The 60,948-nt window shown below is 38.7% G+C and overlaps 7 protein-coding genes across 11 annotated transcripts; 6 read left to right on the top strand and 1 right to left on the bottom strand.

The window, feature by feature from the left end:
• Positions 1–811: 811 nt before the first annotated feature.
• LOC120572548 (butyrophilin-like protein 10) lies at positions 812–4,637 on the bottom strand. The gene is made up of 6 exons (XM_039821877.1): positions 4,590–4,637; positions 3,992–4,088; positions 2,969–3,310; positions 1,514–1,792; positions 1,320–1,436; positions 812–897 (listed from the first exon to the last, which is right to left on the bottom strand). Exons 2-6 carry the CDS (start codon positions 4,077–4,079, stop codon positions 812–814), a joined length of 912 nt encoding a protein of 303 aa, XP_039677811.1. The 5' UTR covers positions 4,080–4,088; positions 4,590–4,637.
• A 1,718-nt stretch (positions 4,638–6,355) lies between these two features.
• LOC120572547 (high affinity immunoglobulin gamma Fc receptor I-like) lies at positions 6,356–9,501 on the top strand. The gene is made up of 6 exons (XM_039821876.1): positions 6,356–6,390; positions 6,645–6,704; positions 7,067–7,330; positions 7,524–7,769; positions 8,987–9,232; positions 9,320–9,501. Exons 1-6 carry the CDS (start codon positions 6,360–6,362, stop codon positions 9,499–9,501), a joined length of 1,029 nt encoding a protein of 342 aa, XP_039677810.1. The 5' UTR covers positions 6,356–6,359.
• Positions 9,502–14,928: 5,427 nt separating this feature from the next.
• On the top strand, positions 14,929–20,539 carry LOC120572546. Its single transcript, XM_039821875.1, has 9 exons — positions 14,929–14,959; positions 15,215–15,274; positions 15,637–15,900; positions 16,098–16,336; positions 16,617–16,716; positions 17,049–17,099; positions 18,479–18,553; positions 19,466–19,540; positions 20,457–20,539. Exons 1-9 carry the CDS (start codon positions 14,929–14,931, stop codon positions 20,537–20,539), a joined length of 978 nt encoding a protein of 325 aa, XP_039677809.1.
• Positions 20,540–25,106: 4,567 nt separating this feature from the next.
• Positions 25,107–27,825, top strand: LOC120573617 (high affinity immunoglobulin gamma Fc receptor I-like). 2 transcript variants are annotated; one of them, XM_039823447.1, is made up of 6 exons: positions 25,107–25,141; positions 25,587–25,631; positions 25,740–26,006; positions 26,082–26,327; positions 26,722–26,844; positions 27,618–27,825. In XM_039823447.1, the coding sequence occupies exons 1-6, from the start codon at positions 25,111–25,113 to the stop codon at positions 27,707–27,709; spliced, it is 804 nt and encodes a 267-aa protein (XP_039679381.1). In that variant the 5' UTR covers positions 25,107–25,110; the 3' UTR covers positions 27,710–27,825. The 2 variants fall into 2 exon arrangements, with proteins under 2 accessions (XP_039679381.1, XP_039679379.1); XM_039823445.1 differs by having other exon boundaries at positions 26,719–26,844.
• An 858-nt stretch (positions 27,826–28,683) lies between these two features.
• LOC120573618 (Fc receptor-like B) lies at positions 28,684–31,685 on the top strand. Its single transcript, XM_039823448.1, has 6 exons — positions 28,684–28,774; positions 29,038–29,082; positions 29,178–29,411; positions 29,495–29,740; positions 30,114–30,239; positions 31,304–31,685. Exons 1-6 carry the CDS (start codon positions 28,744–28,746, stop codon positions 31,393–31,395), a joined length of 774 nt encoding a protein of 257 aa, XP_039679382.1. The 5' UTR covers positions 28,684–28,743; the 3' UTR covers positions 31,396–31,685.
• A 4,309-nt stretch (positions 31,686–35,994) lies between these two features.
• LOC120573615 (low affinity immunoglobulin gamma Fc region receptor III-like) lies at positions 35,995–43,642 on the top strand. 4 transcript variants are annotated; one of them, XM_039823442.1, is made up of 10 exons: positions 35,995–36,073; positions 36,388–36,432; positions 36,524–36,757; positions 36,841–37,086; positions 37,203–37,325; positions 38,685–38,741; positions 40,100–40,174; positions 41,267–41,332; positions 41,497–41,554; positions 42,304–43,642. In XM_039823442.1, the coding sequence occupies exons 1-10, from the start codon at positions 36,043–36,045 to the stop codon at positions 42,371–42,373; spliced, it is 1,005 nt and encodes a 334-aa protein (XP_039679376.1). In that variant the 5' UTR covers positions 35,995–36,042; the 3' UTR covers positions 42,374–43,642. The 4 variants fall into 4 exon arrangements, with proteins under 4 accessions (XP_039679376.1, XP_039679378.1, XP_039679375.1 ...); XM_039823444.1 differs by having other exon boundaries at positions 41,497–41,558; XM_039823441.1 differs by having other exon boundaries at positions 41,494–41,554.
• A 5,894-nt stretch (positions 43,643–49,536) lies between these two features.
• LOC120573331 (L-amino-acid oxidase-like) lies at positions 49,537–57,099 on the top strand. Its single transcript, XM_039823019.1, has 8 exons — positions 49,537–49,574; positions 50,140–50,187; positions 51,896–52,119; positions 54,001–54,113; positions 54,699–54,900; positions 55,351–55,419; positions 55,731–55,867; positions 56,304–57,099. Exons 2-8 carry the CDS (start codon positions 50,157–50,159, stop codon positions 57,073–57,075), a joined length of 1,548 nt encoding a protein of 515 aa, XP_039678953.1. The 5' UTR covers positions 49,537–49,574; positions 50,140–50,156; the 3' UTR covers positions 57,076–57,099.
• Positions 57,100–60,948: the final 3,849 nt, after the last annotated feature.

The following is a 60,948-nucleotide window of genomic DNA, read 5'->3' as shown; positions in this document are numbered from 1 at the left end:
ATTGCTGGTGCTGATATAATCTATTATACATTTTCAGGATTATTTAATAACCGCAAATACAGCAGAAGAATATTATAGTACAATCTATTAAAAGACAAACGCAACATTATGCAAGACAATGATAATCAAAAAATAATTTCTATGAAACAAAGACACTTGAACTGAAATTCAAGTTAATGCAGCAACCTCCTTTGTTCGTTTTCATGATGTCAAATATGACTGGTTCTTTGTTGTCTTGAACTGGAGGAAGTGAGCAAAGAATAGACTGACCAAAGTTCACTGTGGTCACATCTGGTTTTGGAATGATCCAGTAGATGACAACACTGTGGATCTAATATGAATACATCATTTTTCATGTATCATCATTGGAGGATGGATTATTTTTTCCTCTTCTCTCTCTTGCTGCTCTAACTGAAGTTTGGTCTCTTCTCTCTGTCTCTCCATCTCTTTCAGGTGTTCATTTATTTTCTCCTTATCTCTCTCTAGTTTCTCTTTCCTTTCTGTCATTATAGTAATCATCTGCTCTGCTGTCTCCTGTAACTTTCCTGTGTTCCATAACAGTTCATCATGTTCTGTCTTTCTCCTGTCCAGATCCTTTCTGGTCTTTACACGCTTTTCCATTTTTTTACCTGTGTCTGTTTTGGGGATCTTCTTCAGCTTCTTGTTGTTCTCCTCTATCTGTTTATTGTCCTCATCCAGTAGTGAGTTGAGTTTCTCTCTCTGGTTCTCCAACTCTTTCTTCTGATTTGTCAATATTGTAATCACCTGTTGTACATGTTTCAAATCGCCCTCATTCTTCTGTAATTCCTCATCAAGTTTTTCCCTCTTTCATGTCCAACTGAATCATTTTATCTCCCTCCATCAGATACTGACGTTCTGTGCTGCTGTTTGTGGTTTCTATGTGAACAGAAGAGATGGGTGTTTAGTTTGATGTTTAAACCTCGCTTGCAGAATTATCTAGCATTTAATTCCCAAATGTGATACAAACATTTGGTGGAACATCTAGTCAAATTACATGTTTTTCTTAATTAATGTATACATTTTCTATTGATCATTACACCATGACCAGTTATATTTCTAGACTCTGATTGGCGGAAAAGTATGGAAAAACTTTAGAGTATGGTATGAGTGGGATAACAGCCAACAAGTTGGATGTTCCATGATTGCAATGGATGACGCTATGGCTAAGATCCCCCGGGCGGGTGGTTCTCAGCCCTTCTTATCTGTTCACTCTAAATTTAATTAATGTAAAATAGCCATCAACGAAATGTGAGAGTAACTTCAGATTTGTAAAAAAGAAGAATGAAGTTTTAACTTACTGATTTGGTGTTGTCCACATTTCCACAAAACAAAGACTGCCATGACAGACATGAAGCAGGCTGCCAAGCAGATGGTGATGCGAACAGCAGAATTACACTGGTCCATGAAGAAATCATCTAAAATTGACACAATAGATGTGTAAATACAACAATACTGTCTCTGACAAAGTAATAGCATCAATGTGTTTTTCTACCTGGAAGATGGATAGTTGTCTCTCTGGTCTGGTTGGTGTCCTTCTGCTGGACTCTGCAGGTGAAGCTGTTGCTGGGTCTCTTCTCCACAGTCACTCTGCTGCTGACAGTATAGAGATCATCAGGACCTCTGACTGTCTCTGGAGGTCCAGCAGAGAGGAGGTTTCCCTCACCGTCCAGCCACAACACCTCAGGCTCTGGATACCAGCCTTCAGACGAACACTGTAGAACCGCTCCATTGGTGACTTTGGATATCTTCATGTCAGGTGAGGAGACAGAACCTAAAAAAGTAGAAATAGTTTGTATATAAAGTTGTCACAGCTGATTAGTAATGCCTAATGTTTCCCTGACTGTTATGACTGTCACTTATGACTAATGCATTTAGGCTTTACATTCCAGAATGATATTAGATTTGTAAAGTTGCTATATGTAACTTTTAAATGTTGCTGAAACTGTCATCTTTCATCTGATGATCATAAGTGACCTGTAACAGCCAACAAGACTAACAGTAAAAAGGACGCTTTTTGATTTTATCAATGCATTTTCCCTGTCCGATTTTTCCCAAGAAATCACACAAAAAAATGTTGGCAGGTAGACGGCGCTACAGAGCACACATTCTGACGGGTCACAGATTTCAGGGTAACACCACAAAAGCCTGTGTTATTGTATCCAGCCAGGTATAAGGTAGCAGGAGATGTCTTTATTTAGGCCTAATTGTATTTAAATTGTATGTTAGAAGTTATCTCGCTTAGTTATAGCTGAAACTGGGACAGGACCATCACAGAAAAGAAGGAAATTAATCTAAGAACAACTAATAGCTAAAAGGGAAAGTGACAGACAACGGGCGATAACATGAATCACAGTTGGTCGGGATTTTAACAAATGGAGACACTTATGGGGATTGTCAATGATCCAAAAACATTCACAAATTGACCTTCAGGTACGTACTATGTTTCTTTCATTCATAAAATAACTTTACAATACGCAATGTGGTTGTACGCTAGCAGCCTGGATTAAATTACGTCCCTCTTCCATTTAGCGCCCGGTTTTTATTTATTTTCAGTTAGTGTTTGTGTTGGCCTGCAATTTTCTTTTCACTCTTCCCCCTGTACTTGTGTAAAGCGTCCATGGGTTTCATGAAATGCGCTATATTAATCTAAGTTATTATATACATTGTTTGCTACAGCAAATTCTTAATGCTTTGGCTCGTAACACATTGACAGTGATACCCAGTTTAGCTAAGGATACATCCAGGCTGAGTTACTGTATGCGACACGTGAAAGGCAACGATGCATCTGTAACATATTCTCTTATTGTTAATGAATGATTTTCTGTATCTGTATTCATATTCTCTATGACCCCCCAGTAACGCTAACTCAGGAATACGGCGGCAATAACACTACCGCTTTTGTGCAAAGCGACCACATTAAGTGCACAATGGATTCATGCCAACTTACCTACAGTAAGCGCGACAACAGACTCTGTACCAGTTTTTGGAACAAGGCATTTGTAGGTTCCTATATCAGAGAGTTTTACTTTGGAGAGTTTAAGTGAAGTGTCTCCACACTTTAGTTTGTTGGTGGACAGGGATGTTCTCCCCATGTACAATGGATGTTCCTCAAGCTGAAGCTCCACGCCGTCTCGTCTCAAAAAGACAAATCTGGGCTCTAGATCATGTCTTGCCCACTCCACAGTCAGGTCAGTAGCATCCACAGCAGTTTCCAGGTGGCATGGCAAAGTTATGTCATCACCAACCTTTGCCACTATTGGCTGAGATGTACCCATCACCTGAGACTGACCTAAGGAAAAACAACATCTGTTCATTATCCAACTCCTACATATCATTCAATGCATACCCATGACAGGTTTGTATGATATTGTACAAAAATGTATGGACATCCATTCGTAAGATATCCTACAAAATTAGTAGACCGCCAGCTGGTCAGGTGACGACGAGCTTAGCTGTCTCTACAGTTAAATTTAGCCGACAAAATGTGACTGTTAGCCGGGTACAGGGCACTGTGAGCTGCCGGTCGTTTCAGCGGACATTACTGTTAAATTAAGCTGACAACAAGTGAGCGTCTTGCGGCAGAGATTTAATTTTAGGCTCCAAAACAACTATTTAAGGTTAGAAAAAAAGATGGTGGTTTGGATTAAAAAACTTTCATGGGTAAAAAATCTTATACTTGCCCCAGGACATGAACTTCTCTCCCCAGGTTGAAAGCTCTGTGTTTTATGACTCAGCCATGCAATGGCTATTTCCTGTAGGTATTACGACCATTAGTTTCTGGTCATTTCAAACCAACTAAGGCTATGGCAGTAAAACTACTAAGTGCATTGGTGTTTTACTGGGTTGTAAAATGTATTATATAGTGTGTTTTTTGTAGTTGTCTAGCCTTGAATGATCATTATGTTACGGTATGTTTTTTGATATATCTTAAGACTAATCATGATTTACCATATGTTTGTGTTTAATTTACCTCCACCAGAGTGTATTAGGAGAAGGACCAATGCACTGAAGACACTGAGCCGAGGTTTCAAGAGGAGTCTGTCCTTCATGGGAATCATTCTGCAGTTCTGAAAATTAAAATAAGTCAACTGGAAAGTATGTCAGACCAATTATATCTAAAATATCTCTCAAAACACTCTGAATCACTCTGAGAAGTCTGATATAACTGTAGGCAGTTTAATCGCTCAAATGTTTCAGACTTTAAGTGAACACAATGGTGGTTTTTAAACTGAAGATTGTGATTAAACATGTTAACATTGACTCAAATAAAACAAAGTTGATCATTGTACTTAATAATAATAGGAAAATTAGGACCAAATTGATTTTCAGGAGATTAACTATGTGGAAGCACAAGGTACATTGCTGTGATTGGACCCAGATTAAACCTTAGCCACTTGCTAACAGATGATCCATGTTCTGTTTTTGATACATTTTATTTCATTCTCATGTAGTCATGCATTATTTTTCAATAGTAGACTTTCAATCTAGAAACTGGCAATACTGTAATTACATTAATGTCATGATGAAAAATTAAGCCAAGAATAAGTCTTTAATCTAAAACTTCCTACCTGTGGCAAGTGTGTCGGAATCACTGCATGGTCAAAGTCTGGAATAAAATAGCCTGATAAAACCATGTGTACTTTCACCCCACCCCGTCTGTAAATGGATAACGTGTGTTATGGCTTTATAGTTCCTTTCCAATAAACTGAATGTGTGGCTTTTAGAGGTTTGGACTGCATGCACAATGTTTACATCTGTGTGTCTATTTGCTTTAAGCCTAAAACACTGTTCAATGAATTTATTGAGATCTTGTATTGATTGTAAATGATAAAGAGAATATTACAAATGAATACAAGATCATATTTCTAGATAAAATTGAGAAAAAAAACAAAGCTTACTTTACCGGTCACATTTAATGTCAGTGTTTGCATACTATCAACTAAGTATTAAGTAAAATCAAGCCATTCTTCAAATCACATAAGAGATACTAACTGATATGAAATGTCAGGTGTGGTCCAATATATTGATAACATATATATATGTGTGTGTGTGTGTGTCTGTCCATGTGTTATACTTTAGTTTTCTGATTCTGCTTGACCTGTTTTTACAGTTGAAACTGAACTTTGAACCTGCTATCTGCTGTAGTTGGTAGTTGTATAAAATACTACAGTAACAAGTCAACCAGTGGGTGGAACAAGGAAGTTGTGTCAGTAGACACAATGTCTTTGTCAAAGCGGCTATCTGGTTCAAATAAACATGTATATGGTGCTGATTTGCTGCAAAGGGCAGAGTGAGACTTGATTAACTCTACTGTATTAACATTAGAAAAAATAGCCGCCTACCTGGGCGAGTTGTGTCTCTTTCTAAAGTGTAACATGTAAAAACATGAGATGATAAGAGATGAACGTTTAACCACAGTAAACAAACAGTGGTCGCTAGAGAGTCAAATTCTTGAATAAAAAATTGGTTGAAAAATAAAATAAATGGAAATATTATCTATTACGTTTGTCAGCTGACCATCTGACCACATATTAATCAATTAAGTCAAATGTATTTCTCACGTCTACTGCAATTCATGCAGTTAACAAAACCTTCCACTAGATGGAGGTCTTGGCTGGAGTCTGAGCTGAGGCATACATATTATATCTACAGTATATCACAGAGATACTATTCAGGACAATATGTCCTCATTAAACTTTATGCTCCAAGAGAGCGTATTTTTTTTTTAAATCTCCATTTAAATAATAAGTGTGAAAATTAAAATTCACAGGAGGTAGAGCATATCGCCCTTTAGTCAAAAAGTTGACTAGATCATGATCAATGTGTGTGCGAGAGAGACACAGAGACAGAGAGAGAGAGAATAAAAGAAAGAGAAAAAGAGTGTAAAAGTGGGTACAGAGAGTAAAGGTGCTGGGGGAAAAGATAAATGAGAGGAGAGAAAATATGTTAGCTTTATACAATATGTTTTTTTTTTCTTTTTTAAATTAAAGTATCCTCAAACATGAAAGTGTCCAAATAGACCAAACCAATTCAAATGAGAATATCTAATAATGATGGTAATTATTATTATTATGGCTTATTGGTAGTATCTATTAGTATGATTTTTTTTGTGTGTGTTTGTAGGTGGTGAAGCTTAAAAAAGTAAGCTCGTCACAAAAATAATTTCAAATTACTATTTTTCTGTTGAGATTTTTATTGTTTTAAACGGTCTGTCAGAAACCTCAAACCTGCTTTTTCCTCACCAGAAGAGATCCAGGCAGGAAGAGGAGGGTCTGACTTACATGATATTTATAATTCAGTGTGACTGACTGAACATCAGACTACAACAGCAAGACAACATGGAGGTTACATCTCTCTGCATCAGACTGTGTGAGTACTGAGACTGTGTAATGTCCACAGAAATATATTGAGACAATCATTGTCAAATAACATGTTTGTTTCTTTAGGGGGGAATTGATGTGAATGATCGAAAATACAGTGATATATTTAGAATTTAAGATGGCAGATTTAAACACAGGTAATTTAGAGATTTGGAATTAACTCACTGATGATTTACAAGTAATACTTGTGTTATATATGTTAAACGTACAACTAATACAGTAACGTCTCTCTGGTCTCTGCAGTGATGACTATGTTGTTGCTGCTGGTCGCACAAGTTAACTTCAATTATTCTCAAAAAGCTGGTAAGTAGCAGTTTATCAATTAAACTTTAATATGTGTATTTGCTGTAGTTTTAACAACATCCCAAATAGGCTTTAAATATCTCATATTCTGTATCCCAAGTGATAATACCTTAAAACCATTATGCATCAAAATAACCATACCATAATAAACTAGTACAAACATACATTTATTCTGTCATGTTGTACTTCATGAGCCAAGATTTGCATGTGAGGATGACTTCCAAAACATATGAAGAGTCATAGGGCTCTTTGTGGCGATGTTGACGCTGTTGACTGGAATTTCAAATTATTTAGTTGAATGAGGACACATTTCATTGAAAAATGTTGCTTTAATAATCTCATTCTTTGTGTTTCTCTCTTAGATGCATCTTTTCCTCGGGTTGTTCCAAACAGACAGCAGCACTTTGAATATGAGTCCATAGTTGTCAGCTGTGAGGGACTGGAGGGACTGAGTGGATGGAGAGTGATGAGGAAGATTAAAGGAGTTATTAAAACATGTTCTTCTACCTGGTCGACATCGACAGGACCCTGCACAATTAATAATGCCTTTCCAGCGATTGACAGTGGAGAATACTGGTGTGAAATGGGAGTAAAGAAAAGCAACACTGTCAACATCACATTCACTGGTATTCAAATACTAAGCAGTAGTAAATACTAAGTACGCAAAGTCATCACATTTTAGTCTGTGCACACCTTAGTTCTCTGCTCAAAATTAATTTAAAGTAGTAATAACTAGGAAACATCTGCCATATTGGCCAGCGTTGCATAGGCTTTCAAACTGAGTAATTAGCATATTTCTTTCAAACATATGTTGTTTAGCTGGCTCTGTGATCCTGGAGAGTCCTGTCCTTCCTGGGATGGAGGGGGAAGCTGTGACTCTGAGCTGCAGACAGAAGCAGACGTCCACCAATCTCACCACTCAATTCTTTAAAGATGGTCACCTCATGGAGAAGAGTTCTACAGGAATCATGACCATCCATAATGTTTCCAAGTCTGATGAAGGACTCTACAAGTGCAGAATCTCTGCAGTTCGAGAATCACCAGAGAGCTGGCTGGCTGTCAGAGGTGATATATTCATGCTTAAAGTTAGAGTACATAACTTTAGATTAGATCAATTAGCTGCAGGGCTACCAATTCTTCATTTTGTTAAGCCCCCGCTACGGTTTCCTGGTTAAACGGCTTTGAGATACAGTATCTCACAAAAGTGAGTACACCCCTCACATTTTAGTTATTTCATTATATGTTTTAATGTGACAACACTGAAGAAATGACACTTTTCTACAATGTAAAGTATTAAGTGTAACAGCTTATATGAACAATGTAAATTTCATTATACGTCTAAACCGCTGGCAACAAAAGTGAGTTAGAGGCAGGCATTTCCCATAGAGGCAGGCAGATTTTTATTTTTAAAGGCCTATTATTTCATGGATCCAGGATACTATGCATCCTGGTAAAGTTCCCTTGGCCTTTGGAATTAAAATAGCCCCACATCATCACATGCCCTTCACCATACCTAGAGATTGGCATGGGGTACTTTCCATAAAATGATGTCTCAATGCAAATCAAACTAGCTATTAGGCTAATTGACATAAAACCATGCCAATCTCTAGGTATGGTAAAGGGTATGTGATGATGTGGGGCTACTTTAATTCCAAAGGCCAACGGACCTTTATCAGGATGCATAGTATCCTGGATCCATGAAATAACTGGCCTTTAAAAATAGACATCTGTCTGCCTCTATGGGAATTTAACATAGGGGTGTACTCACTTTTGTTGCCAGCGGTTTAGACATTAATGGCTGTATGTTGAGTTATTTTGAGGGGACAGCACATTTACACTGTTATACAAGCTGTAAACTTAATACTTTACATTGTAGCAAAGTGTAATTTCTTCAGTGTTGTCCCATTAAAAGATATTATGAAATATTTACTAAAATGTGAGGGGTGTACTCACTTTTGTGAGATACTGTATGTTTTCTCTTGTGGAGAAATTAGTAACATTTATAATTGAAATATAAGATAGCCAGATATCAATATAAGGAATCAGCATTGGCTGTAAGACTTTCTCACACTGAAACTGTTAAAAAAAATACAGAGGTAATGATGCATGGAGTATTTCTAAAAGGCCAGATGTGGGTTTTCACAGTATGTGGTCCATGGTAATTTTAGACTGTACAGATGCTGCTGATAATTTCAGCTCCTCAGACACAAACCACATGAGATAATATATTCAGTGTATTTCATTACATTTTCAGAAAAAGCTATCAAACCTTTGATTCCCAGCTGTTTCAGTGATCCTGGAGAGTCCTGTCCTTCCTGTGAAAGAAGGAAACAATGTGACTCTGAGCTGCAGAAAGGAGACAGCTTTTTCCCACCTCCCAGCTGATTTCTATAAAGATGGCCGCCTCATCAGGAGCAGCTCTACAGGAGAGATGACCATCCACAGTGTTTCCAAGTCTGATGAAGGACTATACATGTGCAGAATCTCTGGAGCTGGAGAATCACCAGAGAGCTGGCTGGCTGTCAGAGGTAAAAGTTTGTATTGTTTTTAAAACTAAAATAGCTAAATAACCATGCCTGCAGTGTGATGATTATCATGTTCTCTTGTGTTTGCAGCCCCTTATAGAGAGACTTGTCCCTCCTCAGATCACTTCAGGACTGTGTTCACCATAGTGACGGTGGCTCTGCTGCTGCTGGTGGGACTGCTGCTCTCTGGGAAACTCAGAGTCAAACACAAATACCTGATACTCATGTGTAAAGGTAAAGGTAGTTTTGATGTCGAGAACATCCCATCCTGAGTCTAGAAAATCCACCAACTCAGGAAAGATGCACTTTAAAAAGCATCACTAAGATTTCTTTTACATTTCATTTTCATCTGTTTTTATTTTGACCGTTGTTTAAGTTGGATTTAAGGTGTCAAACTCTATTGTTTACATGTTCATATTTGCAGAGACTTTCTCACACAGAAAAGGTTAGAAACCACAGAGGTTCTGATGCACAGAGTATTTTCAAAAGGCGAGCTGTCAGTATATCTCAGTATATGTTGGTCTGTGTTTTGTTTTAGACTCTACAGATGCTGCTGATAATTTGAGCTCCTCAGACACAAACCACATGAGAACATGTATGTCTGTAGAAGAGGCGTTCAGGAGCCTCTGTAGAAACAACAAACAATGTAAAGGGTAAACTGTGTCTTGTATAATGGGAAGTATAAGGACAGAATTGAGTCTGTCTAAATATTCACATTTGCTCCTGTTGAACCATCTGCTGTGTTACTGCATCACCTGCCTTTTTGTTTAGTCTTTTGTTTAGTTCTTCCAGTTGTTGGTTCTGCAGGATGAGAAAAGAGAGTTACAAAATAATGTTACATTAAAATCGATTATGTTTATACATTTTTGTATGTGATTTCTTCATCTGAAAACAAGAGAAATGAATTCTGGGGTAAAGAGCAGGGGTGTAATTCATAAAACTGTGTGTAGGATCCTTACTAAAAGTGTACGTACGCCCAAAAGCCAAAAATGGCGTACGCCAAAAGCCAAAAATCTGATTTATAAAACCATGCGTACGCACATCTGTAAGCAATGTTCCCTTTATAAATCACAGATTACCTACAAGTGTGTGTAGGTGAATCAGCCATTTATCCCGCCCTGTACACACCCATTTTAACCATAAATAGTTAATGCAAAGCACCTCATGAATGAGGTTAATGACCCGGGCAGTTGTTGCCGAATCATTACTACTGGCGGGGAAAAAGCAAAAAACTTCTCAGACATTCAGGAATTGCTGCAAATTGAATTATAATTTCGGCCTGTGCTCGCACAGTGTAGGGAAACCTGATGTATAGACTACCTATATTATTAATACTGTCCAAAACTGCAGGCATTATGGCACTCAGGGACTTCCTCCGATATACCAGACATATATGAAAAGCTTTAACATAACTATATATTATACGGAGTGTCTATTTCCACCCCCGGTATGAATAGCCTCGGCCACACAGCTGAGCTATTCACACCCTGTGACGTAACAACAAAAACACGTTGCTCGAGTGCACCGAAATCATGGCGGACGTCCATCTTCCATGACAGCAGAAACTGGCATATTAGGAAAGTTTTGTCTCTAAAGTTTATAACAATTGAATTTCTAGCGGAAAATGGATACTACAGTTGCGCTTTCTGTCTTCAGTGAAATCATAGAACCGTTGGTTTGTTAGTTAGTATCTATTTTTTGTATACAGTACGGTTACCTAGCAACTGAGGCTTGAAGAAAGCAAGTGGTAAACAGTTGCTGAACATCCTGTAAGAACTGCTAGGTTAGTGGTTAGAATGCTTACCTTTGGTATCTGATTTAGGAGTTCAATTCCCCTGTGAGGTAATCTTTAATTTTGTAATTTTGGATTGGATAATTTGCATGCAATTGCGCAAGTCAGGCCTGCGAACGCAATTTTTTATTTTTTTTTGCAGGGTGGGAGGGGAAGACTCTTGAATATGCCTGCTCTGGTTGTGTTGGTTAGGTTTAGGCAAGAGGAGTGGGATTGGTTAGGGTAAAAATGTCAGAGCGATAATATTCCAAAAAGGTGTAATACATGAGTAGTATGGATAACTGTGTGTAAATATATGCCAAGGTACTGTAAATGCACAGGGGTGCAAATAGCATACATTGATATTTGTACCACACGGGGTATTAATAGAACACATTGCTGTGTGCACCGGCGGGGTACAAATAGCATTCATTTCTAATTGCACCAGGGTACAAATAGCATACACTGCTAATTGTACCAGGGGTGCAAATAGCGTCACCCTATATTATATCCAAACCATAATGTCCAGAAAGGTACCAAACTTCTACAGTAGTACAAATAGATTCTCTACTCATAAAACGAGGCAGTGGAAAGTTGGTAAGTACACCAGGAGTATATCTAAATAACGCTTGCCTGATTGCTTTGCTCTCTACGAGCAGCATCATTAGTGGGGTAAATTACAAGATACACCTTTGGATCCATTAGCGCCTGCACTAAGCCATTTGGCTGATAGCACTAACTCGACCAATGTTAGACCAAGGGAAAAAAGCTTCTGGGGGGTGTTTGGCTCGAAGCCATGGTGCAAAGGACCCTAGGTTGAAATTACTCCGAACCATCCCTTTAAGAAAAAGTCATTGCTGCGGTATTATTTTAATCACCTCCTGCAATCTCATGCATCTAATTTTTATGTTTTTTAACTGTGCACATCAGATGGATACGTCCCCTTCTAACGCAGAAGGCGGCTCAGGTTCTTGTTCAGGCTCTAGGCATCTCATGTCTAGACTACTGCAACTCCCTCCTGATTGGCCTGCCGGCGTGTGCCATCCCCCTCCTCAAGTTCTCTCACACTACACCGCTCCTCCGCTCTCTTCACTGGTTACCAATAGCTGCCCGCATCCACTTCAAGACGCTAGTACTTGCATACAGGGCCACGAACAGATCAGCCCCAGCTTACATCCAGGACATGGTCAAACCCTATACCCCAACCCGCCCACTCCGCTCTGCATCAGCCAAACTGCTTGCTGCCCCCTCACATTGAGAGAGAACTAATCACTCGACAAAATCCCAACTGTTTGCTGTCCTGGCTCCTAAATGGTGGAACGAGCTCCCTATTGACATCAGGATGGCCGAAAGCCTACACATCATCCGCCAAAGGCTAAAAACCCATCTCTTCTGACTACACTTCGGATAAACATGAAGAAAGAGGAGGAGAGAAAAAAAGAATATATATATATATATATATATATATATATATATATATATATATATATATATATATATATATATATATATATATTTCTTGAAGCTGCACTTTCACTTGTCTCTTTGTAGTTTTGCTTATTTAAAGCTAATGTACTTGCACTTACTACTTGTTGTCTGGAGTTTGCACCTTCGGGGTTGAAAGCACTTAATTAGAAGTCGCTTTGGATAAAAGCGTCAGCTAAATGACATGTAATGTAATGTGTATTACTTCAGATAAAAGACCACATCTCTGTCAACGTGTCTTCTGGTTGTTGCAGAGTTTTATCTGCAATAACATTTCAGTACAACTTAGAACAATAGAAAATGTTCCTTTATTTCTTTTAAGAAAGGAGTCATGTACAGTTGTTATCAAAAACACGTCTGTGTTTCCCAGCTATAAAACATCAATGACTGCAAGAAAAAAAATGTTTTGGTTTTAAGAGTGTTAGGAGAAACTGCTGTTGGGCTGATTGTGGGATTACAGTAACTGTCTAACCTGAAGTAAACACAACAGAACAATCAGTAAATTGGGACAAAAGATCAACTCTGGGTGAAATTAAATTAAAATATGCCTACTATAAATGTGTATTTTAACTTTAACCATTAATAAAATAATTGCTGGTACTGATATAATGTATTATACATTTTCATTTATTTAATCACACATTCTGTACAAAGTATTATTTATGTCATTGACGTACAGCCTAACATGACTTTTACAGCAAATACAGCAAAAGAATATTATAGTACAATCTTTTAAAAAATGCAACATTATGCAAGACAATGATGAGAAAAAAATAATTTCTATGAAACAAAGAGACTTGAACTGAAATTCATGTTAATGCAGCAACCTGCTTTGTTCTTTAGTGACTTGACCTGGAAGAAATGAGCAAAGAATAGACTGACAAAAGTTCACTGTGGTCACATCTGGTTTGGAATGATCCAGTATGATGGCATGATGAAATATTAAGCCAAGAATAAGCATTTCATCTAAAACGTCTTACCTTCGGCAAGTGTGTCGCTGCATAGTCAAAGTCTGGAATAAAATAGCCTGAGAAAAAAACGTGTACTTTCACCCCACCCCGTCTGTAAATAGGTGACGTGTGTTATGGCTTCATAGTTCCTGTCTATGGAGTCTAGAGGTGACATGGAGGGGGAAAAAAAAAAAGAAAAAAGGAAGGAAAAAAATAATTCAATGGGGGCTAACACTAAACTCGAGATCTCAAGTTTCAAAGTCGAGATCTTCTCGTGTAAAAACAATTGCAATTTAAAGAGCAGCGTTTAAACACCAAATGTAGCAGATGGGAGTACGTTTAACCTCATGTATATGGTGCTGATTTGCTGCAAAGAACAGAGTGAGACTTGATTAACTCTACTGTATTAACATTAGAAAAAATAGCCGCCTACCTGAGCGAGTTGTGTCACTTTCTAAAGTGTAAACCAACAGTGGTTGCTAGAGAGTCAAATTCTTGAATAAAAAATTGGTTGAAAAATAAAATACATGGAAATATTATCTATAATGTTTGTCTTTACAGTAGCTGACCTATAGAAATAAAATGGATTTCCATGAGTTGACCACATATCAATCAATGAAGTCAAATGTATTTTTCAGGTCTACTGCAAATCATGCAGTTGACAAAACCTTCCACTAGATGGAGATCTTGGCTGCAGTCTAAGCTGAGGCATACATATTATATCTACAGTATATCACAGAGATACCATTCAGGACAATACGTCCTCCTTAAACTTTATGCTCCAAGAGAGCGTATTTTTTTTTTAAATCTCCATCTAAATAAGTGTGAAAATTAAAAAAAAAGAAGGAGAAGAAAACACCCCTTTTTTGAAAAAATGGGGAAAAAAAAAAAAATGTTTTTTAATAAAATTAGAGAGAGAGAGAGAGAGAGACAGAGCCAAAAAGAGTGTAAAAGTGGGTACAGAGAGTAAGGTGCTGGGGGAAAAGGTAAATGAGAGGAGAGAAAATATTTTAGCTTTATACAATGTTTTTTTTTCTTTTTTAAAGTACCCTCAAACATGAAACTGTCCTAATAGACCAAACCAATTCAAATGAGAATATCTAATAACGATGGTAATTATTATTATGCCTTATAGGTAGTATCTATTAGTATGATTTTTTGACTACAGGCCTAAAAATAACAAGATGTCCAATAAAATGTCCTGATAGTGTTTGTAAGTGGTGACGCTTAAAAAAGTAATCTCATCACAAAAGTCATTTATAATGAATATTTTTCTGCTCACCAGGTATAAGCTCTACAATCAGGTTCTCTTGGGTCACCTGTTGAGGTTGTACTTTTTTTTCTTAAACTGAGAGCAGCTCTGTCTGTCAGAAACCTCAAACCTGCTGTTTCCTCACCAGAAGAGAACCAGGCTGGAAGAGGAGGGTCTGACTTACATGATATTTATAATTCAGTGTGACTAACTGAACATCAGACTGCAACAGCAAGACAACATGGAGGTTACATCTCTCTGCATCAGACTGTGTGAGTACTGAGACTGTGTCCACAAAAATATATTGAGACAATCATTGTCAAATAACGTGTTTGTTTCTTTAGGGGAAAATTGATGTGAATGATCCAAAATAGAGTGATTTATTTTGTATTTAAGATGGCAGATTTAAGCACAGATAATTTAGAGATTTGTAATCAGCTCACTGATAATTTACAAGTAATACTTATTATATTGTTATATATGTTAAACGTACAACTAATACAGTAACGTCTCTCTGGTCTCCGCAGTGATGACTATGTTGTTGCTGCTGGTCGCACAAGTTAACTTCAATTACTCTCAAAAAGCTGGTAAGTAGCAGTTTATCAATCAAACTTTAATATATGTATTTGCTGTATTTTTAACAACATCCAAAATAGGCTTTAAATATCTCATATCCTGTATCCCAAGTGATAATACCTTAAAATGGTTATGCATTCAAATAACATACCGTAATAAACTAGTACAACATACATTTATTCTGTCATGTTGTACTTCATGAGCCAAGATTTGCATTTGAGGATGACTTCCAAAACATTTGGAAGAGTCATAGGGCTCTTTGTGGCGATGTTGACGCTGTTGACTTGAATTTCAAATTATTTTGTTGAATGAGGACACATTTCATTGAAAAATGTTTTCTTTAATAATTTCTTATTGTTTGTCTCTCTCTTAGATTCATCTTTTCCTCAGGTTGTTCCAAACAGACAGCAGCACTTTGAATATGAGTCCATAGATGTCAGCTGTGAGGGACTGGAGGGACTGACAGGATGGAGAGTGATGAGGAAGATTAAAAGAGTTATTAAAACATGTTCTTCTACCTGGTCGACATCGACAGGACCCTGCACAATTAATAATGCCTTTCCAGCATCTGACAGTGGAGAATACTGGTGTGAAATGTCAGTAAAGAAAAGCAACACTGTCAACATCACAGTCACTGGTATGCAAATACTAAGCAGTAGTAAATACTAAGTACACAAAGTCATCACATTTTAATCCGTGCACATCTCAGTTCTCTGCTCAATATATTTTGAAGTTGTAATAACCAGGAAACATCTGCTATATTGGCCATCTTTGTTCCATGCATAGACTTTCAAAATGTGTAATAAGCATCTTTTTCAAACATATGTTGTTTAGCTGGCTCTGTGATTATGGGGAGTCCTGTCCTTCCTGTGATGGAGGGGGAAGCTGTGACTCTGAGCTGCAGACAGAAGCAGACGTCCACCAATCTCACCACTCAATTCTTTAAAGATGGTCACCTCATGGAGAAGAGTTCTACAGGAATCATGACCATCCATAATGTTTCCAAGTCTGATGAAGGACTCTACAAGTGCAGAATCTCTGGAGCTAGAGAATCACCAGAGAGCTGGCTGGCTGTCAGAGGTGAGCCATAACAAAGTTTCAAAATCATTCAAAAGATGATGTGTACCTCGTGTCAATATTCACGTTTTGAAACTTGATAGAAGTATTAAAAATGACAACTTGCTACTGATCAATCAACCTGCTCTTTGACAACTGTTGAATGTTAATTAAGGAATGGACATAGACATTGTATAGAATATTTTTAAATATCACATTGATATCAACAAGCATGTTTTTCCACAGCATTAGGATCATGTCCCCCCCCCCCAACCTTCCCCTCATCATGGCCCTCAGCTCTCGCTGCTGTTCTACGTCGGTATCGCTGTTTTCTTGGTGGCTTTGCTGCTGTTGGTGGGATTACTGCACTATAGGAAACATCAAACCATCACCAGAGGTACAGAGAATAGAAATCAGTCTGCCTTCTCTCCTAAAATTACATTCCTATTCACAACTTTTCAAAGTGTGTATAGACGCCAAGGTCATGGATTGGTCACATAAACACAGGACTTGTACCTAGGATAGAGCTGTTCCTGTCCCGTGTAAAACCAAAAGCCAACCCATTACTTTGTTCTCTATACCTAACCAAGTAATTTGTTTCAATTCACAGCAATAACCACATGTCTGAAACTGCAACCGTTTCAGAAAATGGGAACACATTTTTTAAGAGACAGGGTTGAAATAAAGATAACACAAAGTGTGCTAAAAGTGCTTTTTCCATTCAAACAGATACCCTAATGTCTCCTTCATCCTTCCAGCCTTTACCTTCTCTACAAACAGGTGAGGCACAAATCTCCTTTTATCATAACTATATAAATGTGTATTTTGTCTTTATGGAAATTATCCAAGAAATGAAGGTGGGCTGGGACATTAACCCTACCTTTATACATCTTACTATTTATTCCTTAAAACCACAGGTTGTAGTCATCTCTATTTTCCATTTTGAAGAAGGCATGAAGGCTGAAACGTCAACTGAATAAAAGGGAAATGCATAAGGAGCCAACACTTTTTTCTACTTTCGAATCTTTTTTGTCCTAACTACTAATACTATTTAAAGGGATAGATTTATAGAATATGTAGATACAGTAAACTATCTGTGTACCCGTTTTCAGTAAAATGTAATATGTAATAATTGTCTGCCTATATACCTACCTGCTACGTTATTATGTTTCAGTGCCTGAAGAGGCCAATGTAGCTGTTCAGTCCCAGACAACATATGCTGTCGTCACAAAACCCAGAACGGAGAGAGGTAATTAATTGACACTGAGAAACGCAGAATGCAACATGTTAACCCTTTAAAAGAAAACTTAGAAAATGTAATTATTTTATTATATTAGTATTCAAGTTAACCTTCCTTTAGACTAAAGTTTGCATCAGTGCTTGTGAACAGACATTACTTTTGTGTCACAACCAGAAATCTTGAGAACCACTGCATTACTAATCTGTCATTTATGGTATATTTTTAAAGTTTATTCATGTTTAAACTGTATAAGACTGTCTGTTTCTGGAGCTTTCGGCCCTAGTGATGGTGAGAGCTTCTTATTTTAGCATCTCAGACGTGAAACTACACTAGAAACCCACAGCCAGAAACAGGTAGATTGGCCCCTCAGCTCACTGTGTAGCAGCTCTGGTGATGGCTTTACAGTCATATGTATATATGGTCGCACTCAAGAAACCATCATGAAAAACACACACGACAATGCAGGTGTTAGATTTATTTTTATCAAGACGCCAGGTACTTGAAGCCACCTTGCAGCCCCATGAGTTGTGTGGGTAGTGACTAGGTGGCCAGTATATTTAGATACACAATGGGGCCAGTAATGATATGACGCATGTAAATGTGTAAATGTGGACCCATTTTTTATTCCTTAAAATTATAGAAATGTAATGCACACCACAGGTTGTAGTCATCTTGATTGTCCATTTTGAAGAAGGCATGAAGGCTGAAACGTCATCTGAATTAAAAGGAAATGCATATGGAGCCAGAGTATGCAACACTTTTTTTTTGTCCTAACTATTAATAATATTTAAAGGGATAGATTTATAGAATGATATGTAGATACAGTAAGTTATCTGTGTACCCGTTTTCAGTAAAATGTAATATGTAATAATTGTCTGCCTATATACCTACCTGCTACATTATTATGTTTCTCTTTCAGTGCCTGAAGAGGCCAATGTAGCTGTTCCGTCCCAGACGACATATGCTGTCGTCACAAAACCCAGAAGGGAGAGAGGTAATTAACTTGACACTGAGAAACACAGAATGCAACATGTTAGCCCTTTAAAAGAAAACTCAGAAAATTAAATTATTTTATTATATTAGTATTAAACTTAACCTTCCTTTAGACTAAAAGTTTACATCAGTGCTTGTGAACAGACATTACTTTTGTGTCACAACCAGAAATCTTGAGAACCACTCTATTACTAATCTGTCATTTATGGTATATTTTTTAAAGTTTATTCATGTTTAAACTGTATAAGACTGTGTCTGTTTCTGGAGCTTCGGCCCTAGTGATGGTGAGAGCTTCTTATTTTAGCATCTCAGAGTGAAACTACACGAGAAACCCACAGCCAGAAACAGGTAGATTGGCCCCTCAGCTCACTGTGTAGCAGCTCTGGTGATGGCTTTACAGTCATATGTATATATGGTCGCGACTCAAGAAACCATCATGAAAAACACACGACAATGCAGGTGTTAGATTTTATTTTTATCAAGACGCCAGGTACTTAAAGCCACCTTGCAGCCCCATGAGTTGTGTGGGTAGTGACTAGGTGGCCAGTATATTTAGATACACAATGGGGCCAGTAATGATATGACGCATGTAAATGTGTAAATGTGGACCCATTTTTTATTCCTTAAAATTATAGAAATGTAATGCACACCACAGGTTGTAGTCATCTTGATTGTCCATTTTGAAGAAGGCATGAAGGCTGAAACGTCATCTGAATTAAAAGGAAATGCATATGGAGCCAGAGTATGCAACACTTTTTTTTTGTCCTAACTATTAATAATATTTAAAGGGATAGATTTATAGAATGATATGTAGATACAGTAAGTTATCTGTGTACCCGTTTTCAGTAAAATGTAATATGTAATAATTGTCTGCCTATATACCTACCTGCTACATTATTATGTTTCTTTTCAGTGCCTGAAGAGGCCAATGTAGCTGTTCCGTCCCAGACGACATATGCTGTCGTCACAAAACCCAGAAGGGAGAGAGGTAATTAACTTGACACTGAGAAACACAGAATGCAACATGTTAGCCCTTTTAAAAGAAAACTCAGAAAATTAAATTATTTTATTATATTAGTATTAAACTTAACCTTCCTTTAGACTAAAGTTTACATCAGTGCTTGTGAACAGACATTACTTTTGTGTCACAACCAGAAATCTTGAGAACCACTCTATTACTAATCTGTCATTTATGGTGGTATTTTTTAAAGTTTATTCATGTTTAAACTGTATAAGACTGTGTCTGTTTCTGGAGCTTTCGGCCCTAGTGATGGTGAGAGCTTCTTATTTTAGCATCTCAGAGTGAAACTACACGAAACCCACAGCCAGAAACAGGTAGATTGGCCCCTCAGCTCACTGTGTAGCAGCTCTGGTGATGGCTTTACAGTCATATATATATATGGTCGCGACTCAAGAAACCATCATGAAAACACACACGACAATGCAGGTGTTAGATTTATTTTTATCAAGAGCGCAGGTACTTAAAGCCACCTTGCAGCCCCATGAGTTGTGTGGGTAGTGACTAGGTGGCCAGTATATTTAGATACACAATGGGGCCAGTAATGATATGACGTATGTAAATGTGTAAATGTGGACCCATTTTTTATTCCTTAAAATTATAGAAATGTAATGCACACCACAGGTTGTAGTCATCTTGATTGTCCATTTTGAAGAAGGCATGAAGGCTGAAACGTCAACTGAATAAAAGGGAAATGCATAAGGAGCCAACACTTTTTTCTACTTTCGAATCTTTTTTGTCCTAACTACTAATACTATTTAAAGGGATAGATTTATAGAATATGTAGATACAGTAAACTATCTGTGTACCCGTTTTCAGTAAAATGTAATATGTAATAATTGTCTGCCTATATACCTACCTGCTACATTATTATGTTTCTTTTCAGTGCCTGAAGAGGCCAATGTAGCTGTCCTCGTCCCAGACGACATATGCTGGTGTGTCACCAAAACCCAGAACGGAGAGAGGTAATTAATTGACACTGAGAAACGCAGAATGCAACATGTTAACCCTTTAAAAGAAAACTTAGAAAATGTAATTATTTTATTATATTAGTATTCAAGTTAACCTTCCTTTAGACTAAAGTTTGCATCAGTGCTTGTGAACAGACATTACTTTTGTGTCACAACCAGAAATCTTGAGAACCACTGCATTACTAATCTGTCATTTATGGTATATTTTTTAAAGTTCATTCATGTTTAAACTGTATAAGACTTCTGGAGCTTTCGGCCCTAGTGATGGTGAGAGCTTCTTATTTTAGCATCTCAGACTGAAACTACACGAGAAACCCACAGCCAGAAACAGGTAGATTGGCCCCTCAGCTCACTGTGTAGCAGCTCTGGTGATGGCTTTACAGTCATATGTATATATGGTCGCGAGTCAAGAAACCACCATGAAAACACACACGACAATGCAGGTGTTAGATTTATTTTTATCGGGACGCCAGGTACTTAAAGCCACCTTGCAGCCCCATGAGTTGTGTGGGTAGTGACTAGGTGGCCAGTATATATAGATACACAATGGGGCCAGTAATGATATGACGCATGTACATGTGTAAATGTGGACCCACGTTTTCTCCCTTATACTTTTTTTTTTAATCTAAGATGTCACTTAAATATGCAAGTCTAATGACAGGATATTGCAGATATTGACTTGTTTTGTCAAGATCAAATGACCAAAGAACTATTTAATTCTAAACATGTTAAGTAAAGGGTCAAACAGTATCAGTTTTATTATCTTCTTTACCCAGTGTGCTACAGCTGTAACGTTAGTATAGGCATGGAAGCAGCACACAAACAAAAGGGGAGATAGACTACCGACCTAAAAAAATCTGGCATGTTTCTAACATGACACAGCCAGTAAAGTGATCCCAACTGGTCCTGGCTAACACTGCTTAACTGCTAACGTTACCGGAGGACCAGGCAAGTGGGCCACGGCTGTTCACAACGTGTAGCCTGTTCAGCAGCCCTAACCCTAACCCGTTATTTTAAGCCAAAAAAGGGGGGCTGTAAACACTAGCTGTCAGTATTACATATTGCACCTTTAACTAACATTTTCTATTACTTTTACTTTTAACAGAGTATTTTTACAGGGTGGTATTAGTAATTTTACTTAAGTAAAGGATCTGGATACTTCTTCCACCACTGATTGGGTATCATAATGCATAATAATGATTTTAAAACACAAGCAAAGCCATGTATGTTTTGTCAAAGTAGTTTATAGAAAGTGCAATGGGCCAATAAGTGAGCCTTGTCGTACTACACATTTAGGAGGCAGGCCCAGCCATGGTAACGGATGGTTCTTCCGGCCTATGGATGTGTGTATTAATAAAAAAACATTGTTCAATTAGGCACTTACCTATGTCTCAGGATGTCTGAAATGTTCTTTCTGTCAGAGAATGGCTTTACCCCTCTTTACTACACCATAAGGTGAGGACAGCTTGACAACCAGGCCACCATGAAAAGGTAATACAACTGAACTGGAACGTGATTTGTGTTTTGACTCTTGCTTTGCTGGAAACATTTGACTAAAATGTGTTTTTATTGGAAAGTAGGAGGCTAAACATCCTGATAGCTATATTCTCTGTCTCATGTGTGTCTTGCAGGATACTGAGAGCAGAGACTGAAGAATGAAGGCGAGTCTTTTCAAAGCTCTGTGTGTGTGCAGGTCTTACAACCACACAGAGCTGTTACATTAATGCAGGAGTCTTTAATGAGTACAGATGTTTTTGTAATATTACAAGCAGAATATGTTACATTTTTAATCACCTCTGTTTTAATTTTGAATGCATTCAAGATCATCATTTTAGGAGTTATGTACTGTATGCCCATGACAAAAGATAATGACATATTTTTATTCTTAAAAGAAATACATGGAGAAACAATTAAATATGTTGCAGGTTATATATATTTGTAAAGAGAGTTAATCGGTTGATTCTGATTAAATGACCATGTGTGGCTTGTTATAAAGTAGAAATGACCTACAAAGACTTTTTTTCAACATCATCGGAGAGCTTAAGCTAACTCACAGCATCAATGTCTATTTTAAAGGCATCAGTGTGTAACAGTTAAACCACATTGTTCTACCTGTTCTGTTTGTTCATACATGTAAACTCTGTTTATGAGAACAGAGCAGCTGCAGATTATAATACACTGTGGTCAACTGCTAACATAATAAGATCTGTTTGCGGTGCCTGGGTAGCTCACCTGTTAGAGCGTGCACTCATGTACAGAGGCTCAGTCCTTGACACAGCGGCCGTGGGTTCAATTCCGACCTGGGGCCCTTTGCTGCATGTCATTCCCCCTCTCCCTTCCCTTTCGTGTCTAAGCTGTCCTGTCACAAATAAAGGCCTAAAATGTTAAAAATATATTTGACCTGAAAGGTATATTGACATTCACACTGAGAAGTGATACAATTACTTTCATCTAATCATCTATCATCTAAATTGTTACTGGCAGTTTTAGACAACAGGACATTGCCTTCAGGAAGAAATACAATTAAATTGGACAACTTGATCATAAATTAATTAAAGATGTCCAACTGTACAAAATAAAGACAAGAATAAGCATGCATACTAACAGCCACCAGATGTGTTCTGTTAAAATGAAAACCGTAAAGATATAGATTTATAAATTATTTTGACCTCAATTGTATGTCTCTGATTTGGCTGATGCTGGGCATAGTTTTCACAAATCAAATGTTGAATATAATGTCCTGATAGTCAATTTGATTTATATGGCCCAATATCACAAATCACACATTTGTACATTTGTCTCAGGGGGCTTTAGTAAGTAGCTGATAGTAGGTCTGTATTAAGTAAAGATAAAAAAGAGCTTGTAGGAAAACTATGGCCAACATGGGTAAATACAGTATGGTATATTTATAAAGACAGTAAACATTGTATTGATTCAAAAATAATAATAAACGATTTATGTCAAAAAACAGCAAATGTTGCATTGTATTGTTTTTGTTCTTGAGATATTAGCTCACAGATCACATTTGTACCTTTCAAACATGTAAACATTCAAATCCATGAAATCAGACTGACTGTTCATAGCTCTATGCTGCCCCCAAAAGGATCACCTTCGCTAGTGGCAACATACATATAAATATTCTTTCATAACAGGGATTCAATACAGTCTCATGACCATTTGTAAAAAAAATCTAATCAAATCCAAACAATCCTTAGAAAATGCTGGGTTAGGAGTCAATTGAATGTTCACATCAGTATAAAAAATAATAAAATAAAATACATACAATAGAGGAAAACAGTACAGAGATAATAATGGCAGTTCACAAAACCACAGTGATTTAAACACAGATATTTGTTCCAATGTTTCCAAAAACAAAAGGAATACCTTGTGTCATCCAAGTTAATGTAAATTAATCAACATATACATACATAGAATCCGTCAACATAGTATGAAAGGTAGGAACATTTTTTGTCACAAACATATGACTTGTCCATCTTGGGAGGTTGAGCAAAATTCTGAATGCATCATTAAATGCCGACTGAAGCTTTTTCATTTTTGCTCTAGTAAACACTTGTATAATGACAATGATGTGAGATTAGGAAAAAGTAAAACTACTTCTTAGGGTAAGCTTGTGGTCACGGCTAAAAAAAACAAACAGCATTGACTGCTAGTAGAATATGTGAAACAAACAGTGGCCTCCTATGTCTGTGGAGCTTTGTGGCTCTACAATAGCATCACACTATTCTCCCATTAGTTCTGACAGTCAATAGTCATACATCACATTGCCACTAGAGGCCCCTGTCAGGTTAAACTATTAAACAAACGACCAATGCTGGCCTCCTTCTGACTCCTTCTCTGCTGTTGAATAAATGGTAATCAGTCTTGTGCCTATCATGTACTGTTACTTTTTATAATCTGTGTTATCATATGTATTATAATATGTCTTTGGCACCACCCACTCAACACTGAGGTTATTTCTACCACGGCAGCAGCTCTGTGTCTAGAACGAGGTTTTCAATCTCAAGCACATAATAAGTGTGGCGTCAAAAGCAGAAATATATTTATACTATCTTTAAGAGATGATACCTGGCAAGTATGTTCCATGATTGGGTGACAGTAGTTCTTTGCCTCTTTGGGAACCATTACCACCATGAAACGTACAAACGTAGGGAGTGTTATCTCATATTTAATATTCCAACTTGCCAACAAATTGGCCACTGGCCAACAATATTTTATGTGCAACTGAGAATACTATTACTTAATTTAATTACATAACCAATTGTGGGCCTATTTCTCTGTTTCAACCATCATTTAATATAGTTTATGGGCCTGAGAATAAAAGTCCTTCTCATTTGCAAGTCTTTGTTCTTTGGCTCCTCCCACTGATATTTAACTTAACCACTGAGGTTATTTCTGCCACGACAGCAGCTCTGTCTCTGATACAAGGTTTTCAATCTAAAACATAGAATATTTGCGTCAACAGCAGAAATAAGCCACACAGGAAAAGACCAGTTCTCACCTGCTTTTTATACTTCAGTGTGATGTTTAGACCGTCAGCAGTTAGACAACATGGAGGACACAGCTCTCTGCATCAGACTGCGTGAGTACTGACTGTCTACATTTGATTAAAATTCTATTTAATTGATGTATAGTATCAAATCAAACAGAGGTCATCTCAGGACACGTTACAGATAGAGTAGGTCTAGACCACACTCTATAATTTAAAGAAACCCAACAATTGTACTGACTGTTTCCATTTCCTGATATCTACAAAGTCCATTTGATGAAAAGATCATTCTAAATAAAAAGTAATTAAATGAACAATGAAGATACTTCAAATTCCTGCGGCAATAACAAGAAGGTAACTTATTCGGGATGTCTCAAATCATAGATTTGTGTTTTTGACTTGACTATATATCTGACAGTGCCTGCATCTTTTATTTCTCAGTCTCCCGGAAATAATCATGTATAATCAAGAAGAGAAAGAAATGAATAGAGAATAATTATTTGTGTGACGTCGAAGCTCTTTTCCTTGATCTCTCCAGTGATGACGGTGTTTCTGCAGCTGGGTGCACACACTCAGAAGGTTGGTAAGTAGCTTTGTGTGTTAGTTTATAAAAGCTACAAAAAAGTATTGAGTCATTACTTTAAGTAACTTTCTCAACATCTATTTTCCTCTGTGCTGTTTTCTGTGGCAGATGGAGCTTTTTGGATCATTCCAACCAGACTGCAACTCTTTGAATATGAGTCTGTCTCTTTTAAATGTGTGGGCTTCGATGGCTTGACTGGATGGAACGTTTTAAGGAATATCAAAACAGAAATTTCGACTTGTGGTTTGTCGAAGTGGGGGGTGTCGAACGAGTCGTCCTGCACCATTAAAGGTGCTTTTCCAGACGACAGCGGGGAGTACTGGTGTGAGTCTGGAGGAGGGAAGAGAAGCATCTCTGTGCACATCACTGTCACCGGTATGTTTAGGTTGAAAACAGCAGCATTTGTTCAAACTCGTGTTCATTATTAAATATTAAACACATATTGTTCAGCTGGTTCAGTGATCCTGGAGAGTCCTGCTCATCCTGTGATGGAGGGAGAAGCTGTGAGTCTGAGCTGCAGAAACAAGACATCTTCTTTCAACCTCCGAGCTGATTTCTATAAATATGGCCGCCTCGTCAGTAGCAGCTCAACAGGAGAGATGACCCTCCGCAGTGTTTCAAAGTCTGATGAAGGACTCTACATGTGCAGCATCTCTGGAGTTGGAGAATCACCAGAGAGCTGGCTCAGTATCAGAGGTGAGACACTAAAGGGTTATAAAACTATTTAGTTTTTATCCTAATTGTTTGATGATCAGCAAGATCGATGGAGTGTGGTATCGAGGTATGATTTAATTAATTGTACATACTTTTGTAGCAGATTATTATCTCACCAGTTAATAATAGTGGCAAATAGCTTATTTTATCTTCACTACGTCTAAAACAACCTTGTCTTCTGCAAAACATGTTAGCCAAACTTTTCAACTGGAATACAGAATTATAGCTGCTATAGACACAGAAGCAGCATACATTTCATGCAGCCAATCTGCAGTAAAACAATGTATTTCATTCTCATCTTAAAATAAAAGACACACTGAGTCACCGCTGTGTGTCATGATATCACAGTAAATACTTTCTGTTGGCTTTGCAGCAGTTCCTCCAGAGACTTGTTCATCCTCCGATGATGGGTTCCTCATGTTAAGAAGCGTTCTACCCCTGGTGATGATGGCTCCTCTGCTGCTGCTGCTGGGACTACTGCACTGTGGGAGACTCGGAGGTAAGCAACAATAAGTCATGGCCACTCAGGTGTGAATATAATAGTGTTGTAGTTTTTAGAGTATACTATTGCTAAGAATGAGGATAGAAGAAAGTTGGGGCACAGGCCCAAGGGGTCAGCCGTCCTGACTCACAAAATGTTGCTAAAAAACACAAACCGATCACACAGAGATGCTAAATGACTAAAAAAATACATAAAAACAACTACAAACGCCAAATGCCTGAAAAGAGACATAAAACCAACCAAAAACACGGCGACTAAAAATGGCCCAAAAAATGACTTTAAAGAGATGCAAAACAGCCAGAAAGAGACAAAAAATAGGTGCAAAATAGATACAAATCAATTCCAAAGAGACCCAAATTAACGAGAAGTAGACTCATTCAAACTGTTTGAGTTTGGGTGTGTTGTTCCTATGTAAACGGGGTGGGGGGGTCTCTTATATGTCTACGCCCTGGGGCCCAGTGCACCACCTGCTGGTGGATGTGTGTAATTGTTGGTGTCTTAGGTACGTACACCAGTCTATACAGTACCACCCCTGAAATTCTCACTTGCAAAACTGAGAAAGAAAAAAAGTAAAGGGATGTAAAGTGCTGTCCTTTACGTAGTTCACACCTCAGAAGTTTAGAAAGGGACAGCACAACCTTGTATAAAAATGAGGAGATGCATTAATTGCATTTATTACAAAATGTTTGCTAGAATCATGGTTCTTGCGTCTGCTGCTTTAAGACATACTGTATTTTTCAATGATTGATTTATGAATTCATGTTTTTAAGGGGCTAGAAGAAGATGTGCTGTGACTGAATCAAGACGTGAGGATTCTCAGAAGTCAAATGAAGACGCTCTGCAAACGACAGTTTTATTTTGAGCCGTGTCTACATTTAATAATCCACTCTGACCATAACTCTGACAAACCCTGTGCAGACTGACCACATCATCTCTGAACCTCTATCAGTACACTCTGTGGGGGAGTGGGAGTCTCACTTTCTGTTTGTATTTCATACAATCCAAAAGAATGTAAAAGTTTAGATTTTTTTAAACAAGTGTTTGTAAGTGTATGTAAATATACTACTTCTTTAATAAAGGATACACAATAAAATGTCCAAAATGTTTTTTAATACTTTGGGGGGTAGAGTACGACCTGTGAATCATGTGTGTCTGTATGTGTGTGTGTGTGTGCATGCTTGCGTGGGAGTAAAACAATGAAAAAAAGAATAGAGGAAATCATGCTACTGATATGTTTTTTCCAGTATGTCTACATATATTTAAGGAAACACCTTTGTGATAAGCGCCACAATCTTGAAATCAGCCATTAATAAAAAATAAAACAAGTAGCAGTTACACAACATCCGTTATAGACAGATGATCATGTATCTGACTCACTAAACTTCAAAATGAAAAATTAAACAAAGAGTTCTCAGAGCGAAGAGAAGCACAGGTTTTTCTTTTTCACAAGACAATGCTTACCCATATATTTCCTTTGAGAGACAATATCTGACAAGTAGGTTCCATGATTGCATGACAGTTGCTAATTGCCTCTTTGGAAACCATTACCACCACAGAACGTACAAACTTATCCCATTTACAGTATAATATGGCCATTTGTCAACAAATTGTCATTTGTAAATTCTAAAATACCTTATTAATAGCATAATTATAGGACCAGTTTTGTTCTTACTTTTCTGTTTTAGCCATCATGAAATATAGTTCCTGGGCCTCTGAATGTAGTTTTTTGTTCTTTGGCTCCACCCACTGAGGTTATTTCTATCACAACAGCAGCTCTGTCTCTGAGACAAGGTTTTTGACCTAATGCACAGAATTAGTGTTGCATTAACAGTATGAAATAAGCCACATATGAAGAGACCACTTCTCACCCACTTTCAATAATTGCAGTGAGACAACATGGAGGTCACAGCTTTCCGCATCAGACTGTGTGAGTACTGACTGTCTTCTTTTTAGAAAAACTAAAAATATTAAAGAAGCAGGTTGAAGTCAATAATGCTGTAACAACAAATGCTGTGGACTGCTGGTGCAAAATGTTTATTTTTCACTTTGACCTTTCTGTTCCATTTATGAGATTTAACAGACAATATGCTGAGCTTTAAGAGCAGCTGCAGTAGCTGTAGGAATCAATAAACATATAGATGCTATAAACATGTCTCTGTGATGTTTGGCTCTTTTTCTTTGTCTCCTCAGTGATAAATGTGTTGTTCCTGCTGTGTGCACTTGATCAGAAAGTCTGTAAGTACCAGTTGGTTGCTTGTTAGTATGAAGGAAGTAGGAACACATGTTCTCTTGTGATTTTGGTGAACTGACCCTTTTTTCCTTTGTGTCAGATTCAGTCTTTCTTCGAGTCGACCCAAACAGGCTGCAGTTCTTTGAATATGAGCCTGTAACTTTGCATTGTGAGGGGGTCAAAGGGGAAGTATTCTCATGTGGAACTCATAGTAGGCTGGGAACCAAACAGGTGCCATGTAACATTAAAAGTGTTTATCTAGAAGATAGTGGGGAGTACTGGTGTGAGGCTGAAGGGGGGGAGAGAAGCAACAGCGTCGACATCACTGTCACTGGTATGTTTGATTTAAGACAACAAGATTTTGTCAAATTCATCTAGACTTTAACATGATATAAGTATCAAACACCTTGTGATCAGAACATTCAGTGATCATGGTGAGTCCTGCTCTTCCTGTGATGGAGGGAGAAGCTGTGATTCTGGGCTGCAGAAACAAGACTGCTTCTTTCAACCTCCGAGCTGATTTCTATAAAGATGGCCGCCTCATCAGTAGTAGCTCAACAGGAGAGATGACCCTGCATAGTGTTTCCAAGTCTGATAAAGGACTTTACAAGTGCAACATCTCTGGAGCTGGTGAATCACCAGAGAGCTGGCTGGCTGTCAGAGGTGAGACACTAAAGGGTTATTAAACTATTTAGTTTTTATTCCTAATTATTTGAAGCTCAGCAGATTGATGGAGTGTGGTGTCGAGGTATGATTTTGTTAATTGTAAGCCTACATACTTTTGTAGCAGATATTTATCTCTCTGATTTTATCTTCAATACCTCTAAAACAACCATGTCTTTTGCAAAATGAGTAAGCCAAACTTTTCAACTGGAATACAGAATTATAGCTGCTATAGACACAGAAGCAGAATAAAGTGCATGCAGCCAATCTGCAGTAAAACTATGTATTTCATTCTCATCTTAAAATAAAAGACACACTGAGTCACCGCTGTGTGTCATGATATCACAGTAAATACTTTCTGTTGGCTCTGCAGCAGTTCGTCCAGAGACTCGTCCGTCCTCTGATGATTGGTTCCTCATGTTAAGAACCGTTCTCCCCCTGGTGATGATGGCTCCTCTGCTGCTGCTGCTGGGACTACTGCACTGTGGGAGACTCGGAGGTAAACAAAAATAAGTCATGGCCACTCAGGTGTGACTATAATAGTGTTGTAGTTTTTAGAGTATACTATTGCTAAGAATGAGGATAGAAGAAAGTTGGGGCACAGGCCCAAGGGCCCAGGGGTCAGGGGTCCTGACTCACAAAATGTTGCTAAAAAACACAAACCGATCGCACAGAGATGCTAAATGACTAAAAACATACACAAAAACAACTACAAACGCCTGAAAAGAGACACAAAAACGACCAAAAATACAAACACAACGACTAGAAACGGCCCAAAAACGACTATGAAGAGATGCAAAAGAGCCAGAAAATGACAACAAAAGAGGTGCAAAATAGATGCAAATCAACCACAAAGGGACCCAAATTCACAAAAAGTAGACTCATTCAAACTCTTTGAGTTTGGGTGTGTTGTTCCCCTGCAGACGGGTGGGGGTCTCTTATATGTCTACGCCCAGGGGCCCAGTGCACCACCTGCTGGTGGATGTGTGTAATTGTTGGTGTCTTAGGTACATACACCAGTCTATACAGTACCACCCCTGAAATTCTCACTTGCAAAACTGAGAAAGGAAGAAAGTAAAGGGATAGAAAGTGCTGTCCTTTAACTAATTCACACCTCAGAAGTTTAGACAAGGACCGTGCACAACTGAACAATAACCTTGTATAAAAATGAGGAGATGCATTGTACCTGGTTTTAGCACAATTGCTATTTTCCACCCTAATTCCCTGGGCAGGTAGATAGAACATTAAATGATAACAGAATTCAATGCAAATGGAATACAAAACACCAGGTTATACAATTTAACAAACAATACTGTTCACATTTCCCACACCACCTAATCACAATAATTCACAAATATCTAAAAAGTTGCAGCAATAACATTATCAGGGGCTCAGTCATTCCCACATCATACTCCTTTCAATGCATTATGCCTCATCAATTACACAATTTAGAAGAGGAAAATACATTTTTAATTACAAAATGTTTGATAGAATGATGGTACTTGCATCTGCTGCTTTAAGACTTGTTTTTAATTGATTGAGTTATGAATTCATGTTTTTAAGGGTCCAGAAGCAGATGTGCTCTGACTGACTCGAGAACGGAGGATTCTCAGAAGTCAACTGAAGACGCTCTGCAAGCGACAGTTTTATTTTGAGCCGTGTATACATTTAATAATCCACTCTGACCATAACTCTGACAAACCCTGTGCAGACTGACCACATCATCTCTGAACCTCTATCAGTACGCTCTGTGGGGGAGTGGGAGTCTCACTTTCTGTTTGTGTTTCATACAATTTAAAAAAAGGAAAAAAGTTCTTTAAAAAACATGAAAAAATGTTTTTTTGCATCATCACCATATTGTGATGTAATATTTGGATGGAAACGGAAAGTTGTAAAAGAGCATGTTAATGACAGTAAAAGGCCAGTAGCTATCAGCCACATGTATATGTCTAACTGTGTGTAAATATATTACTTTATTAATAAAGGATATGCAATAAAATGTCTGTCTGTAATGCTTTGAATGATGTACTGCAGCAGGGGGTAGAGTAGGACCTGTGAATCGTGTGTTAGTGTGTGTGTGTGTGGAAGTGAAACATTGAAATAAAAGAATAGAGGAAATCATGCTACTGATATGTTTTTCCAGTATGTCTATCAATCTATCTGTCTATAATTGCAAGAACGTCTTTCTGTCTGTGTGTGTGTGTGGGGGTTTTAAGCGCATATCTCTCGAACCATTAGTCCGATGGATTTCAACCTTGACAGGTGTCTTGCTACGGGCACGAGTAACTGCAGTGCCAAGTTTGATGTTGTTTGGATAAGAAACTCAAAAGATATAGTTAAATATTGGCTTAAATACATTGGCTTTTGCCAATCTAGCCGCTGGCCACTCCCCCTCTCACACTGCATGCAAATACTGACTGAGCACCTGTTTGTGTCGTGACTCACTCGGATCTTTCACGTACTGCACGGTCTCTCTCACTCTCTGCACGTGCGCACACATACACACACACAGGTTATGGTGGTTGATGATCGCAGATATGTGCTGTTTAGCTCTCATAACGGGCAGGGTGGGTAGCGCACTGCCATGAGTCCATGACGCTAATGTCTGATTACATTCTGAATCTGCAACGTTCTCTGTCAGGTAAATCGATAGTTACGTTATTGTAACTCCAGATTCTATGAGTATAGCCGTAGCCCTCTAAGACACGCTATGGGTTTATCCCTTCGCGCATGCGCAGTCGTGAAGATTTTCTTTCCCGCCCTTGCGTGCCGCAGGGGCTTCAACTACGTCTGCAATTACTGTATAAAAACAGGGCGGACCCGTTGCTCTGCTCCCAACATCAGCTTTTTCTTCAGCTAATGCAAGAGGAGCAGGTGGCCCGAATCTTAGAGGGCTACGCCTATACTCATAGAATCTGGAGTTACAAAAACGTAACTATCGTTCTATTTCTTATAGGCTTCGCCCTCTAAGCCACGCTATGGGTTAGGGCGAAGCTGATGTAGTCAATGCCACCTGCGACAGATCCCAGAAGTGGAACATAGACTAACTATTTTCCCTTACTGTCACTTTATCTCTCATGGGCCGCTATGGCAACGACCTGTTAGCTGGCTTAAAGCCCAAGCCGAGAATGCAGGCGTGCATGATTGATGAGGGAAATACATGATTGATAATTATGGGACGCCCGAATTCTCCCAGACACCCAGAGTGGGGGGGGAGGGGGCAGGAGAAAACATAAAGCGGCACATGTTGTGATTGTATAATAGTGACAAAAACATATACATATGTACAAAATATATACAATTATACATACGACGGGGCCTCATTCGTCATTGTGAGAAGAGAGGGCCGAGTGAGTCAGGGAGGGCTCAGACACATCCCGCAAATAGAAGCGGATGAAAGGGCATGGAGATGCCCAAGAGGCCGCAGCACATTTTGGGCCACTGACATGCCTCTGAACAGGGCTGTCAATGCAGACAGAGCCCGTGTAGAATGTGCCCGAATGCCCTGGGGGGGGCACCGCCCCCTACGTGTTATAGGCCTGAGTGATAGCCTCGCACAGCCAGTGAGACAGGCGTTGTTTTGACAGGGCCGCTCCTTGGGAGTGTTCCCTGTAGTGAACAAACAGCATAAGTCCGCCTTATATCCGCCGTGCGTAAGACATACTGTGATAACGCACGCACCGGGCACAATCTGTGGGAAGCCTCCTCCGCGTCGTTGTTATGAGGCGGGGGGAAAAAACCCTGGAGGGAAAAAACCCTCGACCGAAATGAATTTGTTAAAATTTTTGGTGTGAAGGAAGGGTTGGGCTGTAGGGTGGCTGCGCTCCCGTCCCCTCTGATTGAGAGACAGGACGGCGAGACTGACAGCGCACATAAGTCGCTCACTCGCTTGGCTGATGTCAGTGCAAGGAGGAGCGCCGTTTTTAGAGCCAGCAACCTGAGAGGGGCTCGTGCCAGGGGCTCGAAAGGGGGCTTCGAATCCCAAATCCCATCGGGAGCTATGGGACCGTACAGAAGCTTGCGCCTGACCTCCGTGGGTAGCTATGACATGTGGAGCCAGATATTTCGCTGGGCCACAGTCTGCCACGCCTGGATCATCAACAACGCCACCGTGGTCGCCGTGGTGAGGGTGAGGATGGTGGTCATAGCCTTGCCGATCTCCGTAGCTAGCTCCGGAGGAAGCGCCTCCGGGTTGGTGGCCATGGCGGAGACGGCGGAGGCTAGCAAGGCTATGTTGTTTTGCGCCGCTAAGCCCTGGGCCGCACACTGGTGAGACCGGTCAGTGACTTGGGCGCAAACCTGGTCCTGGGGGGATGGGGGGGTCGGCTTCCGGTGGCCGAAGAAGGTAGCCTTCGGAAGCAGGATCGACGCCAGGCTCTGCTCCAGAGGGGGGACCGAAGGAAAGCCTGCCTCTGTGTCGCCATGAACCCGTGTGAACGGGGCATAGTGCGAGACTGGCACCCTCAGTTTCCCTGGCTGAGAGAGAACCTCCTCCACGAACGGCCGAAGCTCCGTTAAGCGCGGCCAGAGTGGGGCCCGTTTGGACGGCGGCTCCTGAGAGTAGATGTCACCGCTCAGGAGGCCGAGAGAGGGGGCTGGAGGCTCCGCTGGAAGCGCTATGCCCCTCTGGTCCGCCGCCCTTTTTATGATCTCCGGCGGGTCCATAAAAAGAGCCTTGGTGGTGGAGGGTGGAGCCACCTGCGGCAGAGGGGAAGACCGTTGAGGCGGTGCCCCTGGCCGTTCTGGAGACTGTGAGAGCCGTAGCGGAAAGGCATCGATCCCAATCTCCAGATCCAGTCCTCCCAGTGGGGAGGAAGGAAACCCGGTGAGAGAGTCGTCGTTCGGGGGAGACGAGTCATCAGACTCGTGCCCGTCGAAGACGCCCTCTTCCAGCGGTTCCAGGGCGTCGACGGTGTCGCGTCGGTCCGCCCAGCTGCCGTCCCCCTCTCCGTCGACACACACACACTGGTTCTGGTGGTTGATGAACGCAGATATGTGCTGTTTAGCGGAGCGCTGGTGGGTAGCGCACTGCCATGAGTCCATGACACTAATGTCTGATTACTCCACATTTTCATTGTGATATTTTGTGATTAAATTCTGAATCTGCAACGTTCTCTGTCAGGTAAATCTGTAAGTTAGTACTACCACCTCGGGTCTCTCTCTCTCTCTCTCTGCGCACACACAAACGGTCCGGTTCTGGTGGTTGACGAACACAGATATGTGCTCGGTCTCTCTCTCTCTCTCTCTCCGCACTCTCTCTCTTTGCGCACACACACAAACGGTCTGGTTCTGGTAGTGATTAATGCAGATATGTGCTCGGGTCTCTCTCTCTCTCTCTGCGCGCACACACACACACACACACACACACACATGGTCCGGTTCTGGTGTTGATTAACGCAGATATGTGCTGATTAGCTCTCATGACTGGCCGGGTGGGTAGCGCACTGCCATGAGTCCATGTCTGATTACTTCACATTGTCATTGTGATATTTTGCGATTACATTCTGAATCTGCAGCGTTCTGTGTCAGGTAAATCAGTACGTTAGTAGTAGGGTATACAGGGGAGTTCCATTTGAAGTGGTTTGGGGTCCTTCTGTAAGTAATTTTGGGGTAGGCTACAATTTGGTTTTGATGAATTCTACAAGCAGCAATACCACAGGCCAAGTAATTGGCAGTTCCAAACATGCACATTTTCAACGGGCACTGCACTAGTTAACAAAAATTAAACAAGTAGCAGTTACGCAACTTCCATTATAGACAGATGATCATGTATCTGACTCACTAAACTTGAAAATGAAAATTTAAACAGAAAGAGTTCACAGAGCCAAGAGAAGCACAGGTTTTTCTTTTTCACAAGACAATGCTTACCCATATATTTCCTTTGAGAGACAATATCTAACAAATACGTTCCATGATTGCGTGACAGTAGCTATTTGCCTCTTTTGGAACCATTACCACCACAGAACGTGCAAAATTATCCCATTTACAATATAATATGGCCACATGCCAACAAAATGTCATTTGTAAATTCTAAAATACCATATTAGTAGTATAATTATATGACCAGTTTTGTTCTGACTTTTCTGTTTTAACCATCATGAAATATAGTTCCTGGGCCTCTGAATGTAGTTTTTTGTTCTTTGGCTCCACCCACTGAGGTTATTTCTACCACGACAGCAGCTCTGTCTCTGAGACAAGGTTTTTGATCTAATGCACAGACTTAGTGTTGCGTCAACAGTATAAAATAAGCCACCAAGGAAGTGCCACTTCTCACCTGCTTTCAGTACTTGCAGTGAGACAACATGGAGGTCACAGCTCTCCGCATCAGACTGTGTGAGTACTGACTATGACTTCCTTTTTTATTTTTATTTAACCTTTATCTAACCAGGTAGGCCGTTGAGAAAGGTTCTTTAGTAAAACAAAAATAATAAAGAAGCAGGTTGAAGTTAATAAGGCTGCTAAACAAATTATGTGAACTGCTGGAGCAGTGTTTATTTTTGACTTTGACCTTTCTGTTCCATTTATGAGATTTAACAGACAATACGCTGAGCTTTAAGAGCAGCTGCAGTAGCTGTAGGAATCGATGAACGTATAGATGCTATAAACATGTCTCTGTGATGTTTGGTTCTTTTTCTTTGTCTCTCCAGTGATCAATGTGTTGTTCCTGCTGTGTGCACTTGATCAGACAGTCTGTAAGTACCAGTCGGTTGTTTATTAGTATGAAGTAGGAACACATGTTCTCTTGTGATTTTGGTGAACTGACACTTTTTTCCTTTGTGTCAGATTCAGTGTTTCTTCGAGTCGACCCAAACAGGCTGCAGTTCTTTGAATATGAGCCTGTAACTTTGCATTGTGAGGGGGTCAAAGGGGAAGTACTCTCATGTAGAACTACTAGTAGGCCGGCATCCAAACAGGTGTCCTGTAACATTAAAAATGTTTTTCCAGAAGACAGTGGAGAGTACTGGTGTGAGGCTGAAGGGGGGGAGAGAAGCAACAGCGTCGACATCATTGTCACTGGTATGTTTGATTTAAGACAACAAGATTTTGTCAAATTCATCTAGACTTTAACATGATATAAATATCAAACACATATTGTTCAGCTGGTTCAGTGATCCTGGTGAGTCCTGCTCTTCCTGTGATGGAGGGAGAAGCTGTGACTCTGAGCTGCAGAAACAAAACTGCTTCTTTCAACCTCCAAGCTGATTTCTATAAAAATGGCCGCCTCATCAGTAGCAGCTCAACAGGAGAGATGACTCTCCGCAGTGTTTTCAAGTCTGATGAGGGACTCTACAAGTGCAGCATCTCTGGAGCTGGAGAATCACCACAGAGCTGGCTGGCTGTCAGAGGTGAGACACAGCAATGTTTCAAAAAATAACATTTATACATACATGTGAAATAAATGACTGCTGTAGGCCTATAGATTTGAAGTTAGGTTTAATCATTCGCTGCCATTTTTCACTAGAGACTCCCATCTCCTCCAATCCCAACTCCTCCAATTCTACCCCATGGATAGTTGTCTCTGTTCTATTGATGCTTCTGCTGTTGGCGGTGGGACTTCACCTTGGAAAAGGTTATTTGCACAGAGGTACGGATACATTTCAAACAGTTTTGCTGCTAGAAGCGCTCACAGCTATTGCTGCTCTGCACTCCAAGAGGTCATCTGTCAGTCAAACTGTAGGTGGAACTGTGATGTGTTTAACCTTTGATTTTGTGTTGGTGCCATTCTAGTGTCCGTAGATTGATCTCTTTTATATGCTAACATAACCATGGATTACTCCTTTGGACAAACTCAGTTTTGCTTCTGCAACATATCACATTCTGTGAGACAGAAGTGCCTTTCATGGTATCTCTGCAATGTAGATCTCAACCAGCATTTATTTTTTAAGAATATTTTGTGGGCTTTTATGGCCTTTAATTGATAGGACAGCTTGGAGACAGAAAAAGGGGAGACAGAGAGGGGAGGCTACATGCAACAAAGGGCCGTGGGGTCAGACTGGAACCGGGGTCACTGCAGTTAGGACTGAGTCTTAGTATATGGGGTGCAGCCTCAACAGGTGAGCTACTAGGGCGCCCCCAAATAGTTTTGTTTCTCTTAATAAGCAAGCAAGGTATTTACTGACTTGCAACTATTTGGTATTTTTGGTAACAGTTTGGCACAGAAGGGAGAGAGAGATGTGCAGTATGAGGATTTTTGCTGGTAACCGTGCCGTACAATTTAGAAATACTGCTCCATAGCACTACTTTAGGTGAAAGACTTCACATTGAACTTGAAAACTTGAAAATTGGTTTCTAATATTTGTTCCAATTTTGTGAACGTAAGGCTATTTTAACTAGGGATGGGCATTGTTTGGATTTTAACGATTCTGATTCCAATTCCGATTCTTCCTTTCGATTCCGGTTCTTATCGGTTCTCGATTCCGATTCTTTGAGGGGTGGAGTTGAAACGGGTCACATGCCTATTTTCACAAATAAGAGCAAAGTTTTATTTTGATTCAATGGTGGTTTGCAGTTTTACAGCTTTTTCAACGTAAAATAAAGCCACACTAGAGCGCCGCTTACTGTGCTCCATGGCTGCAACACAACAGACGCCTGGCCGCTACGGAAACCCAAACTTGCACATGTTAAATTGGGAAGTGATGATCGGATTTGAAACCAAATCCTCCAAACGATTCCAAAACGATTCCAATAAAGAAACGATTCCGATGGAATCGTATTTTTTGAAACGATTCCGATTAGGAATCGGTTCTCGATGCCCAACCCTAATTTTAACTCCTTTATAAATTGATTAATTCAATGTAAAATTTGTAGTCACAAAATAAAGCACAGAAACAGGACATGATGCTAACTGTTTACACTGGGACATTTTTTCATATTGTCTAAAACGCTGTTATCTTTAGTTCCTGGTTTTGTATTGAAGCTGTTATTTTTCTTTCTTGTACTACAGTATTGCTCTACCTGTCCACACTGACACCTGAATCACGCTTACCTGAGGACCAAACAGGTGAGAAGAAAAACCATCTATCAGTATACTGGTATATTTTCAGCATTCTACCTAGGCATGTAAAGATATTATATATATTATAAGTTGTATATTATATTTATTAATTAGGATCTTTATATATAGAGCCATTTTAAAAACCAGAACTAGAAAGTGCTTTACACAAGGCAGCAATTGAAATTATCTAAAAATATCAAGTATAAAGTCATCATATCGATGACTCTTATGCTGAGTTCAGACCAAAGATTCGCTACGAGTTGAAACTTGCTAGTACTTGCAACACGTCGGTCTGCAGCATTCTGAAACCTGCCGGTTCACACCATTGCGACAAGACGAAACGGTGTACCATCTCCAACTTTGTACTTTATGTAGGCCTTTTGTAGCCAAATATATAATTTGTTGTGTCTAAATATGAATGTGGATAAGGATAGTGATAGTGAGATCTTTGCTACAGTGACATTTCCAGTGATGAATCGGCAAAAACACGTTTTATTTCTCTTATTGACGGCTTTGTCCTAGGAACTCCCTCTCTTCAGTCACTCTCAAGCTTGCTCCATCGGACGTGCTTGCGGGCACACATTGAGCCTCTGTAAATAGTTTGTAACAGAAATAAAATGGATTATGGATCATTTTATTGTAGCTGACTTTACAAGATGACTTCGCTATTGGCTGTTGAAACAGGTGCCAACCCTTATGTTCTAGTTTATATCCTTGACGTTACAATTCCGGGATTGTTCTCTGTGTTGGAATTTTATATTCTGGTGGATTTCTGAGGACTATGGTTAACTGATCCTCAGATCTCTGCAGGGTAAATCCAGACAGCTAGCTAGACTATCTGTCCAATCTGAGTTTTCTCTCGCACGACTCAAACAACTTTTGAACGTACATGTTCCACCAAAACAAGTTCCTTCCCGAGTCTATTTTGCAGCGGCTCCGTGTGGAGCTTAGCGCCGCCCATGACGATTGTGATTGGTTTAAAGAAATGCCAAACCGGAGCACGTTTTTCTCTCATCCAGGAATGCTATTGCCCAAAGCGAGACTACTTACGTTCTAAAACCAGTCTCTGGACCCTCAACCAGCCGAGTTGCAGCCACACCATCATCTGGTTTGAGTCGACCTGAGATGGGCCGGTTAAGAACGCTGCAACTTTTCTCAGCGACATTCTAAAATGGTTTCATCTTGTCGTGAATCTTTGGTCTGTACTGGGCTTTAAACTACAATATGAGTTTGAAAAAAGCCTAAAGTCAAATATCCCCGTCTGGCGTAATCCCTGTTGGTAATTGTTGAGTCATTTACGGTATACAAAAACAAATGATCTAATAGGCAACATTAGTTTCCTATTTATATTGTTTATTTTTTAGTATCTGTAGAAACCGGTGCAGCTGATGCAAACAAAGTGACGTATGCTGCCGTAACAAAAAACAGGAGGAAGAAAGGTACAGTACTTCACTTGACATTGTTATTTTTGTCTAAATTTTACTTTACTTTATAACCTCATGTCAACACAGACCACAATAATCATGTTATTAAAACAGCATCTAAATTGTGTATTTAATTGGGTGAAACAGCTCAAACTTTAGAATGTATCATTTGGTTTAGAAATGTACAGCCATGCACATTACTCCAAACAACAGTTTTAGTGAAAAAAATGACTTTAGTTTTACAAGCAGAAAATGTGTAGGTGCTGGGTATAATTTGAGCTTCCTAGACTCAAACCACAGAAGAAACCCACAGAGAAAACAAGGTTGAAAGGCCCCTCAGTGTATGTAGTATAAAGGTTATGGGTTTGCTTTATACTAAACAAAAGGGTTAGCTACCTACATACCTAATGACTTGAGAGATACATTCAATTTGAAGTAAAAGTTTCTGTTTTATTCCACCTTTTATGTTGAGCTTTAAGAGAAATACTAATTTTCCTTGCACACCAATCTCACTTTTTGCTTAAACTTGGGGATATTTAAGGTTTGAAAATGTTGTCATTGTGTTTCATAAGCCCACCAATCAAAGCCTTTGCGCAACCATAAGTGTGTAATATCACAAACGCAAATAACAAAGTCAGAACATTACTTTATTAATCTCAGATTGGTGCCACTCATCAGCTTATTGATGAGAAATAAATAATAATTCAGAGTTTAACCAGCATATGTCCAGCAGAATCAACCTGAATGATTGGAAGCATACAGTAAAGTTCTGGGCCAATTTAACCCCTGTGTTTATGCAAAACAAAAACCTTTGTGAGCTTTAAAGGTTTTGTAGGGGTATTTTGAACTTTAGAGGCTCGGCTAGCTTTTCCACCTGATTACAGACCGTATGCTAAACTAATCACCTTCTGGCTCAGGGTCCTTACTTCACAGACAGATCTAAGAGTCTCTTGGCAAGAAAGATTCCCAAAAATGTAAAACTTCCCCCGATAAATACAATGAAAAATATTCTAGTGAACCAACTGTAATTTCAACTCAACCTTAAACACCATCATTGATGTTGATATATCTACCTATCAGCTGACTACCCCTGTCTATTTCCATCAGATGAGGATGAATTTGCATCTAGACCTATTTACTACACCTTGGGCCTGGGTGACACTCAACACCTGGGTGAGACTCATTGTTATTAAAAAGCAATTTCAATGGTATGTGATGTTGGGATTAGCCAACATCAGAGACACCACCAATTTGACAATAAAGTAAGTGAAATTTGTGTTTTGATGAATCAATATTTTGGCAACAAACTGACATAATTGCATCTATTTTCAAAGCAGAGCATGCAGCAGGTATCAACCCATCATTTACAGAGAATGCTGTTTACTCTTCAATCGAGTAGGTAAGACTGAGGGTAATACTGGCTTTTATGCCATATTCACGTCTGGATGGTAGAGATTGGAAAGCTTTCTATATTTACAACTTGAGTCATAACTTAAGACGTTTATATGAACAGTTGGTTGTATGCAGGTTTTAAAATTATGAAATGTCATAACAGACTATATAAAACTTCATATAAATTTGAGTTTAATTATAATAAATAGAAATTATTGGCTGACAATAAATATAAGCATCAAGTGGGATCAATGGGAGCTTCCAGAGTTTCTGAGACGTATTTATGACTCAAATGTCGATGTGAATGCTATTTAAGTCAGAAACTCATATACTGTTGTCATCAAACCATATCATGTTTGATCCTCTTGAGCACCACTTCCAACAGCATTTCTTCTTTTACTTTGATTCTCATGCTTATCGAAAGAAGACTAGTATTTAATATGAAAATGTTTCCCACCAATGTGGGAAGTGTCTCATAAAGTTAGTATTTCTAGATGTAGAATGTTTGAAGTAAGATATATGGTAGAATGTGTTTCACCAACCAGTTTTGAGATAATCCATTTCCTCAGTTACTTAACTCTGAAAGATTATTTTAATTGTTTTGTTACACATTTATTTTATAATATTGTTAAGGCGGTTTAAAACTAAACAATTCTGCATTGCATTTTGTTTTTCACAAGCTTGACATTGACATACTTGCCCCTTATTTTATATTATTGACATTTGTTTTGTACATCTTATGTGTCTTGCAGGTTGCTAAGTGAAGGAGGAGCTTTAAAAGACATGTTTAATCAATTTTCTTTGTCAGATGAAATTGTATGAGGTACAATTCCATAGAAATCTTAGTTTTTTCATCCTGTGCATTATTAATCATAAAGCAATTTCACACAATAGACCTATATTAGCAATACCATATGAGTGAAAACAATGAAATGACACATGCACATACTGTATAAAAAATGGTGCAGCTTGTTCAGTTAGATAGTACATTTGTCATATTTAATGTATTCGTATCTTTTTGAGATGGATTGACATGGTTGTAAGTACACCTTTTGAAGTTCAAAGCATTTAAAAAGGATGTTGCATGCAGCCTTCATCTGACAAAATAAAGAACCTGTCCATTAATAGAAAGTATCAGTTAACTGTGGTCCAACAGCTAAACCAACTTGTTCCATCTCTGTTTTTTCACAGAGAGTAATCACACCTCTGATTACAGGAACTGCTGCAGTTTTTAAATGCACTCACTGTGGTCAACTGCTAACTTAATGGTGTTGCGCCTCTTTTATCTGAAGCCATCTAAAGAAGACACACTGAGTTTGTGGTTAACACTTTATCATGATCACAATGCTGTGGAAATAGTATGTGTCTCATGAAAGTGTAAAGGTTTGTTGAGAAGATGGGGAATAAATAACTACTATTACAGTGTAGAGAGGTCATGCTCTACATGTCAAATTGTGTTTGTTCTCTGATACAAAACACATTTTCTCAGGGTCCTTGTCATTTTGACCACCAGGCTGATAGATCTTGCTTTAACAGAGTCTGTTCTTGCGTGAATAAATTAGGGGTGTAAGCAGTGTCTGCCACGATTAAGAGCATATGGATTTCCTGGTCATTTCATTGTTGATGCTTCCATCACATGTTCGTAATAAGTTAAACCTTTTCTATCATTATGCAACACATGTTCATGCTGTGTGTTTTCTATATAGTACACACGTATTGTAAGATACAAGATATGAAAAAAATATTTTTTTTTAAAAGGTTGTACAGTAATTTCTGATAAACCTCTATAAACGCTGTTGTTTGATATTAAAAATGATTAATTTTGTTTATTTCTTATTTTAACGTCAAGCAATTCTCCTTGATAAGTTAAAAAGCAGATCTTATTCTAAAGACTAGACCTGCCACATACCAAACATGCACAGTGGTTTAAGATACATAGCCTACATCTTTTATTTTCATTGCTTATTAAATACAACAAAGTGAAAAAATGTCTTTGTCTGAAAAGCAGAAGCATTGGAGGTGTCACGGCTTCATCTAAATACTGGATATATTACACTGTGTGAATGACAAGTATGTGGTTAACAATGGGAATTCAAGATAAATAGAATAAATAAAATAATGGTGTATTGATTTCCTCATTTCCGTTCATATTGTGGGCAGGGTTTCCAATAAATAAGATGACACACACACACACATGTTGATGATGATGTTGTGTTCAAGGTTTTACTGATCATGAGTCATGACAAGTAATTCTAGATCATCAGATTCTGATGTGTCAGTGAATCATAATTTAATTCAGATGTACTTATAGTGTAAAATCATAGCAGAAGTTATCACAGCACTTCACAGAGTGTGTATATATATATATATTTAGTTTAGTTATGTTGCTGTAGTTTATCTTAATGGTTTGTTTACACTTTGCTCTCAACACACACCCATCCATCACTCATGCACATTTACACCAATGGCTATACTGACAACCACATCCCACACCTTAATAATCATTTAATTTGGTTTGATTTGCATAATAAAGTATATTTTTGTAAAACATTATTATGGTGTGTCACCTATTTGTTGTGGCTCAAGAGCCGGGTCATAACAAATTAGGGGCCTCGTCCATCTCTTTGTTTGGTTGGTGCGTTTGAGTATGTGCCAATCACTCAATCAGTCTGTGTGTACATTTGGCCAGGTTTTTTTTTACAGCTAAGGTTGGTGGGAGTGTTTGTTTTCTCTTTGGAAGGTGATTTGTCGTGGTCCAAAGAGAAGGTAAGTTTTGCCGCCTCGTTTTTCCTGCTAGACTGTAGTGGCTATTCCCCTTTGGGTTGCGTCAGTTCATTTTCTTTGTTCTTTTCCCCTTTTTTGGCAGTGTTGTGGTGACTTGGTTGGTGTCAATTGTTTCTGGTGTGATGACCCAGCCTCTAAGTGTCCCTGTTTTCCATTTGCTGGGGTCTCTTGTGTGTTGTGTTAAGGCCAGGACACACCGAGCCGACCGTCGGCCTAGTTTGTGCGGTTTGTCTCTCACCGACGCCAAGCGGTGGCCTTTGTCGGCCATTTTATATGATTGGCTGTTTAGCTTGACAACGAGAGTGAGGAAAACAAACAAACGGCTGTGAGAGGCACACAAAAGGCTCCTTTCATTTTTCATCTGATCAATCCAATACACATGAGAGCAGTCAAAACAGCCCTCGGCTTTGTGTGTCGGGGCCTTTACAGGTGCTGATTTCCATTAATGAGCTGTACCTGGGTCAAGGTGCCATTTCTGGCTCCTGCTGTCAGCAATTCACTCTCTCTTTCTGTGGTGTGAGTGGCGGGATGTTTCTTTTGAATTCCTTGTTTAGCTATATTGTTTAAGTTTTGTTGTTTTTGTTGATTTTTAATTTGGTTGGTTATAATACATATTTTCTGACAGCCTACCCTTGTGTTTTACCTGTTTTTGTCACAGCCTAGGAGCCGCGTTGTAACAAATGGGGCTTGTGTGAACTGGTGGAAATATTTGCAGTGTTGGAAACCAGCTTCTTCCATCTCTTTGTTCATACGCGAGAACTCTTTTTACAGGGACAGAGCTGCTGCAGCTTTTAAATACTCTCACTGTGGTCAACTGCTAACTTTATAGTGTTGTGTCTCCTTTATCTGAAGCCATCTAAAGCAGACACACTGAGTTTGTGGTTAACTTTATAATGATGATCCCACTCCTGTGGAAATAGTACGTGTCTCATGAAAGTGTAAAGGTTTGTTGAGAAATGCGCAACCCACATACTCAGCGCTGCTACTCATCCCACAAATGCATGTTCCTTACAAATGGGGTATCATTTGTAGGCTTTCCAACAGTATAAGATGTTTTGCCGAAAAGCATTGTTACCACAGAGAAATAATTTATCAAACACAAATTTCCTTACTTTTTGTGCTAAGTTTATATTAGTTAAGAGTGATCAGATTCCTCTCAGCTTTTCTTCCTATGAGGGCTTCCTATCTAAGAGCTCCAGGTGCTTTTAAATCCGTTTGTGACAAATGAGGGATGTCAATACCTTCCGAAATGCTTAACCCTCGTATTATGTTGAAAAGAAATTACATTGATGCAGGGCTGGACTGGGAAAAAAAAATTGGCCCTGGCATTTTTGGCCCAGGCGGCCCACACCCACCGTGATTGGTCAGACACATTCCCTGCAGACAGTCCTCTTGAAATATGCGTGCATTCTGTTCTATGATATGAGTTGCATAGTGTTCAGCGTTCATGTGATTGTTTTGGATCCTTCGAGAGGGGTCCCAAGACTTATCTGTTGATCTTACACTTAAATAGTTAGTTCATTCTTAGAGTTATGATTTGTATATTTATGGTATTTTTTATTATTGATATTTTATCGCCATTATTGTTATTATTGCTATTTTGCTTAATATTGGCTTAGCAACTTTAAAAACTGTTTACTGTTCATTTTAACTATCGTAAAATTCATTTTTTGTCGCTTTGGACACAAGTGTCTGCTAAATACTATAACCATAACTATAACCCTTCCTAAAAAACTACAACAAAGCTGAGAGTAGTATGCCCCAGAAAAGAGCACAAATACAAGAGAAGCTAATTAAGCTATTCAAGGAACACTCATGCTTGTATCAACACTGATTTTATAGATCACACAGACTTTTCAGCTGCCCAACCGCTAGCATTTTCAATGTAAGCTTAAACAGTTAGGTTACCTGACAGCCACTAACTTTAATGTTACAGCCAAACGCAGCCAAACTACTTGTTGTCGTTATGACGTGACGTACACGCCGCGCGCACACACACACACACACACACGTCATGGTCACTCTCCTCCTCCTCGGCTTCTTCCCTGTATGATGCGGTTTCTGCTTCTCTGTAGCCTATTAGCCAGCCACATCTCCTCCTTCCTCTACTTAAGCTAATGCTGATGTTGAAGCAGCTACTACAGCCCCAAACATGTCAGAAATTTGGCACATTTTGAGGAATCCGCCTGTAGATTCTTAATCTTTTTCTACTGTAATTTCTCTGCACCTCCCTTGCACTTTGGTGATCGTTTGTCCATTTTAACGTGGATGCTAAACTTCCAGCACTACAGCTCGTGTCTCAGAGCCGGGAGGCGTGGCCATAGTGCGGCCCGGAGAGCAGAAGGGGGTTCCTGGATTTGATTGGGTCAGGCCAGTGCCAATAAAGAAAATTAACCAATGGGCCGCTGTGAGTTTTTTATGGGCCGGCCCAGCTAAAAAATTAAAGAAGGCCTATTTATATCAGCGATTCGGCCCAAAAGTGCGTCGGCCCACCGGGAAAATGCCCGGTATGCCAGATGGTCAGTCCAGCCCTGCATTGATGATGTTACAGGTCAAAATGACCCATACGGTGTAAATACACTCAAAACAGTCAAAGAATCAGGTAAAACCAATAAGGAGTTTATTTTACATCATATGAACATTTAGAAAGGAGAAATGCAATACATTTTTAATTCCAAAACTATATTAAGCAATTATTTAGTAATTATTTTTTCCTCATCACAACATTTTTTTTCATGGAACTTGTCCCATTTTCTCAAAATATTCTTTTCACATTTCCATTACTCTCCACATGATGGGCAGATGTAACTCTTGCATTTCACACGAGGTGCTTGTTTTACACTTACATATGCCATGCATAGCTAGATTTGGCATCACAGGATGCCCATATTTTGATGCCATACTTGGCAGTGGCAAGAGACAGTGCCCCCTGAATTGAAAAATGCTTGCGTCTACAGTGACATGGGGACCAGGATTGTACAAGACAGGTAAAATTTCTACCCATATATCCCTTACATCTCTGATTGCAGCTAGTTTGTCTCTTTCAGGTCAACCAGCTCTGGTGTTGTGGAACACCCGAGACATTGTCGTCAATAGCATTGTCCTCGGTCTCTGAAAGATCCTTTGACTCTGAAACCTCTTCCTCTACATCACTATTACCATCAAAAATATGTGCTAAAACTTCTTGAGTTGCAAATCTTCTGGAGCTCATTTTGTAGTGTGCGTGTCAAAGAGATGACATTACAACAGTAAAGAGGACAAGCGTGAGAAAGCTCCTCCTCCTTTACACACACACACCTGGTTCTAAATGGGTTTTGAGAGCGAGTCAAATTGCAAATAAATGCAATCAAAATAAAGGGCATCAAAGAGAGATATTTATTTTGGGTCTTAACAACTACCCGCAACATCATCTTTTTATACAAACTCTGAACAGACATTCCTCTACACATCACTGTGTTCTGATTTATAAGACAAGTTTATTACCCTAAATGAGGAAATGTCATAAGATTTTATGAAGAAAAAGATAGGTTAACCAGTACTTTGGGCAACACAAAAACGGAAATGGGTCAAATTGACCCTTAACATAATACAAGGTTTAAAGGCAGGGTTGGGTATGTTAAAAAGTGAGCAAACTTTTAGAGTAGCATCCCCTCAGAGCTCTGTCTTAACCCCTCCCTCTGCCCTCGGGGCTCTCCCCACACACACAGACATGCATAAGGCATTTCCTAAAAACAACTACTATTGATAAAATAATATTTGTCACTGGCCATGAGGCATCCAAATACTACTCCATGCTGCTTAAATGTTTTAATCGTCCAGTCTCTAATCTTAAATCAACCTGGGAGACTGATCATTCACAGAGCAGGAATTAGAATAACATTTTAAAGAACTATGAAAAAAGAAACCTCACGGGAACTTAGAACCGCACTAGTACAGTTTAAAATAAGGAACACAGTATACTGGTCCCAACCCAGGTTATTTAGGGTGAAATTAACAGACAGCCCAAATTGCTGGAAGTGCGCGGTGGGCGTTGGCACGCTCCTCCAGATGATGTAAAAAATTCTGCTCTGCTATACATGAAAATATCAAACTGATACTTAATTAGACATTTATTTTAAGATTATTTTTTGGGACATTTTAGCCCAGGACAGGTAAAGAAATTAAAGGGGAAACAGAGGGGGAATGACATGAAGCAAAGGGCCGCAGGTCAGAGTTGAAGCCACGGCCGCTGTGTCGATGCGTGAACCTCTATATAAGGGCACGCACTCTATCAGGTGAGCTATTCAGGCGCCCGAACAAGAACATTTTAAAATGGTACTTCATATTAAAAAGGTTGCCAACCCCTGCTTTAGACTGACTCAGCTTGAATCATTTGAGTCATGATATGTGCTACCTAACTATCTACACATCTGCCAAAGTATAGTTATGTATGTGTATGAATATATATTCTTTAGTAATGTACAGTACGTATTTTCAATTATGTCATTACTTGCTGTTATGTTGTACTGTTTGTTTTCTTTCACGCAGTTTGTGTCACATGTTTGTTTAGATATATACATCATTTTATATTTAATATCATTGTCCATTCTGTGCATTCTTGTTTCTGTTTCCTTACAGCCTTATTTTGAAGGCTATTTGATGTTTTGTCTTTTCTTTTTCTAAGAATAATAAATACTACTGATTACAAAAGTACAATAGCATAAAGGTATAATAATTTTACACACCTGCTACCTTTATTTATCTGTATGTATTTTCTGGTCTGACAAGGTAATCATATTAGAGTCTAGTGGTTGTGTTGGAGGATGGGTGGAGACCTACAGGAATGAAGAAGAGGGCTGGTATGCTGAATTATTGTACATCCAGTAATCAGAGAAACAGGTATGTTTGTCACAAAAATTGGAATGACAAATGGGGTTAGCAAATGAAAGATGAATGTTCCTTCCTTCATGTCCTCACTGTGGTTGCATTTTTAGAAATGATCCTATAAGATGACACAAAGACTCCCTTTTCACCATAAGACCTGCAAGTTACATCACCTGATTGCAAGAGCTGATAAAACTGAAATCCAAACTCTGATAATAAAAAAAAGACAAAGTCATGCCGTTTGAGGTCAGTCTGGGCAGCTGAGAGGAAAATTCCAGAATTGAGGCAGTACAGTATATAAGAGGCTAATATTTCCCATCTAGTCACTGTAACATCAGCTAACATCATAGGTTTAGTTGTTTAAGCCCCTGAAAAGGTAGGGAATGTTTCATAACATAGATAAGATATAACTTTTATTAACTGAAATTTCATTATTATATCGGCATAAGATAGCATCTGTTAGATTTTTCTTTAACTTCTTAAATGAGGTTAATCTCAGTTTAATTTTCAAAACATTTCTTAGCCTATACAAGACTGGATGAATAGAATAGAAATATAACATAAAATGCTGCCAGAACTTTTTGCAATGGAAGAAATATAAAAAGAAAAGATGAAAATTTAAACTAAATACTTAATGTGTAAAATGTTTTTATTATGAATATTGTTACTAGGTATTCAGTTGTACAGAAAGTGTAGGCATTATAAAATGCTACACAGAGACCTTGCTAATCATACTAGGACAGAATCATCTTGTTGGTGTGTTTCTTATTAACTGTTGCAAATTGCAGTTGTCATTGACGTTTACCGCTTCAAATGAGATCATGAGATAAATGCACACAAACTAAATATAATTTAGGACATACTTTCATGATCTGACATGCAACTTTTGTTTGTCAGGATTTAACGTTTAAACTTTATTTCTCATCCCTGTATCACCAAAGACAGAAAGAAGACTGTGATGTATCCACATTGGTTGAAGTGGAACTTATGTGAGTATTTTTCAGCAGTATTGTGTTTTATTTTATTAACACAAAGGCGTTGGAGACAGAATTTTTTTAAATATAAAGAAACGTAACTGATAAAAATCTGCTATATCCTGCCATGTTGGTATTCAAAGCAACACTATGTAACTTTTATCTGCAGCTGTATTTCCAATGGCTTCGGTCCCTCTACAGGTTGTCTCATTGGAACTACAGCTGCAACTTAAAGTTACATAATGTTGCTTTAAATGTGGTTGGAAATTGGTTTAAATTCTTTTGCAGTTATCCTGTGCTTTCAAATATGTGGTGTATGTGCAGATTTTGCTGTGGTCAGGTCCTTTATCTGTTTCCTTGTCTGCGGTTTTGATCCACTGAAAACCGTTGCACAGTAGTTCTGCTTTTAAGCACAAAGTTATATTTTCAGCGCTGCATGATGAAATGAGAGGCCAGTCTTTACTGGCATATACTGTTTAGTTTATTCTAGGATCCTCATTAGCTGTGCCCTTAAGCACAGCTACACTTCCTGGGGACCACGTTTGAAAATATATATTTAACATTATATACATACTGTATGTGACATACACTGCAACTTGCTTTTCATTGTTGGTAATTCTTCAGTTTCTCTACTTCCTTTTTGAAATAATTCAAACTGTTGTTTCATATTTCATCATGTCACAGTATATCTGGTCAGAATTGTAGATGCCTCATTAAACAGTTTGGGTTATTATGAATGCAAGATCTAGTCCAAGATATTTGTTCATTTTAGTTAGTAATGGTGTTTTAGTACCTTAGAACTATTTTCTTGTGAAGAAAGTGACTTTTTGTTGAAAGTTTAATTTGCTGTGCGTTTAATATAGATCAGTATAAAGTGCAAGTGAACAAGGTTTTCTGTTGAGAGAAATAAAAGGTAACACTTTATGGGTCTGTAATATCCAAACTTTTTTACAATTTAAATATACTAATATTTTCTGTAGTCAAAAAAGTAATCCGGTACTTATTAACCACAATAAAGATAGTGTTCATTTAGTACACTTTCATTTACTTCTTTCAAATTGATTCCTAACATTTACAGAAAAAACTTTGAAATTGATTTACAGGCAAGCATACAGATGAAGATATATGGAGAATATAGTTACTTGGGTTTCAATGGAGCTTTTATTTCAAGAAAAAATCCTATTTCACATACAATTCGTACCAAATTAGTTTTATGAAACTTCCAAGGAAATGATTGGAAAGTGATATAACAGAAAAACAAAACTACCAAATAGGTCTATATTGTTTATATATTAATTGTAATAAATGACCACAATTTTGGCAATGCAAAACTTGCAATACAACTTGCGCATATTCATGCAGCCCTAAAATACAAGTTACAGTTTCGTGGAGAGCCAAAGCGAAACCAGAACTTTGGGTTTATTTCTTAAAAAAACTGAAAAAAACACATTTCATTTTTCAGAAAGACCTAGAAAAATAATGTTAAATGAAAGAGTACACTGAGTTAGAGAAGCTAGCCCGGGCATGACGTTATGACTTTTTTCATCTTTTAAAGGTAAGTAAAGGCATAGTTGTTTTGCAGTGTCTCACCTTAAACAACTTTAGCTTTAATCTTCTCCACTTGTTGAATTGAATGTCCCAATATCAAGGAAGATGAAAGTGATATGAGCTCTCTTTTGGAGTAAAATTGGGTGTTTTCCTCTCGGTGTGTGTGGGTATCCAGTTGCTGCCAGTGTGCTGCTGCTCACATTGAACCACAGCACCACTGCTGCTGTCAGCATGAAGGAACACCTGGCTGATTGTCTAGAGGACAAAGACTACGATGAACTGCTGCAGACTGTGAAGAACGGCCTCTCGCACATAAATACATCTCATCATGTTGTTATTGTCGGAGCTGGCGTGGCTGGACTGACAGCTGCCAAGCTACTGCAAGACGCAGGACACAAGGTACATGCAACAAGCTGATATTGGTATTAAGACCACTACACAGTACAGCCGTTTTTTACCTGATATATGACGGTGGGCTCGTACTAACTATAGTTGGGCAACTTGGGCGTAGGCCTGAAACAATTATTTAAAAATTGTCTAACCGAAATTAAAGCATTAGAGCATTTTCTTAATGAGTTAATTTTTTTGTTTGCATCCATCAAACACGTTTCTAATACCCGTGTAGCGTCACCTAACAGCAGCTATCATATGATCCTATGGACTCCTACCGGAGAACGCCCCACCCGCAGTTGCAAGTCAAGTCAGCTTTTGAATGTTAAAAAGCCACAAAGCATCTTTATATGTGTTTAAGTAATGTAGATAGTCTGTCTGTTGTGTTTAATCTACTATTGTGCTTTGTTACATTAGTAAAGGGACTGTAGCTGTCTCAAACCAGTGAAATCCAACACACTCTGTTTATTGTTAATGATTCATGCTTTGTTTTTAATTGATTGGGATTAATTTTCTTTCAACAATGTTATGTAAATTCAAGCAAAAATGCATTGCTTTATGATAATAAAGAGGTGTGGTTTACTTCATAGGCTCTGCATTTGCGTATCTGGGTCACAAAACAGTGATATATAACAAAAGATGTATCCTGGAATTCATTCAAACCTTTAATTTGTTTCAAAAAGTAATAAGTAAATAAATATTTTTAAATTTGACTAAAAGAGACAAATATATTGTTAAAAGCAATTATTTCTGAGACATTAATTGTGCAACAAAATTTTTAATTTTTACATCTCTATTTGGATGTTTGGTAAACCGGAGGTTAGAAAGACAGACTATTTGCCCAAATGTTGGAATTACAGCTTACCTATGATGTGGTTGGTTTTATTTCAACATTGGTGGGGACACATATGAAATGGGGGGCTGGGCCTATTCTCTTGTAGATTACCTTTTCTCACTTAATGTTACCTCTGCTGAGTCACTACACATTTAGGCATGATTTACTCTTCCATTACAACCTGGCAAATTTAAATTCACAATATTAAGGATAATGCTTCACTTTGATTGTACAAAAACAACCTAAAGGTTTATTTTATGTATCAGTTTTGAGAGCAGTAACATTACATGAAGAAAGGTCATGAAATAATTTTGAAAATATATTATTGAAATTCTATAATTAATGGGACTAGGTTTTAAGTGTAAATACCATAACTGCTGAGGTGGTGGGTGACTTTGGAGCTTGATGTTAAGGAAAAATTCAAAATCAGAATCAGAAATGAGTTTATTGCCACAGTAGTTAGCCTACGTGGAATTTGCCTTGGTGATAAATGCATACATAACAAACAAACATATTAAACATTAACACAGGAGAAGCACAATTAATATCCACATACATGAAGAAGGTTAGGTAGACTTTAATGACTTACACAGAAGCATTTAATGGCATGTCTTTTGAGCAGAAAATTAGGCAGGCCGTACAGGTTAACCGGAATGTCATGTCATGCCATCCCAACTCTCTGAAGTTCCTGTCTACCTGAAAGTATATTTAAACTCATGCTAGAGGCCTTAAGTTAAGCTGAACCTTCAATGTCAACGAAGAGTTTGCGGGTGCCACACAGATGGTTAACCCAAATACCTCAGCACAGACAGAATGTGATATGTGTTTACTTCCTCCATGACCTTGGCAGGATGGGAGCGCTTGAGGCAGCACTGTCTTATCATACTGCTGTTATCTCTCGTCACCTATGGAGACACAGAGGAAGTAAGCTGTAACTTCCACCAAAGAGGGCTTTAGGCTGCCCAGTCGTAGCAATGCCAAACCTACTACCTTTGAAACATTATATAATGGCCTTATTGTGTATTTATCTGTTTGTATTTTTCTGTTCTGACAAGGTAACCATAATAGAGTCTAGTGGTCGTGTTGGAGGACGGGTGGAGACCTACAGGAATGAGAAAGAGGGCTGGTATGCTGATCTGGGAGCCATGAGGATCCCAAGTACTCACCAGTGAGTTTAAGTTTTAAAAACACTCCGTTTTGGCATTTACATATAAACATGGCATGCAACCCTTCCCTCTCTCAGACTAACATGATTGTGTAAAAAGGATGCTGATGAAACTACCAGCTTTTATGGGGTTGATTTGCAAGGAAACCATCCACAATATTGTTATTATAATCATTTAAAACATTAAAGGTGAGATAAAAATTTAACTGGGATAGAATCAAAAATAAATTAATAGTTAAGCTATTGTAAAGGTTTTACTATCGCTACAGTGGAACTGAGTCAGAGTTATGTGATCTTATGTTATCTACAGTATAGAACGAAACATTCCTGTTTATTTCCATAAAAATAACATGTCGAGTTACTTCAAAATAGCAGAAGGTGAATTTTGTTGTTGAGGCCCTTGGAGGCTGCAGCTGTTGTCACTGCCTTGTTAACTTAAAACTCAAAAATGATGTAGGGATGTTCCATGTGCCACCATTAAATGTCTTGACATCAAGCGTATTTAGTGAATGTCATCGTTTACAGTCTGTCTCACACAGTAAACACACATTACAGTAATAAGCTAACCACCATCCCCTTTGTCACCAGAATCGTCCGTTGGTTTGCTAAAAAGCTAAAGGTCAAGCTGAATGAATTCATCATGTATGACCCCAACACCTTTTACTTGGTTAATGGGTTGTTGAAGAAGACGTACACAGTGCAAAATGACCCTGACGTTCTGAAGTACAACGTAACACCAAGTGAGAAAGGGAAGTCGGCCGACGAACTGCTACAAAAAGCTTTGCAGAAGGTACGTAAGACAGAAGAAAGGAGGGAGGGATGGAAAGAAAGTTACACAAATTCACATCCTTGGAAAGCAAATGTATTTTTCTTTATTGTGGAGTAGTTTATCACCGCCATAGAAGGGCTATATAAAACATGGTGTAACATAACTAATGGGATAGCTTCCTCAATATTGGACCTTCCAGGTCCAGGAAATTCACTAATTGCAGAAGTCAGAGTTTACTGTTTAACTAAGTCTGAGCTATATGAAAATTAGAAAAACATTGAACTACTGGCATTCCTGTTCGATGGGCCCAACCACTAAGAGTTTCCATTTGGTGCCTTTTTGTGTCAGGCTAGGCCATACAGTCGAGTTACACATTCATGGTTCATTATAGGCAAATTAAAGTTCAGTTTGACTCATGGTGACACCATCAGCTCAATATATAAATGAGTGAATTGTTCCTGTTTTTTGTAGGTGAAAGATTATGTGCAGACTCATGGCTGCGAGGCTGCGCTGAAAAAATATGACCACTACTCCGTGAAGGTAAAACACAACGATGTCATAAAATGTTGTAAAATGAGAAAATTATGTGGGGTAAATTGCGAATCACAGCTGATATTTTAGTGCATTATAAATAGCATTTTTTTCACATGCCATTTTCAATGGTTTAGCATTTGAAAACAAACAAGTTGTTACTGAAACTTTCAAAAAAGTGTCTGCACATTCATAATTCCTGATTTAAAATTGAAAACCTGACTAGTGGAAAACATGTAATCCAACAATTGTGTTTTAACACTTGTTAAGCTTTCTTTCTGAGCTACCCTGACAGCATTACATGGGACTTTGTTTAATAGGAGTATCTGAAAGAAGAAGGAGATCTGAGTTCAGAAGCAATAAGGATGATTGGAGACCTTCTTAACGAAAAGAGCCATATGTACACAGCGCTGACTGAGATGATCTATGACCAGACTGACATCAATGACAACGCTAAGTAAGGCTCTACATCCCACACTGTCAACTATTCAAGATTGGAATATATTTTTTGCAGTAGAGTTAAAATATTATCCAACCCTTAGCCAGTAAATGTGAGGTGGTCATGAAAGGTCTTGGAAACTAAAGTTGTACACTGTTTACTGGCTTCAAGAGAAGACCAGTAAATATAATGTTTTCATCTGAAAGACAGTAATTCGGTGGCTTTACATGTAGCACTATGTAAAGTACATTTTTCACCTAAACTTAGATGAAACTGAAAGTTGTTTTTATCAACCGGCAGCAAAACTCCTTTGACACGTATGCCTGAATTTTGGTCTCCCAGTTTAAATCATACCCCATGAATATAATTGTACATAAACATACCATATTGACATATTGGAAATGTGCACCTCTCTAATACACTGCACTCAAACTCAAAACTATTTGTTTTAAAGGTACGAGGAAGTGACTGGTGGATCAGACCTTCTCCCGAAAGCTTTTCTTAATGTCCTGAATGTTCGCATTCTCCTTAACTCCAAGGTCAAACGCATCAGCCAGTCAAATAAAGGTGTAGTAGTATCGTACCAGAAAGGACAACAGTCTTCTTTTACTAGCCTTTCCGCTGACGTTGTCCTGGTAACAACCACAGCCAAAGCAGCCCTCTTCATTGACTTTGATCCACCTCTCTCCATCGAAAAGATGGAGGCACTGAGGGCAGTCCACTACGACAGCTCCACTAAAATCATTCTCACCTTCAGCAAGAAGTTCTGGGAGAAGGATGGCATCAGAGGAGGAAAGAGCATCACCGACTGGCCCTCCCATTTCATCTACTACCCCAGCCATAGTTTCAAATCCAATAAGAACATTGGCGTCCTCCTGGCCTCCTACACCTGGTCTGACGAATCCCTCCTCTTCTTAGGTGCAAGCGATGAAGACCTGAAAGAGCTGGCTCTGAGAGATTTGGCAAAGATCCACGGCGAGAGGGTCAAATCTCTCTGCACAGGGGTGGTGGTGAAGAGGTGGAGTGCGGATCCTCACAGCTTGGGTGCCTTTGCTCTCTTCACACCCTACCAACATGTAGAGTACTCTGAGGAGCTCTTCAGAAGTGAAGGCAGGGTGCACTTTGCAGGTGAACACACAGCTTTTCCTCACGCTTGGATCGAGACATCAATGAAATCTGCAGTCAGGGCTGCTACCAACATTAACAAAGAGTCAGCTAGAATGTGACACCATGACAAGCTCTAGGGTCTACTTTCTACGTCAATCAGTAGTATCATAGTAATGAAATGTCTGTGTCCAATTTTGAAATTACACAGAAGTGTAGCCCTTACGCTTGATTACATTTCTTCCTTAGGAGTAACGCTCATTGTGATTGTCCTTACACAATGCAGTTCTAATCTGCATCAAACTGGTGTTTTTTGACAGTTACTGATGGCTAGTTGTTGCTAGGCAAACGTGTAATCTGATATAATTAATTTCCAAAACAGCTTTTGCGATCTTGCTTCAACCTTGATGTGAAAATGTCAATGTCAAAGCCTGGCACACTTCCTGGGTGCCTGGTTTGTACTCGCAAGTTAAATAGCAGTTTTAAATTAAATTATATAGATCATATATTTATAACATATTTCTTTTAGCAACAAAACATGTTTTTTTATCTTTTTTATTTTTGTTATAATATGTTCATTGACTGTTTAACTCTTTTTGGTCAAAATTGTTATTATTATTGTTGGTTGTTAAACAGTTAATCATTAACAACCCTTTAATTAACTTCAAAACTTATGTACATCAGGATTTTTAACATTTTGAGAAGGCATTCAGTCAAGATACAATTATCGGCAAAACACAGTAATCACAGTAATCTAAAAACAACAAAACAACAACCAAAGGCGCCCATTTAGAAATATTTTATTTTGGTGATTGTATATAGCAATTGTCCATTACAGTGAATAGCATTGACACATGGTAAATACAGAGAATGAAAGAGCAGGCAGTTAGCCTTTCGCCGAGCCCCGCCCCCCCTTAGTTACTGTTGCTACGTCCGACAAACAAATGGTCAAAAACTACCAGCGCGACAGATTGCCATGACGGGAAGAGGTATACCCGTGCGTGTCAGTGACCTTTTTTGGAGCAATACCTCCGCGATATCCTCCAGATTGAGGCAAAAGGGGTTACAGTATGCAGTGGAGGGATATATTAAAAATATAAAAATACGCAATGAAGAAGACACGACTACTATTGAGGCTAATGCTTACCGGTCTCAAGCGAAATCTGAGAAACCCCATGACCTGTACCTCAAATGCAACCAGCACAGCCTTGTGGACCAGTCATGCTCTTGAACTGCCGGGTAAGTTCTCTTTCATATGTTATGGTCTGTTATTGTCTATTGCGAGTAGCTATTTTGTTAAAATACAAGGGTATGTTAGCTAGCTAAACCTACATGTGCGTCAAAGCCATTCAAAGCTAACTAACATTTCTCTGTTGTTTTGAGAATAGCCGTTATCAGAATCAGAATGTTTTATTTCCATTGTTGATGAACAGAATTCACAAATAGGAAATTGCTTTGGCTTAAAAGGTGACCATGGTAATCATAACTTTGGTCCAATTTGTGTTCTTGCCTCTAGTTAGTAGATCTAGACAACATGGTAACTAGTTAGCTGTTAGCCTTACCTTTGAGCAGATGTATTTATGCTTTGTAATGTTCGACACATTTAACTGGGAGTGGGGCCGTCCACACTGTTTTATCCATTGTAGGCACCGCTCACGTTGTGTTTTCGGCTTTGGGAATGGAAAGAACACAACTCCTCCAGACAATCTCTCGGGGTATCTAGTGTCCGATTTACAAACGCCGTGGGTGCACCGCTTCACCATCTTGCTTGGAATCAATGTTTGTCGGATCTGCTCACATAGTAACGGTTGCTATGATGTGTGATTGGACAATGGCCATTTTGGGGGAGGGGCCGGCGAGAGGTCAATTGCCATCTGATCTGATTTAAACATAACAAAAACAGTCAGCACATTAGAGAGAAACAAACTAGAAAATGTTTTCATACAAATTTGCTACTTTTAATCTAGGTTCATTTGTGCTCTCAAATTATTGAATTAAATGCTCAAATGAATAGTTGTTTGTCCACTACTTCATCCTTGTCCTTTCAATACTCTTTTTTTGTGCATGTTTAGCAATTCTGGCCAGCTTTATTAGTTGTGTGCAAACATACATTTTAAGTTTCCAGGTGAGGGGCAAATTATCTTAATGTGCCACAAAGGTTAAACATGATTTCATTACATTATAGATGCATGTATGTTGATATACTGAGGATGTTCATGTTAAACAATATTGTTTTATCATGAGCATGCTGCCACTATAAACGCTGTTGTTTGATATTAAAAATGATTCATTTTGTTTATTTCTTATTTTAATGTCAACCAATTGTCCTTGATACATTAAAAAAACAGCTCTTATTCTAAAGACTAGACCTCCCACATTTCCCAAATTAAAATAAATAATTAAAATAATGGTTTGTTGATTTCCTCCTTTTAGTTCATATTTTGGGCAGGGTTCCCAATAAATAAGATTACACACACACATGTTGATGATGATGTTGAGTTCAAGGTTTTACTGATGAAGAGACATGACCAGTAATTCTAGTTCATCAGATTGTGACACTGATTTACTGACTGATGTGTCAGTAAATCATAATTCAATTCAGATGTACTTATAGTGTCAAATCATAGCAGAAGTTATCTCAGTATATATATATATATATATATATATATATATATATATATATATATATATATATATATTAACATAATTTACAGAGACCCAACAATTCCTCCCAATTTATCAAATCTATTGAGCAGCCATCTGCCTCAACTATTTGGGTGGGAAGAGAGAGAGAGAGAGGCCAAACAATGAGGACCAAAACCCTGATTTAAAATAAAAGATAAAAAAGGAAGCCTTACCATTTTCCAGTTAAGCCAGTTAGATGATAAATAAAATTACAGCCCTAAATGTGTCTATTTCCCTTTCATGTTGACATTGAAGCTCTTTAAACGGTAAGAATATGTAATTTTATGTGATGTTTTATCTCAGACTATCATTGCAATTTCACTATTAACATGAAAATATTAAAGAAATCGTTCTCTTCATGTCACCAAAGAGGGAAAGAAGATGCGTGTTGTGGTTATGGACATTTCTTTTGCTGTTCCTTGTTTTGTATTTTTATTATTCTGTGTATTTCTGTTCCCTGTTGTGTATATTTCTGTTTCCTTACTTCCCTGTTCGTTGTGTTTCTGTTTTGACCGTGGGTTCTGTGGATTGTGTATTTCTCGGTTTCCTGTTTTATTGTGATAGTCTGTTTTCTGTCTTGTCGTCGTGTCTAGTTTTACTTCCTGTGTTTTCTCGCCTTTCTGATTGTCCTGCCCCACCCTAATGTGTTTCACCTGTTGTATCACCTGTTCCTTGTTTGCTCATCAACTCTTGTATTTAGCCTTTGTGCGTTTCTTAATGTGTGTTCTTCTATTGACTTGTGTTCTTGTGTCCCTGTAAAACGTCATCTCGTGATGCCAAAGTACTGTCCCAATACACAAGTTCGCATTTCACCAAGAACAGTTGAGATTCCCAGAAATGTTCTTGACACGCCCATTGTACTGAGGATGCATTGGTTGGTAACTTGTATGAACTTCGCAGCACCTGTATCCCAACATTCATTTCGGCATTCAATGATGGTCTGGTTTCCGTTACATAGACAGCCCAAAAACGCCATCTTATTTGTCAATATATTCACTTCAGAGAAAATTTTCGAAAATCTTTGCCGAAATGATAATTTGCTCCAAAGATTTTGGTGTTTTCAGAGCTCCATAAAGTGACGCGGCCGCCAGCTTGTGCCTGCCGGGGCCGCTAGCTCATCGCTCGGACAGTCACGCTTGGAGAGCCCGCTGTAAGCTGGAGGTCTTTTAGACCGGTCCCTTAAATAAGAGGCTTTTATTTCGCCATTGACGGATCGTTTGTTTAAATTTCACAACACATGTCCATCATAAGATTAATGAGAACCTGTGGTTAACTGTCTTATCAGAGTTAAACTCCACAAGCACACACAC

This window comes from Perca fluviatilis, chromosome 14 (genome assembly GCF_010015445.1).
Source record: "Perca fluviatilis chromosome 14, GENO_Pfluv_1.0, whole genome shotgun sequence".
Classification (NCBI taxonomy): domain Eukaryota; kingdom Metazoa; phylum Chordata; class Actinopteri; order Perciformes; family Percidae; genus Perca; species Perca fluviatilis.
Note: the sequence above shows the minus strand (reverse complement) of the source record. Positions and strands in the feature narration are given on the sequence as shown.

Bases quoted from the DNA above. Each gene is read 5' to 3' on its own strand.
- LOC120572548 (XM_039821877.1), bottom strand. From the start codon at position 4,079: ATGATTCCCATGAAGGACAGACTCCTCTTGAAACCTCGGCTCAGTGTC. The intron at 1,793-2,968 runs GTAAGTTGGCAT...CTACTTTTTTAG, and splicing joins TGTTGTCGCGCTTACTGTAG to GTTCTGTCTCCTCACCTGAC. The intron at 898-1,319 runs GTAAGTTAAAAC...CTGTTCACATAG, and splicing joins ATGTGGACAACACCAAATCA to AAACCACAAACAGCAGCACA.
- LOC120572547 (XM_039821876.1), top strand. From the start codon at position 6,360: ATGGAGGTTACATCTCTCTGCATCAGACTGT. The intron at 6,705-7,066 runs GTAAGTAGCAGT...TTTCTCTCTTAG, and splicing joins CAATTATTCTCAAAAAGCTG to ATGCATCTTTTCCTCGGGTT. The intron at 7,770-8,986 runs GTGATATATTCA...TTTGATTCCCAG, and splicing joins GAGCTGGCTGGCTGTCAGAG to CTGTTTCAGTGATCCTGGAG.
- LOC120572546 (XM_039821875.1), top strand. From the start codon at position 14,929: ATGGAGGTTACATCTCTCTGCATCAGACTGT. The intron at 15,275-15,636 runs GTAAGTAGCAGT...TCTCTCTCTTAG, and splicing joins CAATTACTCTCAAAAAGCTG to ATTCATCTTTTCCTCAGGTT. The intron at 17,100-18,478 runs GTGAGGCACAAA...TTTCTCTTTCAG, and splicing joins TTTACCTTCTCTACAAACAG to TGCCTGAAGAGGCCAATGTA.
- LOC120573617 (XM_039823445.1), top strand. From the start codon at position 25,111: ATGGAGGACACAGCTCTCTGCATCAGACTGC. The intron at 26,007-26,081 runs GTATGTTTAGGT...CATATTGTTCAG, and splicing joins TGTGCACATCACTGTCACCG to CTGGTTCAGTGATCCTGGAG. The intron at 26,328-26,718 runs GTGAGACACTAA...TTGGCTTTGCAG, and splicing joins GAGCTGGCTCAGTATCAGAG to CAGTTCCTCCAGAGACTTGT.
- LOC120573618 (XM_039823448.1), top strand. From the start codon at position 28,744: ATGGAGGTCACAGCTTTCCGCATCAGACTGT. The intron at 29,083-29,177 runs GTAAGTACCAGT...CCTTTGTGTCAG, and splicing joins TGCACTTGATCAGAAAGTCT to ATTCAGTCTTTCTTCGAGTC. The intron at 30,240-31,303 runs GTAAACAAAAAT...CATGTTTTTAAG, and splicing joins GCACTGTGGGAGACTCGGAG to GGTCCAGAAGCAGATGTGCT.
- LOC120573615 (XM_039823441.1), top strand. From the start codon at position 36,043: ATGGAGGTCACAGCTCTCCGCATCAGACTGT. The intron at 36,074-36,387 runs GTGAGTACTGAC...TTGTCTCTCCAG, and splicing joins AGCTCTCCGCATCAGACTGT to TGATCAATGTGTTGTTCCTG. The intron at 41,555-42,303 runs GTAGGTAAGACT...TGTGTCTTGCAG, and splicing joins GCTGTTTACTCTTCAATCGA to GTTGCTAAGTGAAGGAGGAG.
- LOC120573331 (XM_039823019.1), top strand. From the start codon at position 50,157: ATGTATCCACATTGGTTGAAGTGGAACTTAT. The intron at 54,114-54,698 runs GTGAGTTTAAGT...CTTTGTCACCAG, and splicing joins AGGATCCCAAGTACTCACCA to AATCGTCCGTTGGTTTGCTA. The intron at 55,420-55,730 runs GTAAAACACAAC...TTTGTTTAATAG, and splicing joins ATGACCACTACTCCGTGAAG to GAGTATCTGAAAGAAGAAGG.